Genomic DNA, 72,089 nt, shown 5'->3' on the forward strand with positions numbered 1-72,089 from the left:
ACTTAGGTCACTATATATAAAAATAAGGTAACTTTATCAATTTTGACGACTTTTACACAAAGGTCACTATATATAAAAATAAGGAAACTATATCATTGATAACTATACACAAATAGAGGTAACCATATCATTGATAACATGGTTGAACCTTGAATCTGCACATCCAATTCCTTCTTAATCAAGTCTTTCACCTCAGAGAAACCAAGGCACCAATGCTCCATACGGATCAATCTTCTGGCAAGTAATGTTCTGCATGACCATATTTTTTTTTTACTAAAATTAGAAAACCCAACTTATGCAAGATTAAACATCAACCTATATAGCAATAATTTCAACTAAACCTTAACTGTTACTTCTCTGCTTCTTATACTCTATTTAAATATATAAAAAGAGAACTAAGAGGGATTTCATTAGAAAAGAACTCGAGATCGAGATTAAGAGAACAAATGAAGTGGCAAAAGGAGAAGCTAGATGTAATCCTGGTACCAGCAGGGCTATTCATGATGTTTGGTTACCATATCTTCTTGCTATATAGATACCTCAGGAATTCAAAGTATACCGTACTCGGCTTTCATAACCACTGCCAAAAAGAATGGGTCAAGAAGCTTATGCAGGTTAGACTACCAAACTAACAGACTCCATCACTAATAATCACAAATTAACAATGCTTTTGCCTAGAAAAGGATCTTGCTCTCTCGGAACAAAGAGTAATAGGGCTCAAAAGATATGACACAAATGATCAAACAAAATCTACAAAGAGTTCTTATAGCACCGCAAACTACACTAGAGCAATCACCAATTAATTGGCCAAATTCATCAACAAGAAGTTACACCCAGCGAAACATGAATTGACACAAACACATATACTTTGTGGTGCTTGAAGTTACTTAACTAAATAATTATTAGCAATGCAGATATAAACATCATTGGAAAAAGGCAAAATCCAGATTTCAGAAAATCATCATTATTGACTAAATTGTAGTATATGTATGAAATTGTGCGATTAAATAACTATACAGAAAGCTGAAAACAAGCCCTCAAGCAAACCACCACTTCCAGAATACGTCAATATGAATCCCGCCTTCTCTATTCAAATCATTACTATACATAAATTGAGTTGAGCAAAGAGCTACACACATTGAATTAACATTATTCAACAGCTCTCTTTTATGTCAAACTAAAAGAAAGGGAAAAAAAGAAAAAAAAAAACAGAAAAAAAAAACCTGATGTTACACTGCCTTTGACATGATGCTCCATTCGATCACTAAATTAATTAACCCTTTTTTTGTATGTACCATAATATAAACACAATATCTGAAACATTACCTTCGAAAAATCGAAAAAACAGTACAAATCATGAAGAAAAAAAATCGAAAAACCCTAGATCTTCAATAATCTTCAATACGAATCAAAATTCAAACAAAAATCATTCAAATAGTTTAAATTAAAGAAAAACAACAATGAATAACCTCAAAATTGCAGAAATCCAGTGCAAATCATGAAAAAAAAATCGAAAAAACCCTAGATCTTCAATAATCTTCAATACGAACCAAAATTCAAACAAAAATCATGCAAATAGTTTAAATTAAAGAAAAACAATAATGAATAACCTCAAAATTGCAGAAATACAGTGCAAATCATGAAAAAAAAAATCGAAAAACCCTAGATCTTCAATAATCTTCAATACGAACCAAAATTCAAACAAAAATCATGCAAATAGTTTAAATTAAAGAAAAACAACAATGAATAACCTCAAAATTGCAGAAATACAGTACAAATCATGAAAAAAATCGAAAAACCCTAGATCTTCAATAATCTTCAATACGAAACAAAAATCACACAAACAGTATAAATTAAAGAAAAACAAAAATGAATAACCTCAAAATTGCAGAAATCAAATGATAAACAACAATTATACCAGAAAGTGGTCGAGTAGCTGAAGAACGAAGGCCTCTTCTCGGTTGAACTGTACCACCACCTCTAGTTCTTGCCATTGAAGAATAATTCGAGCAATTTTACAGAAAAATCGGTGTTGATTTTGTAGAGAGAGAAAATGGAAGAACGGAGGTCGGAAGAGAGAGAAAGTGTGTAGGCTGCGTTTTTTTGGGAAAAGAAATCAAATGCATGCGTTTTGGGTGGGAATAGAGGAAGGCAGGAAGCAGTAGTAAGATGTTGGAGAGAAAGCTAGAGTCACGTGATAATACCGGGTCCACAATAATTTATTGTGGACCAGGTTTATTTAAGTTTTTATAAAAAACTAGAACATAGGCTCACAATATAAGTTTAGAACATATGCAAAAGTTTAGAACATAGACAAATTTTTTTGAACATAGACAAAAAATTTAGAACATGGAAATATAAAATCGAACATAAATCGAAAATCAAGCTTTTTATGTTCTAACTTTTTTCTGCTTATGTTCTAAATTTTTGTTTGCTTATGTTCTAAATTTTTGTTTGTTTATGTTCTAAATTTTTTCTACTTATGTTCTAAAAATTTTCCTATGTTCTATATATATATATATAACGTAATTCAAATACGTTAATATATTCGACTAGATTCATTTACACCTCTAGTCATTTGTCCGATTGATTATTTTTTTTGGTGTTTAGAGAGCCACAAGGGCGGGGTGAGAATCGATCTCAGGATCTCCTGGAATCGGGAGGGAAGCTCTAACCACTTGAGCTATCCCTCACTCTCGCTCTTTGTCCGATTGATTATTGAAGGCATTACACTTGACTTTGTGAGTTGTGGTCAAGTTATGAACCCATTTTATACTATGTGTCAAAAAGTCTATAACTAGTACACTTATAAAGCATAACATGACATATACTTTATTTGACTATAGTTAATAACGTATTAGAAAAAGACTTCCATTCTTTCAACTAGCTAATACGCGTTAATGATGATTAATCATTAATGAGAAACCAACGCCAATTTTCTGCACTAAACTTAGATTGATTTTCAATAATTATGTAAATTAATTAAACAAATAACTGTTAGCTAGCCAGTTTGCACAGATCTGAAAGTTTGATAATTCTATCCAAGTCTTTCTTTAGTTAAAGTTGACGATGAGATACATGCTGTTGAATTTTTTTTGAAAGAACATGCTGTTGAAATTAATTATTGGTGAAATCATTAATGTCTTGATGAAATTATTGTCATCCATGAGAGTATGAGACTCAATTATATGAATGGCAATCAACTAATCATATAATTTAATAATGAAGAGGTATTTTGTGTGTAACCTGTGACACGTTACAACATTATATATTTTTTAAATGTTTAGATAGCTACAAGATTAGCTATATTTAATGTATAATCTTAAGGCCCTGAGATCGGATTTTGCAAAAATCATGACATGGATTATAAACAAATTAAAAGAAGAGATTGGATTATATTGGAGTTTATATTATAGTAAAAGTACATCGATAGATAAAACGCGTACACCTAATTTAGATAACTAATCGAAAATGATACGACAAACTTTAATAAAATCATACCAAAGAAAATTTCGCATTTCATGCATGAGTATGTGGATCCACATAAAGCATGAAAAATGCCAACATCAAACACCCTTTGTGATTCTTTCTACACCAAAATAAAAACCGATCAATTTTCACTTTATCAGTGTTATTAACCAGGCAAAGCTCCTCCACTAATAAAGATGACCCAAAAATACAGTAAAATATAATTAAAATGAGCACCAATTTGGGTAATTGAAAAAGACAGTTAACTAAAAAGCAAATTAAGGTGACAACAGAAATAATTTGTATTGGTGTTTAAATAAAATAGAGGAATCATACATCAGATGTCATTCTTCCTAACCCCTCCACTCCCAATCCTATTTATTTGTAGTTTTATGTGCTAACCAAGAGATTCCCTCCTTCAAATTCTTATAAATACTCTTTCCTCTTAATCTTGTTTTGTGCATCCTTTCAAACTTTTCTTGCTTGATTAATATTAAGGTAATGGTTGTAAATGCTCTTGCTTTAATTAGTTTGATTTTATACGTGTTTCGTCTGTTTTGACGTAATTGTCACAAGATATATAAAAAAAGTCAATATAGGAAGAACTTTTTAAGAAAGAATGCATTTTTTACTTTTTTATTTTAATTCACGTTTTTAATAATTTTGGTGTATTTATATGTGGTAGATTTATTGCTATCTACCCTCCAAATTAAAGAAAATGGATGCTGTTGTGAGCTACAATGGGGCTAAGTATGATTGCCTACTTTTTGGTAAGTTGCAAAAACTTAAAATTAAAATTATTTTTACTATGGAATTAAGTTAATTGATGAATTATTCTAATAAAAAGTAGGACTTGATAATTTTTGTGCTAATATAATTATGTTTTACATAATTTTTAGATTTGGATGATACTTTGTACCCATTGAGTTCAGGGGTCAACTTAGCTTGCAGAAAGAATATAGAAGGTATGTGCCCAAATTTAAGGAAAGGGGTATGTAGTATTATTATTAACTATAATCCTGCAATAATATTGATATTTTGTGACAGATTACATGCTAAAATTCTTGCATATGGATGAAAGTGAGGTCCCAAGGATGTGTCTAGATTTGTATAGGGAACATGGTACCACTATGGCAGGTCTTAAGGTATGAAACTTCTGAGACTCGAATTCGAGAACTTACATCCTTACATGTTACATACCCCTGTTAGGAGCCCCGAACTTGAATAAGATTTTAATGATATGATTTCAGGCACTTGGGTATGAATTTGACAACGACGAATTTCATGAGTATGTTCATGGAAGTTTGCCTTATGAAACTCTGAAGCCTGATCCTGTGTTGAGAAACCTTCTGCTGTCGACTCCCCAACGTAAAATTGTATGTACACTTACTGTCTTAAGCTAATATAGATATAGTATGGTTAGTTTGTTGTATGATCATTTTAATAATTTGTTTGATTTGTGTGGTGTACTGCAGGTATTCACTAACTCTGATAAGGCACACACAGCTCGTGTGCTTAATAAGCTCGGTTTAGGAGATTGTTTCGAGGGTATAATATGTTTTGAGACCCTTAATCACCAAGACAATAATGAACCAATATCTAAGTCACATATTTTGTGTAAACCATCTGTTGAAGCTATTGAAGCTGCTATTAGTATCGCGAACTTAGATCCTAAAAGAACAGTAAGAATCCTTTATCGCCTTACTTGATCCTGTAGTCTGTAATAATAATCCTCGAAACAAAATACTTTTTGTCCAATTATTTGTCAGTTCAACTTACACAGCTAACGCGATTATTATTGATCCTTCCTTCAGATTTTCTTCGATGACAGTGCAAGAAATATTGCTAGTGGGAAAGCAGCTGGACTTCACACTGTTGTTGTAAGCATTCTTTACTTCAATAATCTACAAGATGATATAAAGGGCATATTCTTTATCAGTATCTTTGTTTGCTTTACACTAAATACGAAATACTTATGTTGTTTTTTCGCATAAGAGAGGGAATTGTAGAAGTGTAATACAATGACTATACCAACCATCTTTCAGAAATCTAATCAGATAGCACTAAAAACACATACAAAAGGCTAAAATTTACCCATAACTGTCTACAAGTTGCAGAAATTTGGTACTAGTGCATTATGAGTATCCTTCTAGCACAAAAACTACTAGACTTATCAAGCCGGAATTTTACACTGAACTTATCTGAACGTATTGTTATTAGTTGTCAAATATACCTCAGATTTGTTAGCCTTGAATTGATCATCTGGTTTTTAATTTTTTATTTATTTTTTTATTATGATGTGAAATTATTATCCGAACTTGTTAGAGATAAAGCTTTGATTTAGTGAATCTTATGATATAGGGATCAACTAAAATATGGAATTTTATTATGTAGGTGGGGAGGTCAGAACTTGTTCCAGGGGCTGATTATGCATTAAGGAGTATCCACAACATGAAAGAGGCACTTCCTGAAATCTGGGACGCCGAGGCAAAGGAGCACCATGAGCAAGTCCTTCAGGCAGCAACTGCAGAGACCGTTGTTCGAGCATAATAAACCACCGGTCCACCCTACCATCAAAGTCCTCCATCCTCGGATCCTCCCCTATCCCCCAACAAAAAAAAAGAGCAAAAAACATCCCAGTGGTAAAGCGTTATTGATTACTTCAAAAGGCTTTATCAGGGGTGACAGAAAGAAGGGTGAAGTTTAGAACGCTTCTGATGTAATTTATGATATAGTATATGCAAATTATTAACATATTGATCCACTGTAATTGCTTGTATAAGCTTGCCAAGAATAATAAATGACAAGGTATGCAGCATTATTGCAGTTTCTTCTGCTAATCTAGCAGCATGATTTTTTTTATTTTTTTTATTTATTTATTATTTTTTTATGTATGAACCTTTTTTATGATGAACTGAACTAATTGAACGGAAACAATTGCTATAAACCTATGGACATCTATGGTGAGCTTTGAAGCATCTGAATTACATGCACAACTTTATAGCACAGAGCATAATTTGAGAACACGTGCCACTCCAAAGTGTAAGCGCCACACCTTGCATTTGAGAGACTATGTTTATGATCATAATCTTCCGTGCTATACAGGTACATGAAACTCTTGGCCAATTTTCCCTTGTTTTATGGCTAACACTAGCTAAAACAGACACACTCGATAATGAGCAGCAGCATTAACAGGACGCATAATACCTATGAATCTATGATCTCATTTTTAATTATCTAGAAGCAAATATTGTGGCTAGAAATTAAAATATGTATGATGATTATTGCAAACAAAGGACCACATATTTTTGTTAAAACAATCATTCATGCACCAACTTGTTTAAAGTATATCAGCAAGCACTAACCAAGGATAAATCTAAGCCACTAATCCTAGATTTGTTTTCTATATTACTAATCAGTATCCATCAAAACACAAACATAGCCAGGAATGTGAGAACCTGACACGACCTAGCAACATCAGCAAGCGCATAATGCTGTGGCCTGTACACTGCAGTTGAAATCTGCAATTACCAATTTACTACAGCACGTTATACGACTAATCTGTCATAAAAAGTACAGAGATTAAGGATGAATTGATGATCTCTACCATTGTGGCAATACAACCCATCTCTACCTAAAGTAACAAGGACTACTACAGTCTACAGAGTATACACTAGCAGAGGCAACTGCATGATTCTGTCTTTTTTGGCACAGAGAAAATATAATATAGACACAATAGAGCTCTACTAATAGTTAATAGATTGTCAATGGATGAGTTTTTCTGGTTAAGTTTGAAATGACAAACATGAATATACTTGTTAGAAATCAAAAGCAACACAGTTTAATAAGAGAAAATTCAAGTTTATCATCTATTCACCTAGATAACTAGGAATTATCAAGGATCATTTTCATAGAAGTGCATGTAAGTTTGGGGATGTTATTGTGATTTTCATATTTATACAAATTTTTCCCTAGACTCTAGTCTAGGCTGCTTTCCCTACACCCCCTAACTAACTACGTCGTTTTATCCCCTTTCCCCCACCAGTTTTTTTTTTTTTCTCTTCTTTACTCTCCATTCAAGCTTTGAAGAGATAATATTTCTTTCCTTTTCTCTCTCCTCATTTTACCAATTTTAGTTTCTCTCTCCTCTTTTAATTGATTTCACTTTCTCTCTCCTACATTTTTTGATTTTTTTTTTTTTCAAATTTTTCTCTTCTTCCATGGAGATTTTTTATCTCAATTGCATTTGATTATGATTGTGCCTCTATTTTCCTCCTTGGTTTACTCGACTCATTTAACAATCAATGTGAATAATTTGTCACTCAATCAATGTGAGAAATTTTGATTATAATGCTTTGATGTCATAGTTTTTGTTGTATTGATTTTAATTTTGATAATGCTCTGGTTTTAGTATTGTTATTGTTTTTATTAGTTGATTCATATATAGTTTTGGTTGTATTATTCTTCTAATTTGATTTTTATTTGTGTTATTGTTTTTATTTTGTAATTTTGATTGTTGTCTTTCCAGTTTTGTGTGTCTTACATGAACATCTATAGTAATTGTAATAATATTACTAACCAATTATTTTTATTAGCTTGTTGTGTCATATAAAATAATCTTAGTTAAAAAAATGATCATTTGTGCAATAGTAATTTAAATGTTCATTTATGTTTAATGTATTTTTTTTAGTAAACTATAAATTTATTTTTGTTGTATTTATATATATATATATATATATGTTGTCCATATGAATTTCAATAATTTTCATTCTTTTAAAGATGCTCATATCTATTTTAACTAGTTGATGAACGTATTTTAATATATTTGTTCCCTAAAAAAAATCTTAACATTTGTTATTTTGTTTTGTTGTAATAATGTTCAATTATGCAATCATAAATGTTCATTTATATATATACTTGTGTTTATGGAATTATAAGTTGTACATGTGACGTTTAATGATTATATATCAATATTTATTGTTTTATAAATGATGTTTAGTTATGTAACTATATAGATTATCATTTATATCTTCACATATAGTAATTTAATTGTAAGTGATCAAATGCATTATTGTAATTGACCATTACTGCTACTATATATGTTCATTTGTTACATGTTTATTTATTGCAGTGGGAAAAGAGGATGCTATTAATTTTGAAGAAGCAAATCAGTTTGATTTTTGGGGGAAGCAATTTCCTTCTGAAGATGACGCTTATGAAATGTTTAACGAGTATGCTTTTATGAAAGGTTTTGGAATTAGAGTTTGGAAGAGTAAGAGGCGAAGGGATGACTCATTTTCTATGAAAGGATTTATTTGTTCTAATGAGGGTTATAAAGATAAAAAGTGTAGCTTAGAAATATTAGGTCCTAAGAGAGACTTAATACAAGAATTGAGTGTTTAGCTTTAATTTTGTGCAGTTTTCTATTGATCATTCAGGTGTTTTATGAACATATAGTGTCAAATATTCTAATATATATATAGTTAGTGAATTATTGTTCAAAGTCGAATATTGTAAATGTTCAACCACAAATTTAAGTTGTTATGAATATTTAGTTTTTTGTTTACGAACATATATTTTTTTCCTAATATGAACATTATATATATGTGTGTGTGTGTGTATATATATATATATAAGGATGTGAATCTGTAATAATATATATTTTTGAAAAAAAGAGTTTATTTCCTTCTTATTAAATTCAAATAGAAATTGTATATAACCAAAAATTCAAATATTGGATATTAAAATATACATCACATCAATTCCACACATATTATTATACATAATGAATTCTCGATCCAAAATTGAAAAAATTCAAGCTCGTGTTATTGGTTCGTGTTGCGCGAATCCATGCCTTCTTGATTTATTTATTTTGTCTTTCCTTTTTTTCCTTGCTATTGTGTGGTGCAACTCACTATATCCACAATTCTTTGTTTAACTAATATACAAAAACAAATGAATTATTAGTTAGATTTGAGCAAGAAGAAGTGTTGAATGAATTGAACCAATTTTCATATGAATAACAGTATAACAATTGAAATAAACATATATTAATATAAAATGAATATATATAAGTGTAGAAATGATCATCTATTAATATGGAAATCAACAACTATTAATACATAAATGAACATATTTACATGATTGAATATGAAAATGAACATCTATCAATATATAAATGAACATGCATTAGTTTAATAATGTCTATGGAAGATATAATCAATGAACATGAAATATATACATAAATAACTTTTGAAGCTATTAATACGTGATTTATCATATATCCATAATAAAAAAGACATATATTGAAACTCAAAACTGATCCGAGCATGATATATTTTAAGAAGATCACCAAAATATAAATATTTATCAAAATTCTAATGATCGTATATTAATATGTGAAAACCATATACATTTATGTGATTGAACATCTACCAAAATACAAATGAACATTCATCAAAATAATATTCCACTATAAACTATGAAAAAGAATGAACATATATTATGACTATGTAGTAATATATAATTGAACATTTATATTAATGATTTATTTGTGAATGACTGTTTACTAATATATAAATGAACATTTATCAAAATGGAAATGAACATTCATTGGAAAAAAAATTAAAAACCCATTACGAACTAATTTATATAATGCTTACTTTTCTCCAAATTCTTTGATGTTCTTCTCTGAAACTATTTCCTTCGTACTGCACAAAAAAAAAGTAAAAAAATAAAGTAAAAAAATAAAATACTTCATATACTCAAAAATCAAAATGCACTTGTTCAGATCACTAGTTTTAAACGAAAATTATTAAAAATTACTTAAATGCAATAGTTCATACTTTTTTTCCATGTTATATGCTTTGATGATATTCCTGTAACACAATTGCAACAAAAAAATTATTAAAACTAGAGTTTATATACTTTTTTTCGAACTAAATATGTATACAAACACTTACTTCTTTGAATTTCGACCTTGATTTGTTGAATTCTATAGTAATTGAACAATTCTTTTGATAACTTGTCACAATTTTGTAGAAATTATCGTATTTTTAAATGCAAAAAATTGGTCTAGAGAGATAAAATGCAGAAAATGGGTTAGGGGAGAGAAAGTAAAATGCAGAAAATAGGTTAGGAGAGAGAAAAAAGATATGAGAAAGGTGGTTTGATTTTTTTGTTTTTATTTATATGGGGGGGTAAAATTAATACAGATACTAATTTTAGGGAAGGGTTGTTAAATGATACTCTGCATTTAGGGAGGGGTGTAGGGGAATATGCCTAGACTAGTGTCTAGCCATATATAATTATCATATTTAGGGTGCGTTTGGTAGGAAGTTAAGAACATGTGTAGTGTCATCTTGGACATTTTTGAGCCCAAAGCGAAAACTAAACAATGAAAACATATTTAGGGTGCGTTTGGTTTGAAGTTAAGAACATGGGTAGTGTCATTGTTAGGAATATAGGAAAATATATTATTGTGATATATTTTTCATATACATCTTATGATATTATATTTCGGATAATAATATATCTTAGTAATATTCTAAGATAGATTTATGAAAGTTTATATGATAGAGTTTATATTATTGTGTAGGTTATTTTTTGTAGGCTATAAATATTAGTCAAGATCATCAATACAATTCAAGCTAATCTCTCATAAAAAATTTGTCATGGTATCAAGAGCAGGTTAAATCTTGGGACCGTTCACACAAATTCTCCCCCTGCCGGTGGGTTAGAATATTAAACCCACCGGTGGGATTCATAAATTTGCTTTTGCTATGCAATAGTATTGCTCTTTGAAATTTCTATTTTTTTATTTAATTTTTTTTTATGGAATAACCATGTGATACATGGGTTATTATGGTGTATGTGATCAATATGAATGATCATATGTGATTTGGTTAGGTTGCAGTGTTTGAGTGTGCTTACTCCATTATTGCATCTCCATGGAGATGAAGAAAAGCCACGTTTGGCGTTTTTTTTTATTAAAAAAAATAAAAAAAGTTTTGCAGAAGACCATGGACACCAGTGAAGGGCCTGGTAGAAGAAGATTACGAACACCAGCGAAGGGCCTGGCAGAAGAAGATTACGGACACCAGCGAAGGGCCGTGACAGAAGAAGATTACAGACACCAGCAAAGGATCGTGGCAAAGAAGACCACGGACACCAACAAAGGACCGTAAAAAAAGACCACGGACACTAGCAAAGGGTCATGACAGAAGACCACGGACACCAGCAAAGGGCCGTGACAGAAGACCATGGACACCAGAAAAGGGTCGTGGTAGCAATTCAAAAGTTCGTTTTTTTAAAAATAATAATAAAAAAAATTGAAGGCGACATCAACAGAGAGGTGCAACTCGATCGACTTCAAAAAGTGCGAATTTCCAATCGTAACATTCGTGCTACTGCCATTACGATTGCGGGAGGGTGTTAGGAATATAGGAAAATATATTATTGTGATATATTTTCCATATAAATCTTATGATATTATATTTAGGATAATAATATATCTTAGTGATATTCTAAGATAGATTTGTGGAAGTTTATATGATAGAGTTTATATTATTGTGTAGGTTATTTTTTGTAGGCTATAAATATTAGCCAAGATCATCAATACAATTCAAGCTATTCTCTCATAAATAATTTGTTAGTCATCTTGGACATTTTGAAAACTAAACAATGAACATATATTTAGGGTGCGTTTGGTATGAAGTTATGAACATGGGTAGTGTCATCTTAGACATTTGTGAGCCCGGAGCGAAAATTAAACAATGAACATGTATTTCATACACAATCACTGATAATAACTGTTGTGTTAAAGGAAGAAAAAAACAAGTTTAAAGGAGTATTTTTTCGATTTCTTGCTTGCCCTTTTTGCCAGGGCAATTTCGCCCTGGCAGGGTGGAAGAAGGTAGAAACTAATTTTCAAGAAAAACGGAGAATTCTCTTGTGCCCGGGCAAGCTCACCCGGTCAGGCACGAGAAGCATTTTTGGCTTGGCGATCTCGCCCGATTGGGCGCCCGGTCCGGGCACGTGGGATACCGAGGTCTTGAGCTTCTTTTAGCCTTCTTTTTGGATTCCTTTCTTGTACTCTTTTGATTCCTTATAACCCCTACACTTAAGAAGATGATTATGGTGATTAAATCTTCATCTTTATTCTAATTTATTCACCCCTCATCGATGCGAGAGATTATTCTATGATCTTTTATGCTCTCCCATCCTTCGTTCTCTATGAATGGAAGACTTAATTTTCTGATTTCATACACTTGAAAATAATAAAACACAATAGCAGCTAAAACACATCTCTCTTTTGGTATAATATACTTGACTCCAACCTTCCACCCAAAAGTGCCTTTGTGTGGTGTGTTAACCTTAGGGGACGTGCTGACGAATAAAATTGAGCATCGTGGTTGCGCCGGAATTTCGTTTTCAAGTCAGTGATTTGCATCACGACACACCGTTTTGTTCCTTTGTTTGTAAGATCAATTTTTTGGTCTTAGTTGTCATCTTTTATACTATTGCTTTAGATTTCTTCCATATTACAACAAAAACTAATATAATTATCAATGATTATTGATTTCTTCCATATTACAACAATAACTGAGATAATATTACAACAATAACTGATAGAATTATTGACTATTTTATAAACCATCGTCTAGTATTGATATTTTTCCGTGTGTCATTGTCAACTTTATTGATTGGTGTACTTTATTGCATTTTTCAATAAAAGAGAAAATTTTGGGGAATAAAAGTGAGAATTAAGGGTAATATGGTCCGAAAATACAATATATAAATGAAATGAAATTGAAATACGCACATCATTTTGGAAATTCTTTTAAGAAAATACAATATAGCGCATGTTCACATTTACTTAATTTCAGTTCAGTTCAACTCCAATCAGTTCAGTTCAGTTCAACTCCTAATTTTCATCTCTCATAAAATATTCATTTCAGCTCAGTTCAGTAAATGTAACACCCCAATAATTCTCTCTTTAAACCTGTGAGGACCCTGAACAATTCCAAGAGAATTACTGGCGTGCTACCGCCACGTGTTCAAACGTTAAGACTTTATCAGAAAATAGCAACGGAAAAACTAACTCAGTTATAAATAAGTTTCAAAACCAATAACCAAAACTAAATTAAATCTTATAACTTGGAACCATTAAGGCCCTTATTCAAAACCCCACAAAAGTAGTAAATAAATAAAACAAGAGTTTAAATAAATTCAAACTTATGAAAAGAAATAAATTGCGAACAATAACCAAATCTCCACTCAAAATCCCACAACCTTGATGAGAATGCTGCTTGTGTAAGAACCTGTGGTCAATCTGCTCCCCAATATTACAAATGTAAAAATTGGACCGTCACAAGGTCATTGAAAGGCGAAGGCCATGAAAAAAGAAAGACATATAAAGCACGCAATCAGCAAAGCTGAGTATATACAAGCTGCGAAATAAATTAAGAAATACCTAACATGCTACTAATAACACTAGTAGAATAATACAATAAGGCACCCCCATGAAGGCACCGGTTCAGGCCAAACCGGTGTCCTAAACCGGCCCAAATTTGGGCGCCATTTTACAAAAATATAAAAGGCACCGGTTCAGACCAAACCGGTGCCAAAAACTAAAAGGGCACCGGTTTGAACCGGTGCCAATTGAACCGGTCCTTAATTTAAAAAATAAACCGCTTAAACTTTATTATTAAAAAAAAAACCCCGCCCATATAAACCCCCCAACCCTATTTCTCATTCTCAATAGCCGCTTCTATCTTCTCCTATTTCCTTCTCTTTCTCTCTCCTCTTTCCTTCTTGCTCACCAGTCTTTCTCATCTCCTCCTTCCCTTTCTCATCTCCTCCTTCTCCCTCAAGACTACCACGTCTCCTTCTCCTTCAAGCCCACCACGAAGACCACCACAGAGACCACCACGAACACCACCACGGAGACCACCACGAGCACATGCAACACCATGAACACGCATCCTTTTCCCTCAATTTCTGGGTTTTTTTTTTCCGATTTCACTTTAGGTTTATTTTTTGCGATTTTGATTTTTTTTTGTCGATTTATGGTTTTTTTAACTCGATTTTAATAGATTTATTTTTTTCGATTTTGATTTTCTTTTTCGATTTCTGGGTTTTTATTTCGATAGCAATTTCGATTTTTTTGTTTTCGATTTCTGGGTTATTTTTTTTCCGAATTCAATTTTGATTTTTTTTTTTTCTGATTTTTGTTTCTTGTTTATTCGATTTTAATACATTTTGTTTTCGATTTTGAATTTTTGTTTTTCGATTTTTGGGTTATTTTTTTTCCGATTTCAATTTTGATTTTTTTTTCGATTTTTGTTTATTCGATTTTAATATATTTTTTTTCGATTTTGATTTTTTATTTTTCGATTTCTGGATTATATTTTTTCTTATGTTTGATTTTGAATTTTTTTTATTTTTGTTTTTGTTTATTCGATTAAAATATATTTTGTTTTCGATTTTGATTTTTTGTTTTTTCGATTTCTGGGTTTTTTAATTTTTATTTTTTATCTGGGTTTTTTCGATTTCAATTTATTTCCATTTCTGGGGTTTTTTTGATTTCTGGGTATTTTTCGATTTAATTTTTTGACAATTTCAATTTTTTTTACTGGGTTTGAATCTTAATTTTTTTTCGAAGCTTAATTATATTAATCGTTTTTTTTTCTTTAATTGGTGCAGGTATCTTGAGTTAGATCTTAAATGGAAGAATCAAGATGCAAGAATATTGAGTTTAATTTTTTTATTTATATTGTAATTTTTTTTATATGTTGTAATTGAACTACTATATTGATCTATATTGTAAATTTTTTTATATTATATATTGTAAATTTTTTATTATATTGATTGAAATTCGATCTATATTTTGATGTTCTAAATAATTTTAGTCGATTTTTAATTTTTTGATGTTTGATGTTTGATGTTAAATTTTGATATTTGATGTTCTACAATATATATATATATATATATATATATATATATATATATATTTATATAATTTTTTGGCACTTTTGGCACCGGTTAACCGGTGCAAAAAACAATCCCATAGTTTTTTTAACCCATTTAACTGGTGCCAATTTCAAGTTTTGGCACCGGTTTGAACCGGTGCCTTTTTAAAACACTTTTTGGCACCCCCCACATTGGCACCGGTTCAAACTGGTGACTTAGGCCGGGTTGAAACGGTGCCAAATTCATTTTTTCACGTAGTGTAATCAAGCATAAGTATCATTAAATTATAGACTCAACACATGACTCAACCATCAAATTTATTAAGACTTCACTAGTTAATATTAACTAACTCATTTATTTATTTCATTGGATTTAGTAATAGACAAGGTTGTCCAACCCATGCTCCATTTGGAACATCAAGAAAAACCCCATGCCTCCTTCCGAAAACATCAATAAACATCTAACGACCACGGGCGCGACTCTGTGACCGTAGTTAGTATGAGATCTCACCTAACTCCTAGTTTTAAAAGAAAATATTTGAAATAGGAGACTCGTAGATCAGACGGCCTCGATAAAAGTACACGACTAATACCCCATGTACCCCAACCCCTGATTGTCATTACTCCAGATGTGCACCAATCTAGAGTTTTATTGCTCATCCATCTTGCACTTTACGTGATTTATAGGTTTAGACTTGGTGATGACTCATATGCAAACAATACAATCAATCCAATATCAATTCAATCAAGTAAAACAACTTTCCAATTTCAATTCTTGAGTTATTAGTGACAAGCAACATTTATTATTTATTCCTTTAACTACCTCGGTGTATAAACATTTTGAGTGCATAAGGCACCCCAAAATCTTAACCTCGTCTTATAAGACTTGAATTCTTCCGTTACTCATCCTATTTCAATAATCATGAATGAGTAATAAAATAAATCATTCCACATATTCACATACCTTTGCCTCTCAGCACATCTTGCAAAGTTAATGCATAAATAATACTTACAAGTTAAATTAATACACAATCCTCATACTTGAATCAAAACCAACTGTCACATCAAACATTAATCACAATTACTACCATACAATTTCAACCAATCCACAAGCTCCTAACATGATTCTAAGTTTTCCAAGTCCTTAAACATGCTCCTAATAGTCAAGGTTTTTGTATCCTTGTACGTACCTTGAGCAAACGAATTGGTATGCCACTTTACTATCTATAAATCACCTTCAATAAACTCCTCTCCTAAACCAAACAATAACATCTCAATCTATCAATACCCAATCAATCAAATTTATAGCAATATTAACTTACTTTAAAACCTTTAAAATCCAAATCAAACAACACTTTAAAACCTTCTCTTTAGTTAAAATTAAAGGCTTATATATAGTTCTTTAAATTTTCTTCATAAAAACCTTAAAATGCACTCTTATACATGAAATTACAGCAATTTCAAAGTTTAATGAAAATCTGAAATTATTTAAAAACCCCTAATAATCTCCCTTTTTAATGGGTGATTAAACCCTCTTTATAAAACATCAAAAGTAGTATTTAGAAACTATTTCCAACACTTAGAAATTCAATAAAAACATATATTTATGCTTAATTAAATTTAAACATAATTAATTTTATTAATCAAACTCAAGGGTAATATTTTAAGTATAAAAAAAACTTCGTTAAAATCGGAAACTGCCCGAAAATCATATTTAGAGGCAATTTGGCCACGAGTGGGTGGTGCTCACTACCAAAGGTAGTGAGTCTTTCTTAAAACGCTGTTTCCACATGGAAAACACTACTTTGTTTTTTGTCAAAATCGGATGAGTTCAGAACCTGATTGGGATTAAAACGGGATTAATATTAACAAACGGAAATCTAAAAATTAAAACACGGATTTACGTTTTCAAAATAATCTGGAATTAAGTTAAAATAATCAATAGTTATAATCACCAAAATTTCAAAACATCATTACTATAAAAGCCCTAAATCAATTGTTCATAAAAACCCTAAAATCATGATTTTCAATAATTAAAAACCCTATGTTATGAAATTTACATAACCTGAAAATTATGACATTTATAAAATTTGAAATTATAAAGTTTAATCATCAAAATACAACTTGATGCTAATTAAATTAATTTCAAACAATAAAATCAAAACCCATAAATCAATAATTATAATTATACAAACTAATAAAACAAAGGAGAAAATAAGACTAACCTTTTTGTGTGGGAAAATTTTGGGGATTAATGGGGTATTTATAGGGGAGAATGTTGTAGGGTAAGTAGAAAGATTGAGCCTCATAAAAATAATGGGTCAATTAAGTAAACAAATGGGTTAGGCTTGTTTGATTGGACTTAAATTATAGAATAAATGTGCATAAAATAATTTGTTCAAATAATTTTCGACCCAAATTAATAATTTGAAACTTTTGAAATTAAATTTCGGAAAAATAAAAAAATAAATATTATAAATAAAATAAAATTTCATTTATAAAATATTTAAAAAATACGGGGGATTATAGTAAATGTGAAGAGGCCCCTAGTATGTAATTTTTTTTTGGGTGTTTAGAGAGCCACAAGGGCTGGGGTGAGAATCGATCTCAGGATCTACTGAAATCGGGAAGGAAGCTCTAACCAGTAACCACTTGAGCTATTCCTCGCTCTCACCTATGCTAGTATGTAAGGGTTTGTAAATAAACTTCAAGTTGCTTAAATAGGTTTGGTTTGGATCTATTGTGGCTTAGTTTAAGACAAACTTTTGGGTCAAATTATCTTTTGACTCTTTTGTAAGTGATCCGTGTTATTATTCATGGTAAGTCTCTCTATTTTCCTGGAGAAAAATCATGAGTAGGGGTGTTTATAAATCGGACCGAAAAAATGGATCGGACCACCCCGAATCGGACCGAACCGAATTAATTGGTCCGGTTTTCAGGTCTTGAAATTCATTTTTCCGGTCTTCGGCCCGGTCTGGTCCAAAAACCCTATAAAACCGGTTTGGACCGGATTAATTTTTTATTAAAAATATGTGTGAAACCTTAAATAATAGTTAAAATTATCTTTAATAAGTTTAGAAAACTTTAACATTATCAGTTTTTTTGTACTAAGTATACAAAAAAGGCGTAAAAATGACGTTATAATATATTTTTTCCTTTACTTTTTTTGTGTTCACCATAACTTTATTAAAAAAATTAGTATTTTATTAAAAAAAATTCTTAAATCGGTGTAAAGCGGTCCGGTCTGGATTTTGGACCGATCTTTTCGGTCCAGTCTGGGTTCGGTTCTAGCTTAATTGGTCCGATTTTCGGTTCTTAAAATTCTAATTTTTGGTCTTTGATCCGGTCCGGTCTTGGACCGATATTCATGAGTATTTATCTAGCTAGTTTACAATATTTTTAAATCACAGCTAGTCAGCTACACTTTTTAAATAGACAAATGACAAAACTACCCCTATATAAAAGAAAAAAATGACAAAAATACCCTTGACTTAGATGCCTCTCTTTTTCAATACCCCTCTTTGGAGTTTTTCACGTTTGTGCTTAGTTCCCGCTGCACCACCTCTCCCTCTCATGCTCTCCCAGTCTCCCTCCTCCATTGAAGCGTACTCTAATTCCTCCATTGAAGCGTCTTGTGAGCTGTCTTTTCTCCATTAAAGCACTTCCTTAGGTAAAATGTTTTTCTTCTTCATTTTAATCATTGAGTATCAATTTCACATTAATTATCAGCATTTTCAATTTCGGCTACTATGAATTTTTCGTTGAACTATTCGTTATAATTACTATTGAACTATTGTCAGTATAGTCGATTTAGGGTTCTTCTAGTTCTAAGGTGGACTATTGAACTATTCGTTATAATTACTCAAGATTATAACAAGCGATTTTGTTGCTAGCATTTTTCAATGTGCATACCTTGATATTCTTAAACGAGAAGAATTTCTTTGCGATTTTTTGTGCCTAATTTTGATACTTGAATTAAATGTGGTTGCTAAATCCATAAAATTATTAAAACTCCTCTTATTCGTCCAGCAAATTTTCGAGAATTTCGGTGACATTATCTGTTTTAGTGTTGTTTTGCTGCAATTGATAATTGATTTGACCAAGATCACTCTTGCTCACCTTCTGCAGTGCTGCTGCTTCATTATCGACTACTGCGAAAAGCTATGGCAATCGATTGTCTTATACTTGGTAATCTCATTCTTCACTTACACAGTCACACTATATGAGTTAATTCTTTGCTATTTTACTACTACGTCCGTTTCAATTTATTTGCAACAATGTGATGTTTACCAACATTTAGGTGAATTTGTTTTTGAGTGTTAAATGGTGAGCGAAAAATAAAGTTGTATGTGATGAGGAGCCATATAGAAACAAGTGACAAGTAAAAAAAGGAAAGAAAACATTTGTTGCAAATAATTTGTAGTATCCATTTATGGTAAATGTTGCAAATAAATTGAAATGTAGGTAGTATTTTGATCAATTAGTTAATTGTTGTTGTTAATCTCTAATTAGGTGCTGGGCAAGAAGTTGGGAAAAGCTGTGTTATAGTCAATATCAATGGCAAAAAAATCATGTTTGATTGTGGAATGCATATGGGTTATCGCGACCTTCAACGTTACCCTGATTTCTCTCTTCTCTCCAAGTCGGGTCATTTTGATGATATTCTCTCCTGCGTAATTATTACTCATGCGTATGCCCTTTATCTGTAATTGCTTATATATGTGGTTGTTTTGTTGTTGCTTATGGTTTTGAAATCGAGTTTTGTCTATGTTATTCCGACTTTTCATTTCAGCTTAGTCATTCCCGTGTTAGATATTGGACACTCTCAGATATGATATATTGGTAGTGTGACATTGGGGCACTTTATTTTAGACAAAAATCATGCAGAAATTATATTTAATGGCCGTGTTTGATACTTGTGTGCGAACAATAGGGTATAGTAGGATGGCTTTGGCATATAGGAAGAAGTGACCCTTTGATGGAATATTTAGATGGATATGACTGTATAAATTGATAAACATTTAGACTTTTATTGTCATTGAAAATGATATTAATCTATGTATCTAGTAATCTAGATAGTAGGATTATTATTGCTTCATGTATGGATTATTTGCTTCAAATTGTATATGTTATATTATTGCTTGACTCTTTTTTTTTTTTTTTTTTTTTCTTTTTTTTGTATGGATTTTGTAGTCATTCGGATCATATTGGAGCACTTCCTTACTTCACTGAAGTTTGTGGGTTTTCAGGACCTATTTATATGACGGTATGCCAAGAACAATAAAACTATTATACTGAATTACATTCTACTGGTTTTGTTCTTGAGATTATCCTAGCAATATAAATCACCCTCTCATGGGGTTTTGTTTACATGGTCTCTCTCATTCCCCCTTGTATACAATTGATAATTATTTCATGAGTTGTGTAAATCTTTTGTCTCATAGGAGAGGAGAATAATCCAAGTGGAATTATTTTGAGAAGCCTTCTTAACACTCAACTATCATAATTAGTGGAAAGAACTCCATAAAATATCTGGTTCTTGCAACATGTCTTTACTGAGATTCGAAGTAAAATTCTCCTAATGTTTTGGTGACTATATCTACATATGTAACACTTCTTAGGAAAATCTGGCCATTCGCATGGCCTTTTTGTACTACCCTAGAGTTTTGATGCCAATTTATACTGTTACGAATTGTCATTTTCTTGCCAACAATAAAAACGACCATACATGGACTAGTTTGTGCTTGATGAGTTATCTATGACATGCTTTTATTGCTAATTGCAAGAAGGATAATTTGTTGGTAATAGGTAGCTGTATTTCATTCACTTCAGGTTTTGAAAATTTTGGAACTTCATTGGTTAATATAAAATCCCAACCTCAAGCTATGCAAAATGAAATATATGACCTTTTTTTTTTTTTTTTTTTTTTTTGAAGGGAAAATGAAATATATGACTCTTTGTATGTAGATATTTTTGTCCCTTTTCTTACCTCTTGTCCTTTTGCTCTTATGGGGTTTTATTTCATCCTATGTACCCCATTCTTTCCCTCTATTACTCATTGATAATTTGTTCTCTATGAAAATGCTTGCCTTACAGCATCCGACAAAAGCATTGGCTCCTCAAATGTTGGAGGAGAGTTGTAAACGTATGGTTGATCAAGAGGCTGATGTAGGGCAATTTACTCCAGAACATGTCAAGTCCTGTATGGAGAAAGGTACTTTAAGTCACTATTGACAACATTATAGAGTTTAACATACAAATAGCGACTGCCTTTTGTACTTTTCACCTCTTGGGACCTGTTTTTTTTTTAAAAAAAAACTCTATGGGTCCTTAAGTTATATTGCTAGAAATGTTGGTATAATTCTTGAATTAAGCTGTAGTTTTATGTGGTCCTTAGCTTTCATATGCTTCTGACAAAAAAAATCTTGTTGCAACAGAGAAGCAACTGTGAATTATGATGCTGTTGTTCTTTATCCTGCTCTTGTTTTCAAGCTTTATAGTTTCGTATTCATTGTGGCTCAGTTTGTGTCATTGAATTCTGATTGCATCATCATTCTTAATATATATAAGATGGTGTGAAAATCTGTCAAATGTGGCTCTTTCTCCTAGCTTGGATGAAGTTTGCTTTATCATTCAGCCGCACAAACAAGGTTCGCAATTAATACCATCCTACGTAATTTTATGTTTATGTGGCCTACTTCCTCCGGTTCGTATTAATCGCAACACTAGGGTGTTCACAAAGTTTAAGAAAATATATAGGGTGAGACCCAGAAGAGGATTTTTTATAATATAAAGTGTTATTGGTAGGAGAAAGAAATAATAAAAAAGTAGTATAAGTAGGGTTGGTAGGAAAGAGAAATATTAAAATATTTGTGAAACTGGGGTTAGTGGGAGAGAGAAATTATAAAATAATGGTAGGTCCTTTCCAAATATAAAAGTGTTGCAATTAATATGAAACAAAGATAAAAGGAAAGTTTTGCGATATATACGAAACGGAGGGAGTAATTGATCACAAAAATGAGATGTCAAGATCAATATTCCTAGCCCTTTTTGGTATTTTTTGCTAATGTTATATACTAGTTATTTAATGCCATCCTGCAAAGCACGTATTATTGGTATTTGGTTTTAATGCCATCCTGCAAAGAACATATAGACCATGGTGAAATTCAAAAAAGTAATACCAATTACTAAAAGAGTTAAGAATATTGATTGGATATCACATATGTGTGACATTGTTAATTATGCCATATAAACATAAAACTCATGCGTTCTTGAATATTTTGACTTACAGCCAATTTATAATTGTGAATCTTGTTTGTTTGGCAAAATGACAAAGCTACTTTTTTTCACCAAGTTAGGAGAAAAACAAGTGAGCTACTAGGCTTAATACATAGAGACGTTTATGGCCTTATGAGCTCCATTACTAGAGGTTGTTTGACTGTTTCTACTATTTCATCACGTTTACTGGTGAAGTTAGTAGATGGTGGCTATGTCTACCTAATGTCAAATTAATCTACTTTGTCAAGCTCTAAGAATTATAAAATGAAGTAGAGAATGAACTTGGCAAGAATATTATGATCGTGGGTTGAATATCTAAGCCATGAATTCGATGATCATGTGATAGAATACAATATATTTCTAAATTTGACACACTATGGGATGCCTTAATGTAATGGATTGTTCAAGAGGAATATAACTCTATTAAATATGGTTTGGTCAATGATGTGTACTCTTGCTGAATCATGTTCCGTTAAAAGTTGTTGAAAAGACTTCATATGAATTATAGACAGGGAAATCTCTTAGGTTATCTTTTCTAACGGTGTATTTGGATAAGGAAATGGGAAAGAAAAAAAGGGGAGGGGAGTGAAAGAGAGGGAAGAAAGATGAGTTTTCCTTCTAAATCTCTCAATTGTTGGAGAGATCAATTTTTTACTATTAAATCCCTCCATTTCTCTCCCCTCCAATTCCCTTCCTTCCTTATTTGTTATCCAAATGAAAGATAATCCATCCCTTCTCTCCATTTCCTTCAATCCAAACAAAGTGTAAAGGTTTGGGGTTGCAAGTTTATGTCAAGACACTTATGTTTCACAAACTTGCAGCAAAGTTTGACAAGTTACTTTTTGTGGGCTATCCATAAAGGACAAAAGGGTATTACTTCTGCAACTAATATGAGGATAAAGTCTTTGTTGTCTTTTCTAAAGATTTGGGTTTGTGAAGTTTATGTCAAGAGACTTATGTCTGATAAATATGCATCAAAGTCTGACAAATGTTTTCTTGTAAGCTATCATAAGAGACACGGTTGTTACTTTTATAACCAACCTGAGCACTCTTTGTTGCTCAAGATAGTGTCCATCTTCTTATGTGCTTTATACATGGTAACTTAAAGATTTTTCTTGAAAGCTAAAACTTTAATAGGGTAATGGTCATTGTCAAATTATTCCTTTGGTACCTTTTGGTTTCATTTGGATCAGCAAGATGATTTATGCTTTGAGAATGAAAGAAAGAAACAAACACAACTGGAAAGTTACTAAAGAATGTGGTTTCATGATGCCACCTTATTGTTTTATTACCATTGTCTTGACCTGTTGACAACACCTTAATTTAATTTTATTGTTCGCGTAAGTTAAAATTCCATCTTTAAAGCAAGCTCTGTGTGTGCAAATACAAATTAGAACTATGCAGGTTAGTGGCAGCCATGATCTTGTACTTATGTTATTGAATCTTGTTACTTACCAGGATTAATTACATTTGTTGGATTTTTTGGGTTATGTTTCACCATCTGTAAGTTCCAAATGATAGAAAGTTAGCAAGTTTAACAAGTATAACTTCTGCTATATCTTTGCAGTTATAGCAGTCGACTTGAAGCAAACTATCTGGGTTGATGAAGATCTTGAAATTCGTGCCTACTATGCTGGTCATGTGAGAATTTAATCTATCCTTTTGCCTATTTGAAATTATGGAGTAATAAATATAGTAAGGTTAGTCTTTTTTATTCATATGTATAGGTTATGTTTTGCTCAACGTAAATTAGGTGATGATATTTACTTTTTACCCTGTATGTGCTATGTTTAGAGATGGAGGGATCATGATGCATTAACTTTTAAGGTCTGATATGAATGTATTTAGTGTGGTCTAATGTGATATGAAATTAGTAATTAAGTCCTGAAAGAAAGTGAAGTAAATATTACTTATTTGTCAAGACAGACATATGGCGTCATTCCTTTATGTTATTACTTAATGCTTCAAGTTTTGTAATATTAATTTGACTAAAACCATTTTTGTAGTTTTAGACTGTTAGTTCCTGTTTATAGGTAATTCAAGCCACGTATATGTCCACTTGGAGAAGAGTTTTTGTTTGAGACACGGGTGAGATAAGGTTTGACACAGCAATCTGTTGGTCAAATAGATCTTTAAAAGCTTTTGGGTGATACAAGCATTGATTTGTTATGATCATTAAAAAAAAGCTTTTCTTTTTGCTTTCCTTTTTCTTTCTTTTATTATTTTTATTATGGTGTAAAGCCCTTTTGATATGATCATATGGTGTAAAGCCCTTTTGATATGATAGATGATTGGGAAATTTGCTTAGCTTCTTGACGCGGAGGAGGGGTTCAATGAAAGGCTCAAAGAAGACGTAGGATTTAGAAGGATAAGAACCCTTCATCTTAGCTGTGGCTTGGACATTGTGTTTTTTATAGTTTAACTGAAACTTTAGTTTGTCCTCATTGCCTCTATGATGTCTTCTCATTCCTGTGCCTGTAATTGCCTTCTGTCAAGAGTTTTATTGCCCCTGCCAGATTTGTTGATTGTCACACCGTACATCACGACTTGATCGTATCAAATTTTACTTGATCATCCGACGATTCATGAGAACTCTGGTGCACTGATGCATTTTTCAGGTGTTGGCTCTTTCAATTGGTTTAAAAAAACTCTTCTGCACCTGTATTCTGTGTCTTAACAACCCGAAATCAAATATTTGCACAATTTGTATTTATTAAATCCGGGTGCTCTTGACTGTACTGCTACTGAAATAAAGTGTCTTACTTTGAATGTTTCCAATTGTTGCCTTGATTTACTTCCCTTCATTCGAATTATTACTTTGAGCTTAGACCCCCCACATTTTGCTCTTCAATTCCTGACATATAATAGAATTCCTAGGTTATTGGTGCTGCAATGTTTTATGCAAGGGTGGGAGATAAAGCGATTGTCTACACAGGGGACTATAATATGACGCCTGATAGACTTCTTGGTGCTGCTCAAATTGATCGTTTGCAGTTGGATCTTGTCATAACCGAGTGAGAATCTTTTGAGTTTGTTGCAGAGTTTGTTGCATTTACTGTCATTTTATATATTAAAGTTTTTGTGTGAAATCTGATGTTTGTTTAAACTTTTGAGAATTGAAAAAATGTAACACCCCAATAATTCTCTCTTAAAACCTGTAAATACCATGAACAAAATCCAAGAGAATTAGTGGAGTGCTACCGCCACGTGTTCAAATGTTAAGGCTTTATTAGGAAATAGCAGCGGAAAAACTAACTCAGTTATAAATAAGTTTCAAAACCAATAAACAAAACCAAATTAAATCTTACAACTTGGAACCACTAAGGCCCTTATTCAAAACCCAAAATAATAAAAGTGATAGGTAAATGAAACCGAGTCTAAATTAATTCAAAAGAAAGAAATAAAGTAAACTGTGAATGGTAATCAACACTCCACTCAAAATCCCACTACCTTGATGCAAATTCTGAACATGTAAAAACCCGTGGTTAATCTGCTCCCCAATATTACAAGTGTAAAAATTGGATCGTCACAGGGTCATTGAAAGGCAAAGGCCATGACCAAAGAAAGACACACAAAGCACGCAATCAGCAAAGCTAAGTACATACAAGCTGCAAAACATAAAAGAAATCCCTAACATGCTACTAATAATCAATCATCATGCATCATTAGTTTATAGACTCGACACATGACTCGACTATTTATATTACTAAGACTCCATTAATTAATAATAGGTAAATCATTACTTTTATTCATTGGATTACGCAATAGACAAGGTTGTCTAACCCATGCTCCATTTGGAATATCAATAAAAGAAATACCCCATGCCTCCTTTCGGAAACATCAATAAACATCCAACGACCACGGGCGCGACTCCGTGATCGTAGTTAGTATGAGATCTCACCTAACTTCTAGTTTTAAAAATATATTTGAAATAAGAGACTTGTAGATCAGACGGTCTCGAGAAAAGTACATGGCTAATACCCCGTGTACCCCTACCCCTGATTGTCATTACTCCAAAAGTGCACCAATCCAGAGTTTTATTGCTCATCCATCTTGCACTTTACGTGATTTACAGGTTTAGACTTGGTGATGACTCATATACAAACAATACAATCAATCCAATATCAATTCAATCAAGTAAAACAACTTTCCAATTTCAATTCTTGATTTATTAGTGACAAGCAACATTTATGATTTATTCCTTTAACTACCTCGGTGTATAAACACCTCGAGTGCATAAGGCACCCCAAAACCTTAACCTCGTCTTATAAGACTTGAATTCTTCCGTTACTTATCCTATTTCAATTAATCATGAATGAGTAATAAATAAATCATTCCACATATTCACATACCTTTGCCTCTAAGCGCATCTTGCAAAGTTAATGCATAAATAATACTTACAAGTTAAATTAATACACAATCCTCATACTTGAATCAAAACCAACTGTCACATCAAACATTAATCACAATTACTACCATACAATTTCAACCAATCCACAAGCTCCTAACATGATTCTAAGTTTTCCAAGTCCTTAAACATGCTCCTAAAGTCAAGGTTTTTGTATCCTTGTACGTACCTTGAGCAAACGAATTGGTATGCCACTTTACTAACTAGAAATCACCTTCATAAACTCCTCTCCTAAACCAAATGATAACATCTCAATCAATACCCAATCAATCAAATTTACAGCAATACTTACTTTAAAACCTTCAAAATCCAAATCAAACATCACTTTAAAACCTTCCCTTTAGTTAAAATTAAAGGCTTATATATAGTTCTTTAAATTTTCTTCATAAAAACCTTAAAATACACTCTTATACATGAAATTACAACAAGTTTAAAGTTTAATAAAAGTCTTAAAATTATTTAAAAACCCCTAATAATCTCCCTTTTTAATGGGTGATTAAACTCTCTTTATAAAACATCAAAATTAATATTTAGAAACTATTTCCAGCACTTAAACTTCCTTAATTTTATTAATAAAACTCAAGGATAATATTTTAAGTATAAAAAAACTTCGTTAAAATCAAAAACAGCCCGAAAATCATATTTAGAGGCTGAATTTGGCCACGAGAGGGTGGTGCTCACTACCAAAGGTAGTGAGTCTTTCTTAAAACGTTGTTTCCACATGGAAAACACCACTTTTTTTTTTTTGTCAAAATCGAATGAGTTCAGAACCTGATCGGGATTAATATTAACGAACGGAAATCTAAAAATTAAAACACGAATTTACGTGTTCAAAATAATCTGGAATTAAGTTAAAATAATCAGTAGTTATAATCACCAAAATTTCAAAACATCATTACTATAAAAGCCCTAAATCAATTGTTCATAAAAACCTTAAAATCATGATTTTCAATAATTAAGAACCCTAGGTTATAAAATTTACAAAATCTGAAAATTATGACATTTATAAAATCTGAAATTATAAAGTTTAATCATCAAAATACAACTTTATACTAATTAAATTACTTTCAAACAATAAAATTAAAACCCATAAATCAATAACTATAATTACACAAATTAATAAAACAAAGGAGAAAATAAGACTAACCTTTTTGTGTGGGAAATATTTGGGGATTCATGGGGTATTTATAAGAGAGAATTGTAGGGTAAATAGGAAGATTGGGCCTCATAAAAATAATGGGTCAATTAAGTAAACAAATGAGTTAGGCTTGTTTGATTGGACATAAATTGTAGAATAAAGGTGCATAAAATAATTTGTTCAACTAATTTTCGATCCAGATTAATAATTTGAAACTTTTGAAATTAAATTTCGGAAAATAAAAAAAATAAATATTATAAATAAAATAAAATTTTATTTATAAAATATTTTAAAAAAATACGGGGGATTACAAAAAAGGACAAGGTTGAATTCCATGATATATTTCTGATTTCGTAATGCATCTTAATGACTATCATGCCCTCATAAAGAAATAATAGTAACCGCTACCTTTTGTTATCAACTACATTATAGGACACTCTAAATAAGACATTTACATTCTTTTTTTTTTTTTTTTTTTTTTTTTGCCAATTTCGAGATCAATTTGGACCCTTAAGGGCTATATTGCTATAATGACCCAAAAACCTTACCCAAGCATTTTTTTGTGGCAAAAGAAAAGTAAGTTCATAAGACTATTTGCTTTTTTAGAAAAGTAAGTTCATAATACTAGGGAGTGATACAATTAAAAGTAAGTTCATAAGACTAGATAGTCCTCTTATTTGCTCTATCTCTTCCTCTTCCTTTGTCTCTTCCACAGTGGTCATAGTGTGGTTGTGGATGCTTTTTGTTTGGACAAGTGTTGGTTGGCATTATAGTTAGGTGGTGGTAAGTTGAGGTGGCAGTTGGTGGCGGGCATTTGGGGGTTTTGTCAGGAATTGAAGGTCAAATTGTGGGTGGGGGTGGGGGGATGGGGTGGGTTGTTAAGAAAGGAGGAAAAAGTGGAGTTTTGGGATCATTTATTGGGGCTGATTGGTGCTGGTGGTTGATCCGGTAGTATATTCACTTTCAATTGCGGGTTACAAGAGCTAGGAAGCTTACATCTGATATAGTGGGTATTAGGTCTGTTAGTAGAAGTCTTGTGCATTTGTTTCTGCTTGTTTGTTATGCATGTCTTATCTGATTATAGCACAAAGATTTCTCTTGCTGTTAAATCTAATGAAAGTAGTTTGATTTGAGGGAGGTAACACAATATTATTTTTCTGTTACAGGTCAACTTATGCTACAACAATACGTGGTTCTAAATTTGCTCATGAAAGAGAATTTCTCAAAGCTGTAAGTACATTTGCTCTATTCTCAAACATGGTAATGTCAGTCCCTTTCAATTCTTTTTTCTTTCAAAGATTTCAAGAAACTTGTGTGAGGCATAGTATTGTGAATATGACTCATGTTTCACTCTAAAAGATTACCCCAGTTTATTTATAGTTAACTCAATTCCATAAGCTCTTCTTACTTTATTTCTTACCTTGTATACAAAATTACCTACTTATTCAATACAAACCTAGAGCAACTCCAATGGTTGGGAAAAGGGACTAGCTTGCAAATATTAAAAATCTTAAGCTAGTAGCTACACCATTGTTGCACATCTTGTTGATTAGCTTTGGCAAGCAAATTAGCTTTGTAGAGCTAATTAACTTGGCAAATATTTATTAGATAAAAAATATTATTAATTTAAAAATAAATTAATTTACAACTAGCTTAACCATTAGAGCAACAAATAACTTGAATTGTTGTAGCTTAAGAAGATGATGTGGCATGCCAAGCTATTAAATAAATTAGCCAACCATTGTAGTTGCTCTAAAGTGACTGGGACATCAGAGCAGAACTCTTTTTTCCAAATTTAATACTTCATTGGAGTTCTGAGAAATGGTGCCAGATCTTAATAAGAGCATGCTGGAGCTCCATCGGGACAAAGCCCTTTATTGATACCTCTCAAATCGGGGTGGGCTTCGTCAACAAAGGGAGATAGTAGTATGTCATCGCCCCTGTTGCAGAATCTTTGAAGGATAAGATTCCTAGTGTTTTTAGCAGAAAGAAAATCCTAGTCCTTACCCAAATATTCCAAATTGAAGATCCATAGAAGAAATATTGTGATATGATGAACATACTTGGAGATAGTGCATTCTCGCCCTAGATTATTAACCCTTGATACCTTTTATCCAAACCTAGGCATATAAGCCTTGATCATGGATGTCTGCCTCCTTTATGTTTTGGTATGAAAGTTGTCTCCCTTAAAACAAGATGAATCCTCATACTTTCCTGCCCCCATGGAAAGTTGTTGCTAATTTTATCAAGTTCCTTTAGAGTTGCATTTTGTAAAAAGATTTTTGCATATAGTTGGGTGGGATGATGGAAAGTGTTAAATTAATTAGGCCCAAGCTACCTGCTTTGGAGAGGAAATTTGTTTTCCAAAGCAGCTAGGAGGTAACTTTGACTACAACAAATTGAGCTTTAGTTCTTGTGGATCCTTTTTGGGAGATGGGCATACCTAGGTGCAATTCTAAGTTCTTTGAAAAGGTTGTGGGTGTTCTTGAACATAGCAAATTCATCATCAAGAGATTTCCTTGAACAAAATTTTTCCCTTATACAGCTTTTGGTTAAAATTTCATGAAAGAGATTGACAACTCTTTAATGGTGAAGGCACTGTCTAGTGTCTACATCTACTCTTTCAAACTTCAAAGATAAGTAAATCATCAATAACAAGAGATGGGAAATAAGAATTCTGGAACATTTTTCCTACTTACCAAGAAAGGGTCCTCCTTTTTCTTCTTTTACGTGAGTTAGGGGCTTTAATTAAATATTGGGACACAAAGTCACCATGGCAAGGCCTCTTAAGTGCTCAAAAGGGTTTGTTTTCCTACTAGTAACAAACAAAGGATCATGCTTTAGCGATTGTCCATGATTGAGTTAACAGACTTTATCTAGATTATTATGAAAAAAGGCACTGCCTAATGGAATTCCGTCAAGCTTTTTCAAGATTGAATTATAGAGCAAACCGGCTAGTATTTCTTTTCTTCTTTTTCATGGAGACATGGAATGTAACACCTCAATGACAATTACAAGCTACAAGATTAATGTTCAGATCCCTTCCCTTAATGAAGCTGTTTGATCATTTTGAGATAAAAGGTTGGAGGAAGTGATTTTATCTTTGGACTAGGATTTATCTGCCAAGTTTGTAGATTGTGCCACAAAGACTACTCTGTCTTGAGTGTTTAATTGTTTCCAGGCATGGTTGCGTAAATTATGAAACATGTGGGTTTGGCACATATCTTTCAGTATATTTCTCATTGTAAATCAACTTTTGACATTAATACACACATTATCCTCAATGATATCCCACATTTTGTGAAAGAAGGAAAGCTGGAAAGAATGGAAACCATGAGGAGGGCAGGGCTTTAAGCGGCTTCATGCTTATCAAACCCTCCTCATCCAACCTAGGATTATTTTAGCTCCTATAACAATTATTGAATTAACAATAGAAGTATGTAATCTTCCCCATTAAAGATGGAGTATACAATTCTAGGTCGGTTGTATGTCATTAGAGGCTGGCTACTTTCGATCTATCTGCAAAGTCTAAGACTTCTTAAGTTCCTTAACACTAATAAGAAAGAGCCATGTTGATTGCCCCCTTCTTTTGATCACTTAGAATCTTTATAGATGTTTTCTGTCGGCGGGAAATGACTTGACATTAAGCTGCTTAAATTTATTATTTGTATCCGTATGTCCTGAGGTTTGGTAATCGACATTCAATGGAGAAATACGAAATATTTGACTATCTGCTAAGATCTGCTTACCATTGTTGCAGGTACATAAATGTGTTGATAAAGGGGGAAAAGTTCTTATCCCAACATTTGCTGTTGGGAGGACTCAGGTATTGTCACTACTTTATGACATCATTAGCCATTTCGACACCTTTACCTTCTGATTCTTAAAGTGGCATAATTTTTTTAAGGTCATTTATTTTGACATAGAGGTGCCGTTTTAGTGATACATCTGCATTGACTACTTTGTAAATTTCAATTTAAAATCAATAATGAACCTTCATTAAATTTGTAGTTTTTTCCCCTAGTATCCAATTTCATGCCCTTCCTTTGTTCATGATTTTAGTGATTATGGGTGTTAAACACGTGAAATTTGACAATCTTTGTTGATTTATAGAGCTCTATCATGGTGGATAAGCGTATCGGTTTTTAATTCCAACTACCATGGTTGTGGGGATGGTAAATGGCAGTATCGTGTAATTGGTAAAATTTTTGTAATCTCTTAATGGATAATTAAAAAAGCAAGGGACAGCTTGTTTTCCATTAGAATGAAAGACAGATTGCAGAAAAATTAAGTCACCATAGACTCTAAATTAGAAGCTTATGTCACTGGAGAAGGTGGCTGGAGGGATTTAGAGGGCTGGGCACAATAGGTTAACCGTACTGTTTAGCCTTAATGGTACGGTTAATCGTTATGTCGGCTACTCAAAAATGTGAACTGTAACCGTACCATTAAAGAACGGTTAACCGGTAGCGGTTAACCGTTCCTTAACGGTACGATTACAGGTTAACCACTATCCGTTTAATAAATTTAAACTCTACATTGTATTTGAATCAAAATTTTAAATTAAACAATAAAATTCATGTTTCAATTAAGAGTACACACCGATAAACCAAATACAATACAAATTTTAATTACTATGAGTAAGTTTTTTTTTAAAGCATAACAAGACATACAATCTAATGATATTATATGTAGTACATACTTAGCATCTTCAAATTAAGACCATGGTATATTGACAGACTAGCAACCTAGAAGTTCAAAATGCATCATTATATATTTTGCGTAAAAAATTAAATAAAAACATATATATTTATTTTAATGGTTAACCGTTTGCTTAAAATTGTAATCGTAATTGTAATCGTTAACCGATATATTTAGCGGTCGGTTAACCGTAACCGTTTAATTTAAACGGTTCGGTAAATTAACCGTTTAAACGAGCCGGTTATACCGGTTAATGGTTACGGGTTTTTTGCCCACCCCTAAATTTAGAAGCCTTAAAATTGTACCAAGTCTCTCTTACAAGCAGGGGAAAAATCCCCAATGTCTTGACTGTTCTTGTGGATCTTAACATCAAATTTTGATCTAAAGCTAGAAATTTCTTAGTCCAATTTCTCAATGCCTAGTACGACCCATATCTCATCTCCGCACATGGGTCGAGTCATGTAGACAGGAGTATGCTGGGGTGAAGTGGCAAGTCCAGCATCACAACCATCTTTCATAGCCAAAATGTCATTGAACACTTTTAAAATCTTTGCGATTTTCTCCTTATCTCTATGTAGAATTGTAGATCTACAAATAGCTTCTTTGATGTTTTCTCCTCTCCAACAAAAAGTATCCCTCCCTCCTCCCGGACTCCCTGTCACCATTGCCTGTTTCAAAGTGTTGCAAATCTTTCCCATATATATTTCATGTAATCCAATGAGTGGATTTGAAGTAATCGCTTCTGCATTGGTTAGTCCAAATATTGTCATGCATACTTAATAATCTTTTAGATTAAAAAGGTTTTAGCTTAGATGAAATTAAGTTTCATTATGGCCTTTTATTTTATTGTCTAAAGAATAAACCCAAAATGCCATTACACCTGGCATACATGTCACCATCTAATTTGGAGTATACTAGAAATGATATGTTCTCTGAGCCTCAACATATTCTCCATTCAATTTGCTGGAATTTTTTTTTTTTTTTAAAAATGAAAATATTTTTACTACTTCTATCGGAAATATAATAGGTGTCTATGGTTTCTGTTGCATTGCCTTAAATGCATCAAAATCACGGTAATTCTTTTTTATCATCACTCAAGGAAAATAGCAAGGGAATTTAAACTCTTAATATTTAGGCAAGATGGCAGTCAAACAAACCTTTTGTTCTGGAGTATAAGCAGTTCTATTTACTGTTAGGGGGAGCAGAGAACACTAATAACTGAGACAAATATGTACTGATCGCGGAGAGTTTTATCCTAATAGTCGCAATTGTGTCTGGTTTTGGGAAGCAGATCTGTAGCCTTGGCTTATGTTGAATAGGTCAGGGGATATCTTAGTTGGTTAGTCCACTTGACTATGTGCTGATAACATTGCTCAGGCATCTGTCATGTATTTTCAGTCATTTATCAATATCCAATAGATGACATACCTTTTTTTAATGGATTTGCATCTTTAGTTATAGTTATACTTGAGATGTTTATTATATCTGAGAATTGAAATTTTTAATTCAGGAACTCTGTATATTGTTGGAAGATTACTGGGAGCGGATGAATTTGAAGGTTCCTGTATACCTTTCTGGAGGTTTGTTTGTTACTCACATTTACGCTCAAATTTGTTTTCAAGATGCCTAGAACTTTAGCTCACTAGACTACTTGATTTTGGGCGTTGTTGCAATATTATGTCAGTAAGGTTATCAATACTGGTAGGAAATTTTATCCTAAAGTAAAGAAAATGAAAGTTCCAGTATTATAGAGGACAAGGTGTCCATAACCCCTTATACAGTAAGCATGACTGAAGCAGGTTGGGTCAATGATCCATGCTCAGTAAAGGGGTAGGAGTGTAGCTAGGAAACATTGACAGCTTTGGTCAAATCGTCAATCCACCTATCTGATTCTAAAATCTCTTATTCTTCTAAAACACCATTATCACAAATTTTTCATTAGAAAAATTCCTTGCTTGAAATCTTTTACTCTTTGAGTTTCTTGAGGCACATATCCTATTTGAGGGTGAAGTTATACCATGTACCTACAATCAATGCTAAACAACCGTACAAGCTATTTCAATCCAATGGGTCTGTTGGGTCTAGGGTATAAAATGAGTCTTGAGCAATTATTAATTTTTAAGCTTTTCATCCCAGATTTTTTAGGCCACTAACTTGACCATCATTACTATCACATTTATTACAGGAAACATCATATCTTGATACTAGATAAATCTATTACTACATGACTAAAATCAAGTTTCAATTGATTTAACACATAAGAAAAGTCAACCCAACATATATGAACACAAATAACCATTTTGTTACATAAGCGGAAGCAATCAATCAATTAAAGCCTTAATCCTATAAATGGGGTCGGTTACATGAACCAAAAGGGATTATTCCGTACAGCCATCGATTTCAATCTTCCTCCTCCATCCCTTACGACAAATGTCTCACTTTCATGCAAATCCATATACTTCATATCCTTTCTAACTCCTTCAAACCAAGTCATTTTTGGTCTCCCTCTCCCTCGTTTAACCCTTCCATGCTCCCACTCTTTGTACTGGTGCACCACAGGTCTCCGTCTCACATGCCCAAATCAACACAAATGATTCTTTCTTAATTTGTCTGCAATGCCCGCCACATCCACTTTCTTGCAAATAACTTTATTTCTTATTCTATCTCTTAGAGTGTTCCCGCACATCCTCCTTAACATGCATATTTCCATAACCTCCATCTTTTTAATGTGCTTCTTCTTAGACATCTAACATTCTGTACCATAGAGCAACACTTGCCTTATGGAAGCTATGTTACTAAGACTCGGGTACCCATGTCTGACACGGATACGTGTCTAAGACTCTAAGTGTCCGACCCGGCTATTTTTTGAAAATTTTTAATGATTTTGAACTAAAATGAAGTGTCCAAGTGTCTCATCCATGTTCGAGTTTCGAGGGTCCGACACGGGTACGTGAGGTGAAATGAAGAGTGACAGTCCTATAGAATTTCCCCTTCAACTGTAAGGGAATGCTTCGGTCACATAACACTCCCGTGGCTGCTCTCCGTGTAAGCCACCCAAATGGGCCTGACGGCCACGTCTTGATGAATGTCACCATTTTTGTGGATGATTGACCCAAGATATTTAAATGGTCAAGTTTTTTCCATCCAAACTCACCACATCATCGCTTGTCCCCCTCTGAGTCAGAAGCCTAGGAAATCAATATATTATTATATTTTATTGTTGTCTAAAATTATTGATAGGGTCCATGGGTCGGATCTGGACTGGGTTTAGGTATTAGAATATCCTACCCAAACCTTAACCTATTTTTAACATTTGGATGTAAATTCGACCCGAGTCCGACAGATCATAGATATTCCCCCCTAAAAAATGCGGCGGGGCTGACTAGGTCTGGGGTTCCTAGACTCTTCCATCCATATGTATGATTGCCTATTAGGGAAACCATTAGTTGATCGAAATAAACTCTTCGTATTTATATAGGGTGCATTTGTGCTTTGAAATGTTATCTTGCTTAATTAAGGGAAGAGAGAGAATGTAGTGCATTGATTTTCATTTATTTTAATGCTCGTTAGCTATTTCAGTCAGAAATTTAGAGTTTTCCGTAGCTTTTAGAGGTTTCCATCCAAAATGAGGCACCCGAGGCATTCCAAAGTTTGGAAAGTTATCTCAAATATTGACCAAAATGTGAGGACCTGCAATATGCTTATCTCGTTTAAGTTATAAGTCTGTTCTTTACTCCTCTTAATCTCTTAATGATATCAGCAGGACCTTGATTTGGCTTTATTTTTTCAGGTTTGACAATCCAAGCCAACACATATTCCAAGATGCTTACTAGCTGGACTAGTCAAAAGATGAAAGAGGCATGCACTGCACGCAATGTATTTGATTTCAAACATGGTATGGTCATTGAAATGTTTAAAATCAAAGTAAAATATCTGCAGAAATTTGAAATAATTAATAAACTTAATAACTTTTTGTGCTTTTTTGGTTTGCTAACTGTCAATGCAGTTCTACTCTTTTACATGCATATGATTTTAATATTTAATCTTGATGCTATTTGCTTTCCTAACATTAACACATGCTGTTTGTCTGAATTAATTGTCATTTGTTTTTTTTCTTCTTATTCCCTACTTAGTAGGAAGTGAGAGACTCTATTTAGTAAAGAGCCTTGTGTAAAGAGACTTTCACAGGATGTATGCAGACTGCGTAGATTTTAGGTCGTACAAGTTTTTCAGTGTAATTATTTCATCATTTATGAAATTCCCCAAAATTTGTAAAGGAGAATTTGCTCTGACAATAAGCAGACTACATTCTTATTCCATTGCTTATTGATGTTGGTACATCTATGGTTGATTTATCTACCAAGGCTCCATAGAAGCGAGCGTAAATCTGGAGACTAACTTTAACATAACAAATTTAAACCTTAGGTCAATATGCTTTCTGTAGTTGCATCTGTTTCTGTCTTTTCTTCGACGATCTCAAACTAGTGATGCATCCAGTGTGTATAATTTTCAATTATTGATGCAGATTCTACTGGACAAGTTTTCATGTGTAGCTGCTTGATGGTCTATATATCTTCTTCAACATTCAAAATAATCTCTTAATATATGGTCTTCTCATTTTTCCTGTCAATCTGTCAAGTAGTTTGGTTCTAGTGATTGTGCTGAATTTTTAATTTAATGCCAAAAACAGACCAATGCATCTTTGTTCTTTGCAGGCAATCATGCCCACTTTCTTTGTTGCTTAAGCATTGTTACTTGCAACCAGGTAAAGTGTTTGTGCTATTTTATATGTTACCTAGACATGGGCTGGATGTAAGGAAACTTATCTTTGTTTCCAAATGGTCATAAGTGTAACTCAAATTTGGAAAATTGGGACACTGCCATAAAATTTGAAAACAAATGCTTGGATACAACGTTAAATTCTGTGAAATGAGCTTCTTTCAAGATTATATTAAACTGCCAACGTATGAATTGATAGGGGCCCAAAACCCAAAATTTGGTCTGACCTCCACTAATTTTTATTACTCCTTTTATGTCCATTCATATGAATGTCACTTTAAGAATTGCGTCCCTATGACAGTCTGTGAAGAGAAAGTTAGGAGGGATTATCTTTAATTCTATCCATTGCCACAATCCGATGTATACCAGTCGAATAATTTCACCTGATTAAGCATCTCACTGTCGGCCTCACCTTTAGTTTTTGCGCATAGCAGCATGAAGTATTCTACTGTAAGGCTATGTATCAGGTTCCTTATCTTTGTTGTTTTTCCTTGGCACAGGTATGGCATTAAATATGCCGATCAAAGATTCAAATTAACATGACGTAGTGTTTGCTTGCAATTTTTAAGTTAAATTAGTCGTGAACTTTATTTTAACGAAATCGATAATCAATAGTAAAATTGGTTTCTGTCAAACAAACTCTCTTTCATGTTATTACTGAGGAAATAATCTTTTTTTTTTTTTTTTTTTTTTTTTTTGCAGTATTCAGTTTTAATCGTTCTCTGATACATGCTCCTGGTCCTTGTGTTCTCTTTGCAACGCCCGGGATGTTAAATAGTGGATTTTCACTTGATGTTTTCAAGGAGTGGGCAACTTCAGAAAATAACCTTGTTACTTTGCCCGGGTACTATCTCTCTTCATTTCTATATTTGAAGGTATAATGTGTTACAGTATTACGTATGAGATACTTCATGTGAAACTATGCCATGCTTGTGTGGTTATCTCAATGCTGTGCTAATCTATGTATATAATCGTTTTTACCATGTCTGAGCTACCTTAATCTGATTCCTGGTAATTGAAGGACTTTATTTTTGCTTGCATTTTCCATATTTTGCTCCTCTGCTTCTACTTTCCCTTATATTGTCTCTTCCGTGATTCCATTAGTCTAGGAGGCTAGGAGCCCTCTACCTCTACTAATAAATAAATATAAAATTTCCTAGGCTGTCAGAAATCGAGATGTGCTCATCACAAATTGTCCATCTAAGACCAGGAACATTCTGTCTCACTCTGCTTTGTCCTACTTCTAGGATGATTAGTAGAACCACCCACAAGCAATTGAGTTGTGGCAAATATCATCTTAAAAGTTAATATCCCTCTTAAGATTAAACATTAGCATTGGGAGGATCAACGTGGATACTATAGCTATAAAGCACCAACGAAAGTTAGGTTTCTTATAGTTAATTGGTAAGCAAGTTAGCTGTTTTTCTTTTTTAATTGGTGTCAGGGATTTTTAAGTTGTTTTTTCCTATCTACTTTCTTAGTTTTCTAGGTATGTAGGTTTATATTTCTACTCTTTCTAGAACTAGCATAGATGTTGCACTTTCTGCTTAAAATAATAGGTTAGTCAGTTGATTCCCTCAAGTTTTGTCAATATGGAAGAGGGAATTTGCATGAAGTGACTTTAAATAGACAAGATGGCTTAAACACTACGTTGGATAATTTTTGGAGCCTTGGCATTTTTATTAATATGCTATACACTTTTGTTGAACTTTAATGACGTTTTTGCTGTATTTGATTCAGGAAGTGTGTATCAGGAACTATAGGGCATAAAGTCTTGATGTCTAAAATACCTACAAAAATTTATTTGGACTCCAATACTCAGATTGACGTGCGGTGTGAGGTTATTGCACAACTATTTCTTACAGTTTCAAGTCTACTTTTTGTTTGTTCTCATTCAAAATTGGTGATTGTGGAGTAACTTGGGTCTTGTTTTTTTCAGCTGCATCGTGTCTCGCCAAGTTATCATAATTGTCTTTATAACTTCAACACCATTTAAATTACAATGATTTAAGCAAAATGCCGATATATCCATAATTGCTCTTTTATTGTTCAAATGTATTCCATATTACAGCTTTAGATGCATCATTTAATTTATGCACATTGAGAAAATAGCACTTCTAAAGTCAAGGGTTTGCAAAGACTGGGCATGTCTAGGCATACATACTTGCATTAGTTAAAGCTACATCAGTCACTGGTATGAATTACAAAGAACTTCTTGCAATGTATAACTCAAAAAAAAAAAAAAAAAAAAAAAAACCTTTGAAGTTTGTTGAATAATTTTCACTCTAATGCCTCATAACCCCATATCATTTTTTATTTAAATATAGAAATAAAGATAGTAAGATACCTCTGTGATTCAAGCAGCTTAAGTTCCTTGAGGTCTTGATCCTTCAAGCTTGCACGTTGCACCTTATAACCCCTCAGGCGTGCTTTAAGTACTTTGCTCAGGAGTAAATGGTGATCGGCTTTTGCTGTGACCCTTAAATGCTACAGTATACAGAGTATTTCTTAATATGCAAAAAGGCTTTCAAATTAATATCTTCAGGGAAATGCTTTCTAGGAGATAACTCAACATATATGTGGTTGAATAATACTTCTTCCGTTCTTTTTTAACGCAATCTGGCTTGGGGGGGGGGGGGGTTAAGAAATCAAGGGATGCACAATTTTGACGAGAGGAGGGATACAAAGGACCCATGTAATAATACCATACTATCTACTTTTCCAAAAAATTACAAGATACTCGTATCATCTAAAACTATGTACCATGATAACTGTCAAAACTTATGTGGGATGAACTGTATGAAGCATAAATCAATGCTCTAGTCCTCAGTGGTCGCTTTCATTGTTGGTATGTGAAGCTACTTGGCTTAGATATTGTACTATCTTGAACTTGTAAACTATGAATGGTCAATTTAATTCCTTGAACTTCTTGCAAATTGCAATGTTATTTCTGCAAAGCAATTACATTTCTTGAGTTCATCTGTTACCTTGCAATGCCCCTGTCTTACAATAACTGTCTTTGTTTGGAACTTATTATGCCTTCCTCTTCTGTATTGTATTTTCTTGTTTAACTGTTACTTAGCTGTTAGTCTGTTACTTACTTACCTTTTTCATTAGAAAGAAGAATTCTTCTCTGATCAAATTTTTATGCAATTATAGATTCATCAATTGGCAAATAGTGCTCACACGGACAGTAAAGGAATAATGGATCTTATGAAGTTTCTGTCACCAAAGCATGTGATCCTTGTTCATGGGGAAAAGCCTAAAATGGCAAAGCTAAGTGAAAGAATACAAGCTGAACTCGGAATTCCTTGTTATTATCCCGCAAATAATGATACAGTGAGCATTCCATCAACTCACTATGTCAAAGCTGATGCCTCTGCTTCATTTATCAACAGTACTTTATGTCCAAACTTCAGTTTCAAAAACAGTGCTTCGGAAGGTGAATCTGAGTTAGGTGGTGAAGATAAAACTACATCAAAGCTGGAGATATGTGATGCAAGAGTTTCTGAAGGACTTCTAATTATCGAAAATAATCAGAAAGCAAATGTTGTTCACCAAGATGATTGGTCTGGGAGCGCAGAAACATGATCTACTGTTGATTTGCAGATTTGGGACTGAATTTACATTCAGAATATCAGTCGAGATTCTTTGAACAAACTCTGCTTGCTTGTTCTGTCCATTCCTCTCGTGTTTTGGGGCCATGATTTGCAAGTTAAATGTGGAGCATCTTATCTGTAGTATTCACATTAATACCAGAGTTCCAAAGAGAAATGCCTCTATGTCTTTGTTCCAGAAGTCGAATCATTATTGTTTTTCTTGGCCCCGACCTATCTGTCTACTGAGTTTGAATTTGAAAGATCACCTAAAGATTGGAAGAAGCTTTGGCCATGGTTTTTAATTTAACTCTCAAATCATAACTTGCAGCGGGTTAAAGAAGCTGGGGTGGGTGAGCAGCCTGAGCATTTTACAAACAGAGAGAATTTTCCAAAGTGTAATTCGATTCTACTATGAGAATATCTGTTGATCTGTTCCTATAATATTAGTAACTTTTATCAGCAGAGGGCTGATGTGTTGCTGTTTTATAAACATGTTTTTACAGCAAGACAGTGGCACTCTTGCAGGATATCATGCTCAACTTGTAGACCAATTGTTTTAGTTAGAGGCTTAGAGCTGGTAGCTGAGTTAACATGACTTGACTTGACAGTGTGTATTGATTTAGGCATACAGAATGTAATAAATCAGAGTTGAGAATTTGAGATTTTTCGACATAACTAATCCAATCTATATATTGGCCGAGTTTGTATTGTTCAAATGTGATGATATGCCTGGCTTGTTTGATTTGAAATTTAGTGACATGAATGTTTTTACACAAAAAGAAGAAAAAAAAAAAAGAGAGAGAAAGTTCAAATTTAGCAACATTGAGGATATAGCCGTTGGTGGAGTTTGATTTTGAGTTTTAGGCATGCTGCATGGATTTGGCGGACAATTGTAGTGAAGGGGCCTCACTTGAATTATTATTGGAAGTCTTCACATCTTATTTATCTCTTCAAAAATAATTTTGGGATGGGGAAGAAGTAGCATTGGTGGGGAGGTCCCCATTTTCTTTTTTTATCAAATGAGGAGCTTTTCATCCAATGGATGTGACGCTCTAATGGCTTTTAGGGGCGTCTTTAGGCCTGTAGGTATATAATCTTATGGAAAAAACATGATCATATAACTTTTATGAGGGTTGCCAACAAGAGAGTACTTATTCTCTTCTTTCTTTCCTAAAAAAATTAAAACTCTTTAACATTTTAACTATAATTTGTCAGAAACAACCTTTTAAAGTGTCCACTTTATTTAAAACAACCTTTCTAATTTTTTTTTACAATTTCAGACCACATTATAAAAAATTTTTATCAAAGACAACCAAATGTTACTTTCCGGCGTTGACTCAATTTTTCCCGATTTTGACCACTAGTGTGCAACGCACATGAACTCGTATATTGCTTAATACACCAATTTTCCCTCTAATTCACTCGTACTAAAAGAGGGATGATAGAGAAGCATGGGTTTTAATAGTTGTTAAATGGAGGGAAAAGGGGTATATTAAGCAATATAGGAGGTCACGTGACTCGCACACTCGTGGTCAACATCGAGAAAAATAGAGTCAACGCCGGAAAGTAACATTTGGTTGTCTTTGATAAAAAAAAAAATTATAATGTGGTTTGAAATTGCAAAAAAAATAAATTAAAAGGTTGTTTTAAATAAAGTGGACACTATAAAGGGTTGTTTCTGACACATTTTTAATTTGGCTGGAAAGTAGATGTGAAGGGCTTTTCACTGAACAGTTGTAAGTCAATCTTCAACTAAATATAAGAAGTTTATGATTTATTGAAAATGAGTTGTATTTGTTATCGCTAATTTGTTACGCATCTGATCGGGGAAGGTTGACTGAGACTGGGCAAACTCGATCTCCCGATGCTTCAGAGGAGGTGGTTTCATGCAGTTTCCGCTACTTTAGGATTAAGCTTTCATGTCTCATACTCCGTAAATATACATTGTTATAGCCTATAAGGTCATTAGAAGAGAGAATTGCCCCATGATCATTGAATATGGAAAATAAAAGGTAATTTTATTGACAAACTCCATTCGTGCTAGTTCTAATGTTCAATTATTCAAAAAAAAACCTCAAAACTAAGGAAGAATAGAAGCACGATGTTTTCTTCCCTCTATACACAACAAATATGGGTAGCTTGATTCATCAAATGAGATAGTTGATAAACTCTGCAGCAGTGGCGACTGCACCTCCTGTAAGAGCATCTGTCACGATTTTGTCTTTGTTACCGTTGGTCACAGCAGATGCCAAAGCTCCAGTCAAAGCACCAGCAAGCATTGCGTTTTTCTGAGTATGTTTACAACAACAAAAACGAGTACATTCATTAGAAATCCAAAAGTAACATACTACGTACTTCAGTCCAAAGAGAAGAGTAACGCAGTTATCAGTATGAAAGATATATGATTATAGCAATAAGTAGTCTTAATCCGTGTCAATGCTTTTAGCACAAACACTAAAAAGAATGATGACAACCCTACCTTCCAAATTTAACAAACCAACAAACTGGTATACAATTGAATTCACTAGGGAGAAGTTGGGGGGACAACTACTAATTATGGTTTGTAAGCTTTTCGTCTAAGAGAGGATGTAAAACTTAGAAGTATCACACTCTGTCTAGGATGCTAATATTGTAGTTTTCAGGAAGTATGATACTCTCCCTCCCCTTCAAACTAAGCAAAAGAAGAAAAAGTAAATATTGTATCCATATTGGCAATTCTTTGACAAACATAAGTAACCACAAACAAATAAAGAGAAGGATGGCAAAGTGTATCAATTAATACAGATAAGCATTTGACAAACATACATAACCACGAACAAACAAATAAAGAGAAGGTTGGCAAAGAGTATCAATTACTACTGATAAGTGATAACCACGTGAAGTGACATGGTGAGTTGAGAAAACAAGACAATGTACAAACCTCACGTTAATGAAGCCAACAAAGAGAGAGAAATATTCCATAACTTCAAACACAGAACAAGAGAACACAAAAGAGGAGCTGGGAATCTCTCCAAAACTGTCATCCTCTGGTGCAATACATAAATTACATAACAGCAACCTAGCTCCTCAACTTTCAAATCCAAAGCCCAATGCGCAATGTTGATACAAGTATTACTTAAAATTTACAAACCCCTACCAGAGGTTTTAACAACCCAATCTACAATTAAAGTTAAATGTAATGATACCCAATATACCTTTTTAGATTAGGACGCATGATTTTTATAGTGAGAAATGTTCTAGAAGGTACAAAAAGCTACCTTACCAGTGTACGCAGGGATAGAATAACAAGAAGTTTCATGTTTCAGCTATCCTTGATACATGCACTATCAGGGTATCTTAGGTCTATGTTGTGCCTAATATGTATTATGTCAGATCAATAGAAAAATCCCAAGTCTGTATGCTATGACACAATGTAAAACAATACCCCTATATTGCAACTTATTTTGAAAAGACAGATTGATATGTGATATCCATGTCCTGCATTATATTACACACTGTTCTCCATCAAATCAGTAAATTGCACTTATAATAATTAAGTTATTAGTTGGTTGGAGGACGAAATTACCCAATCATTTGTTCCACGAGCCCTTCTTAGTCCATATTCCACCCCAGTATAAACACCAGCTACGGTTCCTGCAGAGTATAACAATAACGGTCAAGTTTGCAAAAAAACCAACACTTTATTATTATCATGACTGCAATATTTGTACTGTAGAACTAAAGATAGTACTTACCCCAGTATGCTCCTTCTTTGCACATCTTTTTCAGCTGCAAATATACAAGTTGGTTGAATTTTAGTATGAATTTTAAGGATATTACAAGTGGATAATTAACTTTGATTCTCACAACATTTAAAATAACAATGGTGTTACACTGCCAAATTATTAGATCTTTTGGCATGCATTATCCAAGACCAGCTATAATAATATGCACTTGTGAATTACACGGATTCCAACTTTCCAAAACTGTCAAATCATCCATATTTAAAATTGTTGCTACCCATATTTTTCAGCTATACTTTCCTTTTTAGTTTAATAATTTTGGAAATCTTGTTCAAAATATGTCAATAGAGACGCAAAATCAAGGGCTCTAGTATTCAAGCAACTAAAAAAGAGCACTGAGCTTACCGAATGTTCAAGATCCTTGCTTGAAAGACTTCCTGCCAAAAAAAAAAAAAAAGAAACGAAAAGGTTTTTTTAGCACATCACCAAGTGTGATTCAAATCTTTGCATAACCATCAAAAAATTGCAGATCATTACTACAGAGGGAGGTGACTTTAAAATAAATAACATCCCTGGTCCTAAATTAATAGTAATATATCAATGCGTGATGAATAACATGCAATTAAATCAACCCAAAATACAGAGTAGTAAATATATGTCAAAACCCATAAACACTCAAACTGTCATGATTACAATAATCACCAAAGTAAAAAACTAAGCTAAACTCAAATTTCACAGCAGCAAAAGTGAGAATCAATCATAAATGAAACACAAACTTTCGAAATCATCATCACCACCAAAAAAACAAATCAAAAAACAGTTCAAAGCAGCAAAAGTGCGAAATCCCGAATAACAGAACACAATAGAAGAAAGAACCACTCTTAGTATAGCGGTTATAGCACACTTTTTAGTTTAACATTACCAAGCATGTTACAATATTGGGAATAGCACAATCATCACACAATTGCATATTATTAGAACAGATGGATGCAGGTATAAAATACATTACACCCTTAATTCTGAATTTATAGTTGTTGATACTTGAAGGTATAATTTGAACAAGCAATGTGACAATTATTTCTCACAACCCCATTAATACACTAAACACAAACTGTCATTATTACCACAACTACCCAAAAATAAATAAAATCAGCAAAAGCAAGAAATTCATACAACAAAATAGTACGAACCAATCTTAGCAAATTCATTAACTAATGTTACCATGTGATTACAAATAAAGGTTATATCTAAAAGAATAGTACATAAATCATCTACTAGTACAAAGGGAGGAGGATCATTCCGGAATTGATGTCACATTGACAATGTAATTTGAACTAGTAATGCGACAACTAAACCCGAACCGAGGTACTATAAAATTGCATATGACTCAATACCCACTAATACACAAACTGTCAAAAATCAAAATTCACCACAATCACTAAAAATTTACAAAAAGAATGACAACCTTTCTTAGCAATGTGATAAGCATCTTCAGCAACAGCTCTAGTAGCAGCAACCTGAAAAATCAAAAACCCAGAAAAATAAATCAAAACATAGGAAATCCAACAAAAGGGTAAACAAAATGTAATCAATTAAAAATGAAATCAACCCAAAAAAAAAAAAAAAATTACAGTGCCAATCTTCAAGAAGCCATCAACAGTGCGGTCCAACAAAGGGTTACCAGTGTCGATAACAACGTCAACCTTGGCAAAGCTGCTTCTCGGCATAGCTATGGTTTGAAGGTTTCTCTCTCTAAGTGAGAATTTCTCTCTCTAGAATGTGTGTGGGAGTGAGAGAATTGCGGGAAATGGGAAGGTTGGGAAGTGGGGTGAGTGAAGAATGTGAGTGTTAAAAAAGGGTTGGAAAGATTGAAATGTGTGATGGAAATTTGGATGGTTTCTTCTTAAGAAAAGGTCAAATTACCCCTATCTTTGTCAGTAGGGTACCCTGTTTTTTTGGATTACAATTTCTTATCATTTAAATTAGATATTTTGATTTGATTTTAACAAATTATGATTTAGTTTGGTTTGCTTTTATTTGAATCACAAGGGTGGGTTTTAGAGTTAGCAAAATGCCAAAAGCTGACACGATACGATGATATGATACCTTCTTATGTTCTTTTTTACTTGACCTGTTTCTTTTATCACGCTTACTAATGCAAAACTTTAACGATTGATAACTTAAATTCTTCATAAGTAAAAATTATAAAAGTTATAAATTATGATAATACTTATTGAGACGAATCCAAAAAGATCATACATGAATATATTTTCTTTACATATTATTCACCAAAGACGGTCAAAGGAGGGGTGGTGAATAGTGTAAAAGTCAAAGCGGGTCAAGTAATAAAGAACGGAGGATTGACACTAGGTGTATATAAAAAAAAAAAAAAGAAAATTAGTATTCAGAATTATTGTTAAGGATTACTAAACCTAAATATATTTGAGTACAAATATGAGCACGGCATGACACATTTGCCAAGTCTAGTCATTTCGTTTAACAATTTATTTTATTTTTTTACTCCCTCGATTTCATAATAATCGCAACACTTTAATTGACACACACGTCAATACGCAACTTTATCTATTAATACTTGTAATTATATATCTATACTATATATTAAAAGACGGTGCCACGTGGCACTCTTCAAAGTATGTGCGCCTATGTCACAATACCATTTCATCATCCAACGTATATGCGCAACGTAAGCTAGCCACTTTATTTAACAAAATAAAATATGTTTTCAACAAGATTCGAGTTTCACATAATATTATAACAAGTAATACTTTTACCATCTCAACCAACTATTATTAACACTTCAAGTTTCACATAATATTATAATATTTCTTTCATTTATTAAGTAAATTAGAGGTAATATAATTCATTTATTTTTCACAAGATTAAATTATAAATACATATGGAAAAAAAAAAGTGACATCCAAGGCAATGCCCGAACCACTACACACACTAACTATACAAATAGTCCAACATAATTGTTAAATTAAAGCAAAGAAGTATACAAGTTAACAATGCGGGGCATCACCCGGAATACACTAGTTAATACTATATTACTATCTCCGTCCCCGAATGATAGTCACTTTTTCCATTTTTGGACACCCAAAATGTTAGTCACATTTCACAATTTTAGGTCTCATACAATAACACAAAATGACCTATATACCCTCATTTTTTTGGCTTTATTATATGTGCTTCCCAAAATACCCTCATATTTGCCTTTGTACTTGTGCCTTAATTGAATGAGTTGTCTCCCTTTTTAATGACAATCAGTTTCTCTCTCTTCCTTTTGTTTTGCAAATGATTGGGTTTAAGTTCCCATGTATTTTATTTATTTCTTCTTAATTCCCGTAATTTTCATCCAAAAGTGACTATCATTCGGGGACGGAGGGAGTATTATGAAATATAAAGACTAATCAAAATACGTTTTACATGGCAACATATATATTGTTATACACTCCCTTCATTTTTAAATACTTGCTTCATTTTGACATGCGCGGAGTTTTAGGAGAATTTAGAGAAAGTAATAAAATATGGTAGTAGTGGGGTAGGTGAAAGAATAAAAAATTATAAAAAGCAAACTAGTGAAGAGAATTGGAGGTGAGAGAAAAAAAAAACCCTAGCCTCCTTTTCTCTCTTCTCTCTCCTAAACCTAGTCTCCATTGTTAATTTTAAGGGGCTTCCATTGGATTTCACCGGTGGAAAGCCCCAATCTTTATTTTCTTTTAAGCTTTTTAATTTGTTTTAGGTCACAATAATGTCTCCCTCGAAAGAAAGGGTTTATCTCCTTCGAAACATAAGGTTTTTTCGATCTCCTTCGAAAGACAAGGTTTTTCGTACTCCTTCGAAAGACAAGGTTTTATTTGTGCTTAATTTTATCTCCGGTTGTGCGAGGCTACTATTGATTGTGGCTCGGATTTGGGTTACGGAATCAACACAAGAATTTACTTTCTCACAAAATTGCGAAGCGACGACGGATCCTCTCAAAAAGTTGTATGAGACAACGAATCGAGAATATGTCGAATTGTTATATTTATGTATTTGGATTCTTAGCCCTTCCCCGATTAATTCTTGTTTGAATTTGTTAAATTCGTTTTCATTATCGTTCATTGTCAATTGTAGATGTCGTATGGCTTACATTAATGAAATTAAGTGTCCTTTTAGGACTTTTTTCAAAAAAAAAAAAAAAAAGAATTGGAGGTGAGAGAATATGAAATTAATAAAATATGGTTTAAGTTGGGTCCACTGGATGAGAGAAATGAATTAAATATTGTAAAAATTTAACAAATAAGAAAAGGGAGCAACTATTTAAAAACGGCCGAAAAAAAGGAAAGTGGAACAAGTATTTTAAAACGGAGGAAGTATGGGTAAAAAGTAGGAAAAATTGACAGGAATATTATGACCTTTGCTCCGTCCGCTCAAAATAAAACGACCTTTTGAAATTCCCCCCAATAAAATGACTTTTTACCCTTATCTTCTTAAAGTAGAACATCTTCAAGTGGTAACCGGATTTTGTAGGTAGAATGGTTACGTGGCAATGACCGTTGGGGTTTTTAAATACTCCTCCTTTTATTTAACCCAGCTCCCCTGTTCCACTCTTTTCTTCTCCCCTGTTCCACTCTTTTCTTTCATTTTCCTCCCTCTTTTTTTTTTAATTTTAATTTTGTGGCCTCCCATTTTATAAATGGTGTCATGTCTTTAAGAAGGCAATCATCTAATGCATCTCTGTCATCTTCTAACTCAAGAAGGGATACTCGTCCAAAAAATTCGGTGCAATTGCGGTAGAGATGCTATGGTTAGAACAGTGAGACAATGGCCTAATTTGGGGTGCAAATTCTATGGATGTCCCTTGTGGCCAGTAAGTGTGTTTGTATTTTGCATTTGAATCTAATTTGTACGTATTGTATTTATCTAATGAATTTGTTGTTGTTTGTAGGAAACCCATTGCGATACGTTCAAGTGGGTCAATGACAACAATGAGGTAGAAGATTTCCAAATGAAGATGTCAGAAAAAGACACAATTACATTGGAATTGGAGTATGAGCAAAAATTAAGAGATGATAAAATTAAGAAACTACAATTGAAGAAGGAGAATTTGGAGGAAGATGTACAAGAGATGAAGAGTGAAATATCATGTATCCGAGTTGAGCTAATGAAGGCTTGTAGAAGTGAAAAAAATTTGGTTATAGTGCTTGTATTTTCATGGATCTTCTTTGTTGCAACAATCTTGTCTGTCAAGTACTTGGTGTAATTAACAAGCTTTAACTTGCCATTTATGTAGTAATTATGGGCTGTATTTGAAGAATACATTGTCTAAATAATGACATGTGTTATTTTATTAGCTAAATATCAAACAAGATAATTAAGCAATTATAGCAAGTGCAAGTACATGTCATATATAAACATTTTTCAGTGAGTTCCAATTGTTTGGACTAGGTACACATGATTAGACATGATTAGTAGAAGTTTGTCTTGACCGAGTTCCAATGCAGAGGCTTGTAGGACCCTGCAGCACTGGAGTTCCATCTGAGCTGAAAACCACTGCAACTCCAACAGGAACCTGTACACAAAAGCAAATGGTTATAGCTTTCAAATAAAACACATCCAAACAAAAATAGACAATGAGCATGGGAGATATACCTTAGTCCTGCCTCTTCCCCTCCCTCTTCCTCTAGCAGCAGAAGTTGCACCCCTGCTTTCCCCTGCCCCTCTCCCTGCAGCTGATCTACCCCTCCCTGAACCTGTCCCTACGGCAATTGCACCCCTCCCTCTTCCTCTACTTGCTGCAGTAGTAGTTGAGATAGATGCTCTGACATTAACCTGGCTAACAACTCTTGCACCCTGGCCACCTAAAATGATCTTCCTACCTCTTCCAAGCTAAGAAGGTTGTGTTGTGGTTGTGTGATGGTGTGTTGATGGTTGTGCACTTGTAACTGGATGGCCGGGAGTGGATGAGGAAGCCATCTGTGATCCTGCCATGGTCTGAGAAGTAGTTGCATCATTTCTTGGCCTTCCCCTCCCCCTTTTTGGAACAGGTTCTGGAGGCACATAAGACCCTTTATCTGGACAACTCCTTTTGTTATGTCCTTTCACATGACAAACTGAGCATGTCATTTCAATCCCACTTCTCTGTAAAGAACCAGGTTTTTTTTGGGTTTTCCTCAGGGTGTTTTATCCTGTTCTTTCTTGGTCTCCCGAGACCAATCTTTATTGGGGGAGGATCTAGGTTACAGGGTACCTTTGGCCAGTACCTTTCACCTTCACAAGGTGGAATAGAACCACCATATGCTAGGAAATAGGTCTCAACTTTGTAGCACTGATCAACATAAGCTTCTGGCACTCTGTTTAGATAAAATATACAGGCTATGGCATGACAACAAGGCAACCCTACCATATTCCACTTCTTACAGGAACAAGACCTAGTTTCTAAGTTAACAATTAGTTGGTCTAAGTTATGTCTAACATTGAATAGAATTTCAGAAGAAGGGAGGACATCATAATATGCAGCCTTTGCCTTTTCTTTCTCTAACTTTGCTTGGATTCTAGGGCATAGAACAGACTTACACTTTTCCATTTCTTTTTTTTTTGTTCACTAATCTCTGCATAAGGGCAACCCTAATATCTTCTAGCATATAAATTAAGTGCTTTGTTCTAGCATTAATTATGTATGCATTGAAGGTTTCAGCCATGTTATTAGTTATGGCATCAGTTTTCACAGAGGTGGACATGAAAGCTCTACAGAAGCAGTTAAGGTTATACCTCTTGAAAGCAAGTGCTGCCTCAGGGTTTAATTCAGTCAATTCTTCCAAAGCTTCATTATAGGCAGCCTCATTGTAGGTCTTGGCAATCTTCCAGAACTGAAGCTTCATCTCATCACCCTTGTATGTTCTGTTTCAAAGGGCAAAGATATGTCGTGCACAGTGTATGTGCTCTGCTTTTGGGAGCACAGCAGCCACTGCATGAAGTATTGCCTGAGAATCATAAACAAACAGTAACACATTGTTAAATAAGTTGAATTTATGGGCACAACAATAATATGACAACAGATTTTGGAAGAATTATTCACCTAATGTTCATCATAAAGTATAACTACATCAGTTCCATCTTCTAATGCCAAACAAGATTGCAGATGGGTGAAGAACCAAACCCAGGATAGGTTGTTCTCTCCTTCAACTGCAGCCCATGATATAGGGTACATTTGATCATTAGGATCTCTACCCACTGCTGTCTTTATTTGCCCCCCAAGAAATGTCTTCAAGAAGGCTGCATCAACACAAATTACTTTTCTACAACCTGCCATCCAACCCTCTTTCACTCCATCAAAGCACACAAACATTCTCTTGAAAACAGGAACTGAGTACTTTGGACTTGTATCAACCACCAACTCCAATGTTGTGTTAGGACTTGCAATCTTCAGAGCTTGTACATATCTCTCAATCTTCATGTAATGGTCCTTCATACTTCCATGCAGCAACCTATGTGCATGATATTTTACCTTATATGCAAAGTCTCTCTTGATGATTACTCTATATGCTCTTCTAACTGTTTATATGATTTCCTTTGCCGGCCAGTGTGGCCTTGCTTTGAAGACCTCCAGCAGCTCCTTAGCAAGCCATGTGCTTTTCAATTGCCTTTTCTATTCATACTTCTATGGCATGTGTGAGAGTCCACCACTGTCTTCACCAACCAAGTTTTGTCTCTTGTGTGCATTGAGCAATAAAGATAGAAAGGGCACTCTGCAACACACTTCACACCCAACTGATCTTTCTTCTTATTGCTTATCACATACCTCACATCCCTACCTTGCATCACTGCATATTTGCTAACAACTTCCTTAAACTCAGATTTGTTGGCAAACCTCTGCCCTACTTTCCAAACAAATGAAGAAAAGTCAGTATCAACTCTGATTAACACACCCTTCTTCACTTTATGACCTCCTTCTGTTTCATCTTCACTCTGAATTGGTGAGTGAGCCTCCTCCTCACTGTCCTCATAGTCAGTTTTCTGACCTTCTTCTGTAGCTGTGGAAACAACAGTGGCAGGTGGGATTTGTTTTTTTTGCTTCCCTAACCTCCCTTCACTTGCTTCCTTTTGAAGTTGCTGAGCTATCTCAAAACACTTGTGGTTCACAGTCTTCACCCTCTCTCTAGCCTTCCTAAGCTCCTCATCACTATCATCAGACTCATCAACAATGAAATCAGTCCCTTCAGCTTGTTCACTCAACTCATTTGCTTCAATTTCAACATCTAAATCACTTATTCTGCCATCATTCTCCCCCTTTGATTCACCCCCCTCATCTCCTTCAATCTCTGGCACATATTCAGGATCACTATCATCACTACAATCACTGTTAAAACCTATAACCTCATCCCATCTCAAAGGATTGTCTCCCCTATTATCCTCCCAGTCATATTCCTCATTTACCACGGATTGTATGTTAAGTGAAGAAGTGGTTTTCTCTTACAGGAATGTTTGTGTTTGAATGGGGAGCTCACTTGGTGTGACTGTTTGATCTAGTTTTAAGGGTTTAAGTGTGCTAATTGAATCTATCAAAGAGGATAAGGGAATCCTATAAGAGCTTGTTTGGTCCTTGGTAGATGTGGTAGTTGGGGCACATAAAGCAAGTTGTGCTGATGTGGAAGAATCTTTTCCACTTGAGGCCAGGTTGAGGCTTTTTGTTTTATTCTAGGACTTGTCCTAATGGGTTGCACTATTTTTGTGGGTGGTCCCTTTCTTGGGGTTTTTTTTCTTACATTGCCTTTTGCTTTTATGACTGGTTCAGTTTATGAAAGTGTGAGATATTCAATTTGTGATGTGTTGTCAACAGTTTCAAGGTCAGTCTGAGGTGGATTTTCAACTCCTATATCACCCACTACTTCTTCCCTCCCTCCACTATCATCATCAACATCTTCACAAGCCAAAATAGGGCCCTCCTCATGATGCATTAAGTAAATTTCAAGTTCCCTGTATTTTTTACTTAACTGTATCAACTCCAACACTTCATTATCACCCTCAATTCTCCTTAGACCATCTTGCAGACTCATTCCTGGGATGAGATACAACATCCCAGCAACACAAGCATACCCACACTTCTCTATTAATTCAAGTAACTCCCAATAACACAATATATCAGGGTACACAACAAAATTTCTACCCATACCACAAGAGTAAATCAACTCTCCATTTCCAACATTTTTGAATTTTCCACCATGCCAGAATCGAATGGTAAGTTTATCACAAAAGGTAGACATTTTATCTACATATCAACCACAATTATTACATTTATCAATCTAATCAATGAAAACAAATCAGATATTCAAAAAAATCAACCCCTAAAACAATCGTAAAAACCAACCCTAACATCAAATCGCATAATTGCACAATTAACAAGTTATCCAATTCAACTAAAGCTACTAAATTTAGCATCTAATTAGCATAATCGCACCATAACACAGCAAAATTGGACGCAAATAACTACAATTATCTAAATAACACATTCACAAATCAGACAAAATAATGCAAAATGTAAGCTCAATTACATACCTTCGAACCAATTCCAGATTTTCCAATCACACAATTCGAGCCTTGCTAACAACCCACTTCAATCCCTTCCCCAACCACTAAGTCAGAGGAGCAATTAATTTCAATGAGCTTCAGTCCTTTTTCGCGTCTTTAATGGAGTTTGCAGAGATGACGAAAGAAGGACAGAGAGATAAATTGAATTAAAGACAGGGAAAAGAAGGGTAGTTGGGTAATTAATGCCACGTAGGCTAAATTACGAGGGAAAAGAAGGGTCAACCCTTAGCGTGGACCAGTATAACAAGTTGTAGCCGGTAACCAGTAAAATGTTCTATTTTAAGAAGATAAGGGTAAAAGGTCGTTTTATTGGGGGAATTTCAAAAGGTCGTTTTATTTTGAGCGGACGGAGCAAAGGTCATAATATTCCTGTCAATTTTTCCTAAAAAGTATAGTCAAAGTAATCATATAAATAGTGAAAAAATTAAACAGTTGTGATTATTAAGAAAAAGGGAGAGGTTTTTTTTTTTTTTTTTTTTTTTTTTTTTTTTTTTTTTTGTGGAGCGGTATGGTTAGAGAACCTCGTGCCCTAAGTATTAGGATCATGGGTATTTGTAGAATTGTAGTCCACTTAATTTTGGTACACATATTGTTTGGGAAATTTTCAATCTCTAAATCCATACCTAAAGCCACAAAGTATGAGGTTCAAAAATTTTAAGGGTAAGTGTGTATAGCTGATTCCATAACTCTAGCCTTTAGGTGGAATATGATGAAAATTGTTAATGGTTTAGGGTTGAGAACTAGCATACATAACATTTTTTGGGAGAGTTTTCCCTCTAATTGAGGTCAAACCTAGCTTAAATTTAGATTAGTTAGAGTCAAGTAGTCTATCAGACTCTAAATTATCGGGTATGTTTGCATAAACAATTAAGGAGTTTCTCATGTATAGCGACTTTATTTTATAATAGGTACGAATCTATGATAGGTTATAGACATCCAAAAATTTCATCAGCACCAACAATAAATTATAAAGGGCCTAGGATAAAATGCAACTTTCTAAGGCAAGTTAAGACTCAAAATGGAGTACGAAGTATCTTCGTACATACCCAAACCAATCCACGAAGCCCATACAAATAGACATTACATAAACGCCTATGCCCAATAACACTTTGAGGTTTGATGTTTTTTGGGCCTAGATTTTGAGAACAAAGGAAAGTTTGCCACTCTTTGCAAGGTAAAATAGGAACTTTTAGGGGTTGTTTGGCATCATTTTTGGTTTTCAGTTTCCTATTTTTTGAAAACTATAAATCAAAAAAGGAAACAAGAAAAAAATATTTCCACTTTTTTGTTGTCAGTTTTCAAAATTATTATGATTTTTAATAAGTTTAAATAATTTTTTATTTATTTGTGACATATATCATATACTTTTATACAACGAAAAACCAAAAAACAGAAAATCACAGCAATGTCAAACGAACTCTTAGATTTTAATTTTTTTTTTAAATTGCCAAAGAGAGAAGATGGTGGGTCGTCTTTGAGGGGGATGTGGTCGGTCGCCGGTCAGGGTGGTGGTGGTGTTAGTCGACGATTAGGGTAGTGGTGTCAAGGTGTTAGTGATTGGTGACAAAAGGGAAGATAATGGTAAAGTACTAAGAGTATGGTTGTCTATTCACACTAAATATTGGCGGTTTTAATCATTTTGGATGGCGGTATTTAACACCCCTATAACTTTCCATATGCTTAATTTTCACTTCTCCCATTGAGTGTATTTATTAATTTAGTGTTTTATATAAGTATAATTATTGGGGTACTTTAGACAATTTATGTGGTTAAAATAATAATATATATAATGAATAGATAAATAAAATAAATTGTTTAATGGCTCAAGTTGCATCATCTTGAGGACAAAAATATTGCATGCCTTTAGATAGGAACCATCTTATGCACTCATTGATCAAGTCTTTGTCGAAGACTAATAGTCATGAGCACTAAGGCTACTACGCCTAACATGTCCAAAAAATTACTAGCCTTGATCATTTGCTAATATTTCTTTTGTTTATTTATTTGTCTTCCAATCAATTATTCATTCCTAAGCTAGCTTGGAATTTAGACCAGAGGGGATAGAAAAATTAAGTTCTATTACTATTGATTACCTCGTTTTGAATTGTTGTCTCATATGTATATATCACGAATTTTTTTTTATTTTTTTATTTTTTTTTCCTAGTGTAAATATTGCTAAGGGTCTGTTATGATTGACTGAAATGAGCTAAACTAAACTGAACTTATTGGAGCTAAACTGAATTGAACTGAACTGGATATTTTATGAGAAAAGGAAATTAAGATAAGAACTGAACTGAACTTATTGAACTGAAAATAAGATGAAGAGAATATGCCCTAATTCTACACGAAAAGAGTAAATACTTATATTATTGAAACAAATTGGAATAATTAGTGTATTCAAGATCGAGCTTTGTACACATATATACGAAGTATAAGTTGGCTCAATGGTAAGAAGAAAAGGAACCCACTGAATCGACACCTCTCATGAACCAATCAGTCCAACCACATAGTTTAAAAGTTACAAAGATGTTCCAACAAGTAAGATTGGTTTAAAATAGGTAAAAAGGGGATTCGGGCTTCTTCCTTCACCAAGGAATTGGTCAATCACATTTGCATCTTACCATTAAGCGAACTTATACTCCAGTTTAACTAAAACATTTGTATTATATCCCTTGACTTTTATATGACTAGGGAAGCTAACGCGCGCGTTGCGCGCGAAATGGCTAGCCTTTGTAACTTAATTTCACTTGTCTTGTGTTTGCACTTCACATGGAGGAATAAAAGATTAGTAAAGGAATATATTTCTATTGTTTAGGCATTGTTTGTTTGTAGTCGTCCTAAGTTGAATGTTACGTGTGAAATATCTCGTATATTGAAAAAAATCTATCTTTATTATTATTTGTGTATATGGTGATTCTTTTAAATGGAATACTATGTAGAGTTACAGTAGAATATAATTCTTAGGTTTTTCAATGATCATGCAGAAAAGGAACAAATGTTAGAATTGTTGTTTGTTTATTTTCGCAGTGTGATATTAGCATTACTTAATTGTGGTGGTACAATACGAAATAGAAAAAGAATCATCAATGATGAAACTGAAAACGACCAATTCCTAATCCACCATAGAGGCTAACAATATTAATCAATGAGTTCATCTCTAATTTATTAAAAGTACAATCCTTCTAGATGAAACCGAAACAACCAATTCCTTCACACTCTTATGCCCAACCATACATTATATGTACATATATTTTACTAAAGCAACCTATATCCACCTATCAAGTCCAGTCTAACCAATGAGTTCTTAGACTTAAGAAGTCTGATCCTGTATAGTGTATAGTGACTAAATTCAAGTCTAGACTAAATTATGAAATTAATCTTATTTTACACTGATAAATTGCTCATATGCTAAAATAATGATCTTAAATAGAATCCCAGTGTGATCCTATCATTACAGGTTATGAAGTTCAAAATCCATAGTAGAATGTTCTTAACTTAATGATAATCCTGTTTTAAATCTATGGACTTTGCTCCCAGAAAATCCGGCCGCCCTCTTCCATCGCCTCCCCCTCTTCCCTCTCCCTTCTCGAGGCCCCCTTCCTCAGCATTCCCGTTTCCAGACCATCGACCGCGAAAAAGGTCCTCCTTATTTATTCCCTTTCCGCTATATATTGGTATTGTCAACTTTTTTTGGCCACAATTTGATTTGGAATTTTTGGGAAGGTGGTGAACAAAGATGTGGAATTTAGTACTTGGAAATGGCAAAGATAGTGTGGAGAGAGAAAGTTAAAAGCTTTCAAGAGATGGAGTCATGGAGAGGAGGGGGAGAAAGCTCAAATGTATAAGGAAATGTAGACGGGTCAGAACAATTTGAAGTTGGGTTGGAGTACAAAATTATAAATAGAGGTACAAAGGTAAAACACATTTTCAAGGGTAAATAGGGGTACAAAGGTAAAATAACATTTTGAAGGGTATAAAAGTCCGTGCACTATTCATAAGAACAACTTTCTACTTTTTATAAGGTAGGGATTATTATAGTTGTATGTTCTTACTCACTAACAACGAAGGTAAAATTGGGAATATATATATATATATATATATATATATATATATATTCTTTCAACAAAATGGACAAATTCTAGATATAATGAGGAAACTAGTCGGCGTTACCTAATAATTCACCAATTATTTAGCAATCTTTTCAACATAGGCACCAAAGATGAGCCTAGATAGCTTTATATTTTCATGTAAGTTACTATGTATGGGGCTAGCTACAACAGTTAAGCTATAGTGAAATAATGGATAAGTGTTTATTAGCCAAACTAATGATTCTTAACACGAAATAATAATGCATGTTTTGTTCAATACCAATGCTTCCACTTCTAATAATGAGTTAGTTATAATTCACAAGCATCATTGCAATTACTATTGCAATTAGTACAAATTATTACTTGGTTGAATGTATTGAAAAGATAGTTAAAATTGTTGCAACTTGGAAAGAACTATTGTGCTAACAGATATGTTTAAATTTTATGCTACCCTATTTAATACGATGTTTATATACATATAAAAATTAAAAGTGCATGAATCTAAAGGTCCAACTATTATAGGGAAATAGTTTAGTTAAGGTGAAAATGATGAATAGAAAAAGGGAATATGGTTTATTTTCTAGCTTAAGAAGCAGAGAAACTCTCTTTCTAACTATCCTGTTCCAAGTTAACTAGCTTGGCTCTAGCTCATTCAACCATACGTCCATACATGAATATTAGCATATATAACACCACAAGTTGTGTGCATTCTCAAGTCTCAATCAACTTAATTGAGAAGATTAAAATTAAAACCCTACCATGATTTATTGGAGAATTGAGTGTTTTATGTTCCATTTATTCTTTTTGATTTTTTTTATCCATTCTACTTTGAATGTTCCTTTTTTTTTAAAAAAAATTCCTTATATAAAACACATCATATTCCAATTATTTTTATATATATATTTTAACTTTAAAATGCTTCTATCATTAATTTTATATTAATTAGAGACAATTTTTTTAATCATTCAATATTTTCTATCTAATCAAATAAATCACATATACTTCAAATCAATTAATTTAAATAAAAAAGAAAATATTTCCCCTTTATGACTTGTTCTCATTGACTAAACTGAGCTGAACTGAACTGAACTGAACTTATTAGAGTTGAACTGAAATTAACTTATGTACTCGGTATAAAATTGATGGTTTATGCCATGATAATTTGTATTTTTAGTTTTATCCTTCTCTTTTTCTCCCTCTTTTTTTCAAAAAAAAAAAAAAATTCCTCTTTGTGTTATGTAATTTGAACAAACAAAAATATAACATTATTGTAATTTATTAGTGTGATGACCAAGGAAAGCAAGGTACTCTTATTGGTCTAGAACCTTGCAACAATCTTATAAGAGTTACGTCATCTAAGAATTCTGCATCCAGTAACGTAAAAAGATTAAATCAATTATAACCCCTTGATCTAAATATTTTTGTCTTAATTGTCTAACCTTTTATTACAATATCTACACCAATGTACAAGGTTTTATAATCGATGATGTCACAGTAATTAATAAAAAAATTTGAATGAGTTTATTTTGATTGAGTTATTTAAAGGTATGCACGCATGAATGTTTCAATCTTAGGGTATGTTTTATCTCATACGTTGAAATTCAGTTCAGTTCAGCTCCTAATTTCCTTCTCTTATAAAATATTCATTTCAATTCAGTTCAGCTCAGCTCAACTCAGCTCAGTTCAGTTCAGTTCAGTTCAGTCAATGAGAACAAGTCCTTAATCTTCAAAACTAGTGGAAATAATTATTTTAAAATGAAATTGCCACACCAAAACTAATTTTATATTTAACAGAAAATGGAACATATAATTAACGCACCAAAACTTATCTAGTGAATTACTTTGATTGATTTTTAAAATTAATAATTACAAATTTAAATGCACCAATACGATTTAACTTTACCCATAATAGCCCCAAAATTCATGAGCCAAACTTATATCGGTCGACATGCCGTGGCTTCTAGAGGGGATAAGATAATTTTCTAGAGGTGATAATAGGTTAAGTTTCCATTGTCAATTTTGCAAGGAGGAAACTTCCAAATTGAAATGAAAGAGATAACAAAAAAAGTGGGGAGCACAAAAGTTATTGGAGTGCTCTAATAATGTGATAAACAAAATGATAGATAAGAATAAGATATCACCAACACTATTATTTTTGTACTTGCATCACTTACCTAAATATTTGATTATTGCAAAAATGAGCAATTCAAGTGATGAAATGTTATTTGTAGTGAGGTATGATTGCATTGAAGTGTGTTATATCACTCATTATTATTGATTGGGTAGCAAACTAAAAAACAAACAATTGGGTGATGGTATTGGTATGGGGCCAAAAATAATATTATGTGGAGATCTTGTATAAAAGTTTTATGCTAAAGATTGATTATATAGTTAAAGATATAGAATGACGTGGACACCATGATGTAGAGTGTGACAGATGAAAGATCACACAAATCTCAATTATTATTTATGGTTTTTTAGGTGATGAAAGAATTGAAAGAGTGCAAGTCTAGATGTTATGTTTTGTCATGAAAGATTTACGATCGATGAAATGAAATCAATTTCTTTATTATTATGAGCCTTTTCAAATAATGCATGCAGGTTAATATGTGTTTCATGTTAATAACAAAAAAATAGTTTTAATCACTTAATAAAGCTAGGAGTCACTTAATAATGTTTAACCCACATGATCAATCGATGCTTGTGTCGCTCGATCTCATCCCAACTCAAGCTACCATCTTAGATTTATACACTCATCGCAACCCCAAAACAAAAAGATTCATGAATAACATTGAGGGACGTACAACAATAACAAGTTACCACCGTCGATGGTTGAACTTGATTTCAAATCTATGACCGAGCTTCGTCGATTATATTATACAACATACATCGGTACATGTATATATTACCTAGAACATACAGTGTACTAGTCATCAAATGAAATAGTATACTCCATAATTCCTATATGGTAAAGTTCAACCAATTCAAAATTTCACAATGGTTTTTAAACTGACTTAATGTTATTTCAGATGGTATACTACAAGAGGGGGCTGAATTGTAGTAAGTTCCTAGTGCCTAATTTTCGCGGAATATAAAATAGTTATAGTTAGGAATTTAACGAGTGCAAAGCAGATTTCACGAGGAAACCTTCCAGGGCCTAATTGGAAGTAAAATCTTGGCCCTTCTCGGGGCTTTCAAACAATCTCCACTATAATAGGCAACTTTTCTTAGTACAACCTATTATTACAGACCTTTCTCGCAAGTTCCACTACAGACACTTGCCACTTGGTAGGAACCTATCCTACCAGACCTAAGACACATTCAGGTTCCTTTTTCGACCCAACACTCAGGTTCCTTTCTCGACCCAAGACACACTCAGGTTCCTTTCACTTACTGTGCACTCACAGCTACCACTTGAATTTTAGAGAATTCAAACTCATACATGAATTTAAGAGAATTCAAACTCATCACACCCCAAAACCCAAAACACTCAAACCCTTTTTTCCTATTACAAGATCTCATCGAATAACTCTAAATACATATTTATGAATAAAAGATAAAACTAATATGTTAGACACTCGAGATCAATCTTGAACTCACTGGACGTACTGTAACCAAAACCTGATAGGAACTTTGACCAGAAGGACTGACTTAGCTTCGTGGTGAAAGATGAAACCATTAAGCACGACCACTACACTTCGTCAGCCTCAACTTTAAATGAATACTTATGAGCATATTTATAGTACACTCGAATTATTCATTTCATCTTGAAAAAGATAGGTTTTATGAAAAGATAAGTTTAAAAGATATTTTCTAAAAATAAGTTTTCGAAAATAATTTTTTTTGTTAAGAATAAAATCTGTCAATAATAACAAGATAAACATAACATAAAATCAGATTTTATTCCAATCTTATCTTTTTGTTTAAAAATACTTTTTAAACAAACTTATCTTTTTCTGAAAGGGATTTATTAGAAGATAAATATCTTTATTCAGTAAAACCAAATCCCTAAAAGATATGCACGTATTAGATAAATATATATATCATTTAAAACCGACTTTTAAAGATGTGCATACTTAAGTTCCTATTAGGTTCCTGAACTCTAACAGTCTCTGAGTTCTTGACAGGTCAGTAACTCTAATCTCATTGACTGTCTGGAGTTCCCCTTGGTTCTATATAGACTTGTTCCACACCGACTTTTATGTCCAACATACTTGCATGAATCCTAGAGTAATATACTTCTATTTCTCCGTGTTCATGTTGCTTCTCTGAAACTCTTGTTCTGTAATCCTGTAGTCTTAATGTATTCAAGATCTCAGGTTTTGCCCCAACATTACACCGGAACCAGGTCGTTACAACCCGTTGTGAAGTTCCTGTTAAGAAATTTCTTGAAGTTCCATTTCTGGAACTCCTTTTCTGACTTTACTTGTCCTCATGGATCTTCTAAAGTTCCTTTGTTTCAGTTCCTACTTCAACTCCCAAAGTTTACTAAACCTGCAAACATCACAACAGTAGAAAATCCTTATTAAATGGAAGTTTGCTCAATTACTAACATCATCATCAAAACCTCATAAGGATCAACAATTTCCCCCTTTTCGATAATGACAAACTGAGCAAACTTCTGAGGATAACAAACTAAAGCAGAAGGTTAGTTTTTTCATTTATAAAAACAATAAAGAAAGCTAAACTTAATTAAAAGACTCCTACACATTCATGACCTATATATATGCGTAGGATACTTTCCTCGTGAAGCTAACATATGTAAGAACCTATTTACATATTTACCTTCATGAATCCTTCGCCATCATCATGGTCATCAACCATCACTCATCATTGCGCTTGTTCTTTATATTGCTTAACATATACTACTCAAGTTCCTTACATATATACCTGTCATTGCTCAGGTTCCTTGTACCCTGTTCCAAGCATAACTTGTTCTTCCTATGTACAACTCAACAAACATATTAGATAGATAATCATCATTAGTTTACGATCACTCAACACTTAAATTAATTAGTAACCAACAACGAAAAAATTGATTGTTGAATCTTCGAATGTTATCGTGTTGTACTGTTGTAGAGGCTTCCGGGCCATGTGAACTATAATATCCATACATATGACCATGTTGTCCATGTGTTACACGTGAAATTGATAGAATTAAACAGATGGAATAATTCACAACTTGAGTATATATAATATTGGTTTGAATGGAAAAAAGGCAAACATGTTTTATGTTACGTTTCTTAACAATTACAATTGCAAGCCTCTTATGTGTAACGCATATAACGTGTAGAATATATTTGCATGCTGGTTTGCGTAGTGTCTCTAGTCAACGACATTTTTTAGTTTATGTTCTGTACTACTGTAGTCTACGTAGTATTAAAAAAACAATTATATTTTATTAGAAAAGAATAAGTTCGATCAATTGGTTTGAGGGGTGTTCTTAATAGAGATTGATTCTACAATTTTAAAGTTGTAAGATACAATTTTTAGACCTAAAATAAATATTACTTGTTCATACAAATATACAATCATACATAAATTCATGTTATCCTAACAAATTAAACACACATAATACCATACTCCGCAATATCTTTGTCATTATGTTTATATTTTTAAAATGTAATACGGGTATTTTTTATATATCAATGTAAGTAGTAAGTAGTACGAAGTATGTAGTAAACTAGTAATGGAAGCTAATTAAGTATGTTATATAGTAGTTCACAAATTATTGGGTGTAGGCACCCGCACCCAACAATTTGTGTAGCTGTGCGATCTCCTTCTTCTCTTTCCTTCTCTCTCCTGCAATTTGGTGGTGTATTTTGGTGGTGCGATTTGGTGGTGCAATTTGTTGGCGGCGATTGGGATTAGATTTGGGTGCAATTTTACTGGCGGTTTGGTGGATATTGGTGTTGGCAATTTTCTGGTGATTTGGGTGATTTGGTGGTGGCTTTTTTTTTTTTTTGCGATTTGGTGGATACTTGGTGCATATTGGTGGTTCGCTGCTGATGGCGGTGGCTGGGTATTTGTTGGTTAAAGAAATGTTGAAGAGTCTCGTGAATTCTTTTATTTTCTAATAAAAATAATTCATTTTCTATTTTGAAAATCATTAATTTCGTATCTTATTTATAAAAAATGACCAATCCAGTTTATTAGCTTGGTCCATAATGTGGGTCTAATAATTGTGTATTTGGATACGACTTGAAATGAGCTTTCCAAGATATATTATAAGCCCAATTCCGACTTATAATGGAGAAGTTATGGCCAAAATGCTAAACTTGGTCCTAATTGAATTTTATGGGAAGCCCAATAGTCATGTGGAGGGTCCATTAATTATAATTGTATTCCTAAAGTCATTAGGATTTATCCTAATCTTCTAGAAGGTTATTTTAAGTTCTAAAGGGATTAGGATTAGTAATTATAATTATGATTGATTTTAAAATGATAAAGAATTATATTTCAAATAAAACAAGTGTTTTACAAAGATTAAATCCGGTTTTAATAAAAGATAAGTACAAACTCTAATTAAACTAATTCAATTAGGAAAAGGACTCCGTACATATTCTTATTATGCATCATCTAGCGCGTCGTGATATGCCTTTCGCCATGTGATAGAACTATTGCGTCGCAATAGCCCTGTCTTGCCGCGATATAGTTGGCTTTATTCCGAGTCAAATTCTGGCTCTTTTCTTATTGTTTATGGTCGAATTTTCTCTATAAAATAGGGTTGATTTTCCCCATTTTAAAATCATCAACAATTATCTATTTTCTTTTCTCTCTCTAAGCTAAAACTTATTCTTTCTCTCTCTCTTTCTTGATTTCTAAGCTGTTGGACTTAATGATTTTGATGATGACACAACCTCACTTACTTACAAACTAATAAGTGCTTGATTGTTTGAGTGTGTGCTCAGTTGCAAAGACCAAGAGAATTAAGTGTCTTGTAAAGATACCATGAGGAACAAGAAGGCCAGAAGCAGAGCTATCCATAAAGAAGAGTTCCTTTGCAGGAACTGGTGCTTCAGAAATGAAGACTTGAGAAGAGAAGGTTCCCCTCATGGAACAGAAGCTTCAGAGAAGAAGCTTTATCAGAGAAGAGAAGTTCCTTCCAAGGAACAGGAAGCCTCGGAGTAGAAGCTTCATCAGAGACATGAAGACTAAAATATATTTTTATATTCTAGGATTTATGTAAGTATAATATGTTAAATTGCACTCGAAAATGCTGTGTGGAATTTGTCTAAAAAGATAAAATTGTGCATGCTAGTTTTTAGGAAAGTGGTTAAGTCTTTAACGTTTATCTTTTTCTTAACCAAAAAGATTTTATTTTATTTCTGGTTTTTTAAAATATCTTCTGCAAATAAAATCTCCCACGTTTTCTAAAAACTTGCGGCCTACTCCTCCATGATTCTCTTCAAGTCATGGTCTTGCACATTGAGGAGTTCATGTTTCCTTAATTTTAGGAACATGATCTTCTTAGTGGGTTGGATTAGTGGCGTAATGGAATTGCTGCACAAAGAGGATTTTCCAAAGCGTTTGTTGATCTATAAATAGCTATTGATTTCTGTTGGAATATATCACCCTTGCTCACATAAGTTTTCAAGCTTTAATTCGAGTTAAGAGTCCAATTCCACACAAGTTTAATAGAGTGTTCTTAATGTTCTTATACTAGAGTTTTATTTCTTCTTTCGAGTTGTAATTTGGGGAATGGGGAAGTTCGAGTGAAATTCTGTGAATGAGAAAGAGAAGTGAGAAAGAGAAGAGAAAGAGAAGAGAGAAGAGAGAAGTGAGAAGAGAGAAAGAGAAGAGAAGAGTGACAAGTTGGGTGACTTGTTCCTCGGGGTTTCAGGTTCGTTGAGGAACTTGAAGTTTGAGTCTTTAGTTTGTAATAGGACCATTTGCCCTATTCTAGTGAAGATTCTTTTCCCAAAATCCCAAGCGTTCGTGGTTATTCTCCTTGTTAGGGCCAATGAGTTTTCCACGTAAAAATCTCTCTTGCATCTTTTAGTTTCTTTAGTTAATCTTTCTGTTCCTTTATAGTTTACTTAGTTTTAATTCTGCAAAAAGCTTGGCTAAGCTAAACTCTCATACTACAATTCAACCCCCCCTTCTTGTAGTATTCTTTGAAACAAAATAAGCCTAGCCTTTTCAAAATACACCATACGTCTATCACGAGACTCAAATACACATAACCAAGCTCAAAGTTACCTTAGACCTTGACGTGAAAGGTTGATAGTTTTGAGGGTTTGGTCCAAATCTAATTTCAATTATTATTGCTTGATTTAATATTTTTATTGAATTTATTAACGTATGTATTGTATTGATAGAAAGAGATACGAGGCTTCAAAGTGAGTCATTCAATTGCTCTATTTCTTTAGAAATCATGTTTACATTGTTTTATTGATTTCTAGTATCATGTTAAGATGTCTTTATTGCTTTCTGGTATCATGTTAGGATTAAAGATTTGATTTTTATTGTTTAGTGACATGTTAGGATTTGTTATTAATCATGTTAGTATCATGCCTAGCTAGGATCTTGCTAATAATATTATGCTTTGATGAGATTGTTATGATGGTGATGATTTGTTATATCAATAATTTTATGTTGCTTGATATTATTGTTGGTTCTTGATCACGCTATCTCTTGCAGGTTTAAAGGGAATTTGTACTTGAAATCACACTTAATAAGATAATTAATAATTTTATTTAGGCTTATATGATTTTAATTCAAGTGATCGCCATAATAGATTTTATTTGTGCATTACTAATCAACCAACATTCTAAACAGGTTTAGGATTAATATATTGATTGTATTATATGCTGATCGGAAAGCACACATGAATATGAGAAGAAAGCTAAGAGTTTATCATGAGAAAGCTAAGAGAAGGTTAGAGTTTTCTTTTTTTTTTTTGTTTTTTTTTGTTGAAATTATAGACGTGTATAAATACTTATTATTTGAATGGTGATAAAAAATTTTGTCCATTAGATTCATACAATTAACAACTTGTTGAACAATTAGGTTTTGATGATTATAAACTAATGATGATTATCTATCTAACGTGTATGTTAAGTTGTGCATAGAGAGAGCAAGTTATGCTTGGAACAGGATACAAGGAACCTGAGTAATGACAGGTATATATGTAAGGAACTTGAGCAATATAGGATAAGCAATAGAGGAACAAGAACAACGATAAGTGTTATGGTTGATAAGCATGATGATGGCTAAGGAACCATGAAGGTAACTATGTAAACATGTGTTTACATATGTTATCTTCATAAGGTAAGTATCCTATACATATATAGGTTATGTATGTGTAGGAGTCTTTTAATTTAGTTTAGTTTTCTTTATTGTTTTTATAAATGAAAAAAACTAACCTTCTGTTTTACTTTGTTATCCTCAGAAGTTTGCTCAGTTTGTCATCATTAAAAAGGGGCAACTTGTTGACCCTTATGAGGTTTTGATGATGATAGTTATGATTGAGCAAACTTCCATTTAATAAGGATTTTCTAGTGTTGTGATGTTTGCAGGTTCAGTAAGCGTTGAGGGCTAAAGTAGGAACTGAAACAGAGGAACTTTAGAGGATCCATGAGGATACAAGTAAAGTTAGAAGAAGAGTACCAGAAATGGAACTTCCAGAAGTTTCTTAACAGGAACTTCGAAACGGGTTGTTACAACCTGGTTCCGGTGTAATGCTGGGGCAAACCCTAAGATCCAGAATATATCAAGACTACAGGATTCCAGAACAAGAGTTTCAGAGAAGCAACATGAAGACAGAGAAATAGAAGTATATTGCTCTAGGATTCATGTAAGTATGTTGGACATAAAATTTGGTCTGGAACAAGTCTATATAGAACCAAGGTGAACTCCAAACAGTCAATGAAATTGGAGTAACTGACTTGTCAGGAACTCAGAGACTGTCAGAGTTCAGGAACCTAATAGGAACTTAAGTATGCACGTCGTTAAAAGTCGGTTTTAATGATATATATATTTACCTTATACGTGCATATCTTTTAGGGATTTGGTTTTACTGAATAAAGATATTTATCTTCTAATAAATCCCTTTTGGAAAAAGATAAGATTGTTTAAAAAGTATTTTAAACAAAAAGATAAGTTTTGAATAAAATCTGATTTTATGCTAAGTTTATCTTATTATTATTGACAGTTTTTATTCTTAACAAAAAGATATATTTTCGGAAAACTGATTTTTAGAAAATATCTTTTAAACTTATCTTTTCAGAAAATCTATCTTTTTCAAGATGAAATGAATAATTCGAGTGTACTATAAATATGCTCATATGCATTCATTCAAAGATGAGGCTGACGAAGTGTAGTGGTCGTGCTTAATGGTTTTATCCTTCACTACGAAGCTAAGTCAGTCCTCCTGGTCAAAGTTCCTATCAGGTTTTTGGTTACAGTACGTCTAGTGAGTTCCAGACAGATCTTGAGTGTTCAACATATTATTTTTATCTCTTTATTCATAGATATGTATTTAGGGATATTCGACGAGATCTTGTAATGGGAAAAAGGGTTTTGAGTGTTTTGTATTTTGGGTTGAGATTGTGAATTCTCTTAAATTCACGCTTGTGTATGAGTTTGAAATCTCGTAAAATTCGAGTGGTAGTTAGTCACCCTGAGTGTGTCTTGGGTTGCACAGTGATTGAAAGGAACCTGAGAAGTGTCTTGGGTCACCTAGGAAGTGTCCTGGGTAAAGGGAGAAAAAGGGTCCTGAGAAGTGTCTTAGGTCTGGTAGGAAGTGTCCTATCATATAGTCAAGTGTCCGTGGTGGAACTTGCAAAGCAAAGGTCTGTGTAATAGGTTGTACTAGGAGAGTTTCCTATTATAGTGGAATTTGTTTATAAGTCCCAATAGGGCCGAGGTTTTACTTCCAGTTAGGCACTGGATGGTTTCCTCGTAAACTTGCTGTGTGCTTTAAGTTCCTTTACGTTTTGTTTTTAATTTCCGCATAAGTTCCGCGATTGGAACCTACTACCATTCACCCCCCTTTTGTAGTAGTTCATCTAAAATAACAATTGGTATCAGAGCAGGTGCTCTTGATAAACCGGGCAACCCCAAGGAGCAAGTTCCAGGCTTGGATGGATATCTACAAGGAATGCATTTAATGGAACTCAACCCTAGAACGTTCCCAATACCACGTGAAGACCAAAGTCTGCTTGTGAAGCAGACGTGATTCAAAGATGAACATCTTTGAGGTAAGTGTCTCGTCTTTGAAGTCTTGATTATATGCATGACATTATGTGTACAAGTTCCTTGTAGTATTTCTAGTTAAATTTTGGATTTTATTTTGAAAGTTTGCAAATCAATTTTGTGTAACCTCAAATCTGATTTATTGAGTGAAAAGTATTTGTCAGATTTACAAATTGATTTATTTTTAAAGAATCGGTTTACTGGAAATAGTTCAAGGAACATATTATGTAGAATTATGCATATTTGGTCTCTTGGAATCTGGATTACCCCTGTATGGAAACTTAATTCTTTGGTCAAGGTAATGAACGTATATTTTGAATATTTGCCAAAGAATGACCTTATCATGTGTATGTGTTTTTCTGAATATTTATTATGTAGACACATGATGTTTATTGTTAGTAAAGATAGTTGGTTTAACCATAGTTGTTTTAGTTATGTATTATTGATGTCTATTACTAACATGAAGGTACACAATATAAATTGGGTAACTAAATCCAAAAGATGACTGATTTTGCAGGCTAAGTGAGTGGAGACAACTTATTAATAATGATGATATTTGGTTGTTTGCATATAAGCAATTATGTGCAAATTCCTCTCACTAGAAAGACTTTATAAGAGGTTTGTAGTAGGTGAAGCGACAACATGGATAAGTGTGTAAGTCGCCTATACATCTCTCTGTAAATATTGGTCATGTGCTTTTGGTATGTATTAATCCTTCACAAATTCCTATTGAAATTCAATTCCCTATTCTTATGAAGGTTATTTGTGAATGGATGAAAAGAGAAGTTGTTTGGATGTTTATAATGTATATCATGACAAACTAACTTCTCTTCTAGCTTTGTGCAAGTTATTAATGATTGTTTTGTAGGTTTGTCCATTGAGACAAATTGGTGCGTAAAAGTTTGTTCCATTAGGAGCTCAGTGCTTAAATTGGTTGGAACTTGGTGAACTTGGAATGATAAAATGAATTAGGGATATAAGAATAACAAAGCTTCTATATCAAGGTGCTATAGGAGTTAGCGTACACATTCTGCAAAGATTCTTGTTCAAGTTCCAGTTAAGTTCTTCTTATTCAAAGTTCCTTGGAACAAAGCATTAATTCCTGTAGTAGACTCTTATGAAGGATGATGAGTTAAGATGATTATCTTTGACTGCGTGTTGGAGATTCATCATTTCGTTGATGGAACGACATCTAAAAGGGAGTATTCTTACAGGAACTTTATGTTTTAACACTTTTATGCTTTAGGTTTTATCTACCTCTTTTGACTAACCTACTGACATTTTAAAGGCACAAAGGAACCTCTTGGGTTGTGAACTTTCAGGTTATATCTTTTGAATGATAATATGAGGGACTTTGACAAGGTGTTGAAGAATTTGAGATTAAATCAACACGTTTCTCTACTCAAGATACAATGGTCTAAAGGACCAGAAGGACATGTTCCAACTTTATGTCAAAAGGAACATGGAAGAGTTAAGGTTTATAATAGGAGGGAACTCGCATTATCTCGACAGCGAGGTTCCAAAAGATATGATGATAGCCAAATCGAGGTATCTCTTGCTATAAACCTACAATGGAAGAACTTTGACTTATAATACTAACACGAAAGGTAAAATTTCTACATAACAGGAAGTTAATAAGTCAAGTTCCTATCCCATTGTGAATATTTTTCTTGTCGAGTTTTTAATGCACATTCTGGTTTTCAATTGCTTGTAACTCCAGTTGTTTCATGGCTTCAAGATGACATCATTAATAAAGAGTGGAAATGTCACATATGAAGGGAATCAAAAGGGAACACATAATTTGTGGATCTCAAGGTGATTCCTAACAACAACCTGACATTTCTAGGTTTTATTGAAGATGAGATACTTCTATGCTTCAAACTATGAACATGTAAATCTTTTCATGCTTGATAAACCTAGTAGGAAATCGATAATAGGTATATGTATATGTAAGTTCCAACAGGTTAAGATCGAGAAGCATGAGAATCAAACACATGTTACATTCTTTTTCAACTTCAGGTAGATGGTAAGCAACACTAATCCATTGGATCTTAGTGATATGGATATGTTTACCATGTGATATGTAGAGACTAATTGAAAGAGATGTCTTGTTTATAAGTAATGAAAGCAAATGAATACTTGGTTA

At 33.2% G+C, this 72,089-nt stretch overlaps 3 protein-coding genes across 3 annotated transcripts; 2 read left to right on the plus strand and 1 right to left on the minus strand.

Annotated features, from left to right (window-relative positions):
- The first annotated feature begins 3,818 nt into the window (after nt 1–3,818).
- On the plus strand, nt 3,819–6,308 carry LOC110710761 (suppressor of disruption of TFIIS-like). Its single transcript, XM_021889095.1, has 8 exons — nt 3,819–3,966; nt 4,154–4,238; nt 4,368–4,433; nt 4,516–4,613; nt 4,719–4,844; nt 4,944–5,150; nt 5,283–5,348; nt 5,863–6,308. Exons 2-8 carry the CDS (start codon nt 4,187–4,189, stop codon nt 6,016–6,018), a joined length of 771 nt encoding a protein of 256 aa, XP_021744787.1. The 5' UTR covers nt 3,819–3,966; nt 4,154–4,186; the 3' UTR covers nt 6,019–6,308.
- A 12,366-nt stretch (nt 6,309–18,674) lies between these two features.
- Nucleotides 18,675–42,391, plus strand: LOC110710737 (cleavage and polyadenylation specificity factor subunit 3-II-like). The gene is made up of 14 exons (XM_021889074.1): nt 18,675–19,110; nt 19,569–19,628; nt 19,953–20,130; nt 20,634–20,706; nt 21,537–21,654; nt 24,286–24,359; nt 25,596–25,732; nt 29,431–29,494; nt 32,025–32,090; nt 34,476–34,545; nt 36,756–36,860; nt 38,447–38,588; nt 39,485–39,584; nt 40,904–42,391. Exons 2-14 carry the CDS (start codon nt 19,604–19,606, stop codon nt 41,333–41,335), a joined length of 1,584 nt encoding a protein of 527 aa, XP_021744766.1. The 5' UTR covers nt 18,675–19,110; nt 19,569–19,603; the 3' UTR covers nt 41,336–42,391.
- A 917-nt stretch (nt 42,392–43,308) lies between these two features.
- Nucleotides 43,309–46,936, minus strand: LOC110710725 (outer envelope pore protein 16, chloroplastic). Its single transcript, XM_021889063.1, has 6 exons — nt 46,697–46,936; nt 46,531–46,582; nt 45,471–45,502; nt 45,078–45,111; nt 44,909–44,976; nt 43,309–43,631 (listed from the first exon to the last, which is right to left on the minus strand). The coding sequence occupies exons 1-6, from the start codon at nt 46,790–46,792 to the stop codon at nt 43,491–43,493; spliced, it is 423 nt and encodes a 140-aa protein (XP_021744755.1). The 5' UTR covers nt 46,793–46,936; the 3' UTR covers nt 43,309–43,490.
- Nucleotides 46,937–72,089: the final 25,153 nt, after the last annotated feature.

The sequence above is a fragment of the Chenopodium quinoa genome, unplaced genomic scaffold (genome assembly GCF_001683475.1).
Source record: "Chenopodium quinoa cultivar QQ74 unplaced genomic scaffold, ASM168347v1, whole genome shotgun sequence".
In the NCBI taxonomy this organism is placed as follows: Eukaryota; Viridiplantae; Streptophyta; class Magnoliopsida; order Caryophyllales; family Amaranthaceae; genus Chenopodium; species Chenopodium quinoa.

Bases quoted from the DNA above. Each gene is read 5' to 3' on its own strand.
- LOC110710737 (XM_021889074.1), top strand. From the start codon at position 19,604: ATGGCAATCGATTGTCTTATACTTG. The intron at 20,707-21,536 runs GTATGCCAAGAA...CTTGCCTTACAG, and splicing joins CAGGACCTATTTATATGACG to CATCCGACAAAAGCATTGGC. The intron at 36,861-38,446 runs GTATGGTCATTG...TTTTTTTTGCAG, and splicing joins TGTATTTGATTTCAAACATG to TATTCAGTTTTAATCGTTCT.
- LOC110710761 (XM_021889095.1), top strand. From the start codon at position 4,187: ATGGATGCTGTTGTGAGCTACAATGGGGCTAAGTATGATTGCCTACTT. The intron at 4,239-4,367 runs GTAAGTTGCAAA...CATAATTTTTAG, and splicing joins GTATGATTGCCTACTTTTTG to ATTTGGATGATACTTTGTAC. The intron at 4,434-4,515 runs GTATGTGCCCAA...ATTTTGTGACAG, and splicing joins TTGCAGAAAGAATATAGAAG to ATTACATGCTAAAATTCTTG.
- LOC110710725 (XM_021889063.1), bottom strand. From the start codon at position 46,792: ATGCCGAGAAGCAGCTTTGCCAAGGTTGACGTTGTTATCGACACTGGT. The intron at 45,503-46,530 runs GTTGTCATTCTT...TTTTTTTGGCAG, and splicing joins TTATCACATTGCTAAGAAAG to GAAGTCTTTCAAGCAAGGAT. The intron at 43,632-44,908 runs GTAATTTCGTCC...AAACATACTCAG, and splicing joins CTCGTGGAACAAATGATTGG to AAAAACGCAATGCTTGCTGG.